This window comes from Pongo abelii, chromosome 23 (assembly GCF_028885655.2).
Source record: "Pongo abelii isolate AG06213 chromosome 23, NHGRI_mPonAbe1-v2.0_pri, whole genome shotgun sequence".
In the NCBI taxonomy this organism is placed as follows: domain Eukaryota; kingdom Metazoa; phylum Chordata; class Mammalia; order Primates; family Hominidae; genus Pongo; species Pongo abelii.
In genome coordinates, this window is record NC_085929.1 from 9,010,058 (window position 1) to 9,082,146 (window position 72,089).

General features: G+C 40.1%; 1 pseudogene; it reads right to left on the minus strand.

Moving 5' to 3' along the window:
* Nucleotides 1-33,402: 33,402 nt before the first annotated feature.
* Nucleotides 33,403-43,405, minus strand: LOC134761155 (zinc finger protein 285-like; annotated as a pseudogene).
* Nucleotides 43,406-72,089: the final 28,684 nt, after the last annotated feature.

Here is a 72,089-nt window from a genome sequence, read left to right on the forward strand (position 1 = left end):
ATTATCCTTATACCAAAGCCAAAGAGAGAACAAAAGAGAGAACTACAGCACAATATCCATTATGAATATATAAGCAAAAATCTCAGCAAAATACTAGCAATACCAGCAAAATACTAGCAGCAATACTATATAATCAAAGGATTGTAAACTATCACCCTATGAGATTTATCCCCAAAATGCAACGGTGGCTCAACATATAAAAAATCAATCAGAGTAATATACTGTAACAGTAAAATGAATAAGCACATTATTATTTCAATTGATGCAGAAAAAAACATTGATGAAATACAACACCTTTCTATAATAAAAATACTCAATAAATTAGGCATAGAAGGGAACTTCTGCAACATGACAATGGGATGTATAAAAAACCAACAGTTAATATCATGATCAATGATGAAACACTGAAAGCTGTTTTCCTAACATCTAGAACAAGATGAGGATGGTGCATTTGCCACCTGCATTCAACGTAGCACTGGCAGGTCTAGCCAGAGTAATTAGGCAAGACAAAGAAATAAAAAGCATCTAAATTAGAAATAAAAAATAGGAGTAAAATTATATCTACACATGATCTTATGTGTATAAAGCTCCAAACAAAACACAAAACCGATTATAACTAATAAAAGAGGCAGGATGCAAAACAAACATAGGAAAATGAGTTATATTTCTACAGAGTTGTAAAGAACTATGAAAACATTTTAAAAATTCCATTTATAATAGCGTCAAAGAATAAGTTATTCAGGCAGAAATCTAACCATGATGGTATACACAAAACTTTGCTGAAAAAAACTAAAGAGAATGGAAATAACTCGAAAGACATTCTATGTTCACTGGTTGTAAGACAATATTGTTAAAATTACAATATCATCCAAAGTAATCTACAGATTAAATGTAATACCATCAAAATTCCAAAGGCATTTTTGCAGAAACAAAGAAACTCATTCTAAAATCATACAAAAATTCAAAGGATCTGACAGACAAAACAGTCTTGAAAAAGAATATTGGAAAACTCACGTTTTTCAGTTTCACAGCCTACTACAAGTCTACAGTAGTCAAGAGAGTGTGGTACTGGCATAAGACCAATAGACTTTTAGACCAATAGAATAGAACAGATTTGAGATTCTACAAATTAGTCCTCACATATATGGTCAATGACTGTTCAACAAGGTGGCCAAGTCTAGTCAAGGGAGGAAAGAACAGTCTCTTCAACAGCTGGATGTCAGTGCACAAGAGAGAAGTTAGACCCCTACCTTGCAGTATATACAAAAATTAATTTTAAATTAATAAAAGACTTAAATGTAAGGACTAAAAATACATAACTCTTAGAAGAAAACACAAGGTAAGCCTTTATGACCTTTGAGTTTTAAGTGTATTTTGAAATATGACAGAAAAGCACAAATAACAAAATAAAATACACGTAAATTAGATTTAATCAAAATCTAACTTTGATCGCCAGCGCACCCAGCCTGAGGGCCCCAAGGTCGTGCCTCTCGCCCACTCCTCCACCTGAGAGAGATCGGGGCCGCTGGCATGGGCACTCGGCAGTCACCTCGTGTGGAGTTGAGCGGCGGGTTCTCAGTTCTCGCTCTGTGCAGCCGCTGCCGCTGGGTAGAATGCCTGGTTTGGCCGCAGCCACTGGGACACCTGGCCCTGGTTCTGCGATGCTGGGAGCGCGAGCCGGCTCGGGGGTTGCCAAGCAGCTGCTGCCTGCACAGAGAGGGCGACTGCAGCTTGGGTGCCCAGGCGGCAGGGCATGGTCTGGGTGGCCTCTGGAATGCATATGCGCCAGGCCTGAGGACCTCCCTGGTGGTGCCACCTTCCCCGCTGCTGGGCACCTCCCTGTGCCTGCGCTGGCGCTGGGTCTTCGCGAGGGCGGAGCTGCTTTCTCCTCAGCACAGACCTGGAGAGCATCGCGAGGGCGGAGCTGAGATCTCCTCTGCAAAGACTTCAGAGATACAGCGAAGGCGGAGCGGTGTTCTCCTCAGCACAGATCCCGGCGGGTGGGCCAGGGTCACCGCGAGGGCGGAGCTGCGTTCTGCTCAGCACAGACCTTGGGGGCACTGCCTCGCTTTGGGACAACTCGGGGCCGCATCGACGGTGAATAAAATTCTTCTTGTTTGCAGCCCTGAATAATCAGGTTCAGAGACCAGTTAGAAGGGTTCAGTGTGGAAAACGGGAAACCAAAAGCCCCTCTGAATCCTGCCCACAGAGGTTCTCCCCAGCCAAGGCGAGGCGACCTCAGTGCGAGATCCACACCACAGCCTCGGAAGACAAATGCAGCATTCCTAATTCAGACATGACACCCAAAATGTGACACCCCCATTTCTCATGTAACAAGCACCTGTAATGCTAATGCACTGCCTCAATACAAAAATATTAATATAAGACCCGCAATCCCCTCGCTGCCGTGCAGTCCTAAGACAGCAATTATAATAATCGACATTGACATAGTCAATACAAACATAGTAATGAACCTAGGGTTAAGGTTGGTGTTAGGGTTAGGGGTTAGGGGTCAAGTTTAGGGTTAGGGGTTGGAGATAGGGGTTGGGGTCAGAGTTAGGGGTTAGGAGTTAATGTTTAGAGTTAGGGGTTAAGAGAGTTTAGGGGTTAGGGATTAGGAGTTAGGGTTGGGTTAGGGTGAAGGTGAGGGTTGTGGTTAGGGGTTAGGGTTAGGGGTTAGGGTTAAGGGTTAGGGGTTAGGGTCAGGGTTAGGGGTTAGGGTTAGTGTCAGGGGTTAGGGGTCAGGGTCAGGGGTCAGGGTCAGGGGTCCCACTCTGTAGGTTGTCTATTTACTCTGCTGACTGTTCCCTTTGCCATGCAAAAGCTCTTTAGTTTAATTAAGTCCCAGCTAATTATCTTTGTTTTTATTGCACTTGCATTTGGGTTCTTGGTCATGAAATCCTTGCCTATGCCAATGTCTAGAAGGGTTTATCCAGTGTTATCTTCTAGAATTTTTATAGTTCAGGAATTAGGTTTAAGTTCTTAATCCATCTTGAGTAGATTTTTGTATAAGGTGAGAGATGAGAATGCAGTTTTATTCCCCTACATGTGGCTCGCCAATTATCCCAATATCATGTGTTGAAAAGGGTGTCCTTTCCCCACTTTATGTTTTTGTTTACTTTGACGAAGATCAGTTGGCTGATTATACTTGGGCATATGTCTAAACAAAACATGTATAGATCTGTATGCAGAAAATCATGAAACACTAATGCAAGAAACTAAAGAACACTTATATGAAGGGACTTGTTATACTAATGAACTGGAAAACTCAATGTGATAAAGACAGATATACTGATTTCACATAATGTCAATGAAAATACCAGCTGAATTTTTGGTAGATATAAATAAGCCAATTCTAAAATGCATATGGAAAGGCAAAGGAACCAGAATAGCTAAAAACAATTTTGGAAAAAAAGAATAAATTTGGAGAAATCAAACTATCCTGTCTTAAGATTTACTATCAAGCTACAGTAAATATGCTATCTTGGTACTGGTGAAGAGATACACACATAGATCAATTTAGCAGAACATGGTACAAAAATAAACCCAAATAAGTGGTGTTGGGATGGTTGGTCATTCATATGTAAAGAAATAAACCCCAACGTAACCATCACATATTATTAAAATGTTAACTCACAATGGATCACAGATTTAAGTGTAAAACCATAAAACTGCTAGAACAAGAGAAAATCTTCATGACGTGGGGCTAGGCAGACTTCTTAGATATGACATCAAAAACACTATCCAAAAAAGATAACATTGATAAATCAGATGTCATTAAAATTAGAAATTTTGTTCTGCAAAAGACACTATTAACAGAATGAAAAGAGAAGCTGCAGGCTGAGAAGAAATATTTGCAAATCACACATCCAACAAAGGACTTACATCCAGAATATATAAATAGCTCTCAAAAATCAACAGTAGGAAAAATATAACACAATGTAAAACTGGGCAAAGCATGCATACAGACACTTCCGCAAAGAAGATATAAGGATGGCAAAGAAACAACAACAAAAAAGTAATATCTGCTGAACACCATTAGCTATTAGGGAAATGTAAATTAAACTTACAATGCTTAGAATGGCTAAAAAAAAATGAGGAAAATACTAAGTGCTGATGAAGATGTAAATAAACTGGAACTTTCTATATCATTAGTGAGAATGCAAAATGGTACAGTTAGGCAGTTTCTTATAAAGTTAAACATGCATTTCCCATATGACCCAGTAACCCTACTCCTGGCTTCGTATCCTACAGAAATAAGCACAAAAAACTATACATGAATGTTTATATCAGCTCTATTCATAAATGCCAAAAAGTGGGGGAAAATGTCTGTCAATCAGTGAATAGATGAACTGTGATATATCCATAAAGTGGATACTTCTGTTAACCAGAAGTAAACAGAAATGAAGTATTGATAAGAATAACAACTTGGATGAACGTCAAGAGAAATTTGCTGAGTAAAAGAATCCGGTCTCAAATGTTACATATAGCATCAGTCCATTTATATGACATTCTCAAAATGACAAAGCTATAGAGTTTTAGTGCTTATGGTAGTTGCCAGTGGTTACAGGTATGGTGAGGGGTAATTATGAGGGAAGACATGAGCAGAGTTTTTGGGGTGATGGAAATGTTCTTTTTCTGACTACGGTAGTTGTTACACAAACTATGCCTGTGTTGTAATAAAATTGTACCCCAAAAATAACAAAATAGTCAATTTTACTGTAGAAACATTTTTTTAAAACCTGTTTTAAAATCCTGGAAACACAATCTCAGTTATAAGGCATGGTCTATCAATGTTGTTATCATTTCTAACAATTTGTTTCTTAGGAATTTTTTTTAGATTATCAAAACATAACCAATCATTGCGCTTCAACTCTTCAATAATTTGAAATAGTTGGTGGATTATATAACCTACCAATATTAAGTGAGATTAAGGAATATATCCAGGGGTTATTTCTATTCTATTTTGATACCTAATTCCAATTCTACACTGCAAATCCTTGATGCCATCTGTCTGTTGAGTAGCTACTCTAACCATAAACACTTAACAACTTTGTACCATGTGCTGGACACATAGAGAAAAATATGACATGGTCCCAGAAATAGAAGAACTTTCAGTGTATGGATTTAGATAAAGAGAAATAAGAAACAAAGAGCTATAAGACTAGGCAAGGCAAACTCTATGCTGGAACACAAAATTCATCACCATCCTTCTCCAAGGTACAACTCTCTTGTGTCCCGTAACGTCCTCAAGGAAGGACCATTCTGTAAGCTGCAATGAATGAAAACCTTAGAGTAGCTGCTGGCATTTCCCTTTCATGGTCTTGGACATAAGAAATTTATGATCATCAATGTTTGACAATTATGACAATCAATCAAACAATATTATTCTAAGTCAATGTTAGACATTTGGTTTAAAATACTGAAACAAAAAAAAGGGGCAGGGAGTTGATCCAAGACTGGAAAATATTAACGAAGATTGAAGCTGGGTGATGCTTCCACAGAATTATTTTAGTCATATTACATTTGGCTATGCTTATACATTTCCATAGTAAAAACTTAAGGGAAAAATAAAAGCTATGAAGCCTATTTGGTTAAACATGGGTAAAAATCCAAAAAGAAGTCTACTGCAAGAGGAAAACATTGAATTAATATTGTTATTGTTATGTCTTCTTGTTAGCATAATTAAATTTTTTATTTTACACTTTCTATACTTTCTTAATCTTTTACAATATGCAATCATTTATATAATCAGAATATGAACTGTAAATATTTCAAATAAAATTAAATTACAGATAACTAAAAAAAATCAAAAATTCAAAGCTCATTAACCTCTCTTTTACGGTCCTCTAGAAAAATCCAAACATGTCTTCTGAAGCTGACACTAAACACATCAAGAACTAAGGCAATGGATGGAAACTATCTGAATTCAAATCCCAGCTCAGGCTCTTACCACCTGGGTGACCTAAAGATAAACCACCTATGTCTTGTGTCTCTTTGCTTATCTTTAAGACGGGAATGGTGGCACCCAACCCAGCCTCAAAGGGCTCTTGTGAGGATTAAATATGTTAATTCATATCAAACTCTTAGAATGATCAGCACTCAATGTTTAAATACTATCTTTATTACTCATGCCCAAGTACTCCCTCATCCGTTTCTGCATTTATTGAACATATATCAGGGCATCTTCGAGCAGAATTTGCTAATGAATGAAGGAAATATCGTCGCCCCTGGGAAGAAAGGATGATAAGTACTACACAGATGAAACTCCACTGCCAAGTGCCAAAGGGTCATTCCCTCCTTCTCCCTGCAGCCTTTTTCAAGAAGTCAAGGATAAAGAAGGAAAGGACGATGGAAGAAATCAGAACTCCTGCATGAATTACAGTGGATTGCCCAGACAGCCCGGAGTAATCCTCTCCTAAAGAAAAATCTCTCAGTGATCAGAAAAGGGTCAGGGATACTCTGCACCTGGAGCTCTGACTCCATCCTGGGTTCACAGAAGCTTTCAGGGAACTGAGTCCTTCTCAGAAAATTAAAAAGTGCTAGTAACAAGAGGCCCATCTTCTACCACCTGTCAGGCTCTGTTCCAAGTCTTTTTATTTAACTCTCAAAAGAACCCCATTAGATAGATACTAGCACCATTTTAAAGAAAAAGAAACATAAGCAGAGAGATTAAGATACTTGCCTTTTATTATACTGCTAGGAAATGGCAGAGCTGGCTGATTGTCAGGGGAAAGGGTTGGGGGAGTACAGAACCCAAGAGATCCCCAGTCCCTGCGATGTAGGATCCTGGACCCCTGGCTCTAAGTGGGGATGCGCCAGCTGCCCCACAATGGAGAAGGCTCATTCAAAGAAAACAAATCCCATCCTTCTCCGCAAGTGGATTCTCCTCCCCTAGAGCTACTGTCCAGTTGCTACTGGTCCCCAGCAAAACGAACATCAGTATGGACGGAAGGAGCAGGACGCAGAGCGGGAAGGGTCACCTTTCTGGGAGGAAAGAAGGACGTGCCCTAGGGTATCTTGGGCGGAAGTGGCTCTGCCTACACAGACCTCCTGGACTACGCTTCCCAGAATTCCCGACGGGATAAGGGAGACGGCCTCAGCCTCCTAGAGCGGAAGTTACCTGACTACACGGGGCTCCCAAACTACACTTCCCAGAATTCCTAGGAAAATGCTCCACTTCTCTGCCTACCTAGGACGCAAGTTCCTGGTGCCAAGCTGAGAGCCTGGATCATATTTCACGTGTGCCGGTCCCAAAGGAATTCCTTAACTCCCCCTTCCTGGAATCGAAATGCTTCCAAAGACAGAGAGCTCCTATATATATTTCTCTGTTTTCCCCAGAGGACCGTGCATGAAAGGCGCCTTTCCTGGCGCTTGTGTCTCTGACCCGGTGGATCTTCTGGACAATTCCCGGAATTTCTTGCAGGGCAGCACTTCCCCTTAAATCATCTCTTTCTCGTTTGGATAGTCAGTATTTGTATAGTCACTATTCTCTTTTGATTAGCCCTCTAATTTTATACTGCTAGTCCAGCTCTACTGCCTTTCCCCTAGAGTTTGAATTTATTTTTCTTCAAACGCTACACAAACCCAAATAAACTCAACCAAAGCGGACTTTACCTACCTTACTACCTACCTACCAAGAAAATATCCCATAAAGGAGAGAACAGAGAAGCTTGCAATACAGGAAGAAAAAAAAAAGAATTACAGAACGGAAGTGATGTGTGTTCTAAAAATGCAGGCACTTAAAGGAAATTGGGCTGATTTGTACTGGACACCGAATTTGAGGAATACAGGATCTCAACCTTTCTTTGACTGGATTACTTTTTTATTCCATTTTGGTGTGGACGCGTCTGAAACGGATAGTGCTGCTGCTACCTACCATAATGTGTTTGTTGCAACATCCACAAGAACGTGGATGCCAATAAGCCACAAAAAAAAGATGCAACCATTGATGAGGCCATAAGCAGAAACAGCCAGTGGTTCCCACGTTTTCTCTGCTTTAACTACTGATGATGAAATGCAAGTCATAAGGCAAATAGTAGGACTGTACTGATACAGAAAAAATGTTATTATTATGGGAAGGGATAAGTCCCTTCTGAAACCTTGAAATTATTTTCTTCTTTGAGAAAAATCTATCACCTATTTTCACCCTACTCTTAATATAGCAAATATTGTATGTTGTCTTATGGAGAATGATTCAGGGAGGACGGTGAATGGGTTGACTCAATCCAGAAAAGGAAGAGGAAAATAAAAAGACATAACGACCAATCTGTGAAAATGCTCAGTGGCTTAAGACACTATTAAGATATGAGACTATTTGATTCTTTATTTAACTCCTTTCCAAGGAAATGTTTTTGAAAATCCATACGGTTTACATATTAAAGAGGATCAATCTGATAATAGGTGATTTTTTTGATAAAATGAAAGGAAAATTTGAAAATAAAAGTGACAGAATAATACTTTGTATACTTCCACTTCCAGTAATAATAAAATGAGTGATTTGGAACAAATATCTAGCAGAGGAAAGGTGAGCAAACTTTTTACATGTCAAAAGGCATCAAACGACAAGATAATGGAGAAATGGTGGGCCAAAATTCAGAAACGGTTGAGAGAGTCATGCCTTTGGGGCTACTTTTCTCCTGGGGATGATGGTCTAGTCTAGGATCTGAAAAGCCTAGAAGCTCTGTAGCGCTTTTGACACCTATATGAAGCTGGGGGAACAAAATATTATAGCAAAAACTAAAATGCACATCTTTTCAAGCTCACATAAGATTTGTACAAATGAGTAAAATGATGTGGGATTTCAAAATACTGAAATACTACGTTTTCGAATACAGTGAAATTTGGCTAGAAATCAATAAAATACAACTAAATGATTCATGTGTGCATTTAATAAATATTGTCTCATCTCCAAACCCACCATTCTTCACTCTGCTTTATGGGGCTGGAATGGGGGAATCTGCAGCCAATCTTTCCCGACCTCAACACTCCCAGTCTGGTTCTGTGTTCGGCAACTATTAGCTGAAGAATATAGGGGTGGTGGGGGCAGGGAGTTATACTATATCCTGTGCCTGCCAGCCAGCAGTACTTTTTCTTGTAGCAACTGCCTAATTTTGAGTTTTTCTAACACTTAAATACCTATTTCATCATGGACCTTTATAAACATTATTAAACAACTTCCCAAAGACTGATCCTTAGATGTCTAAGTCCTAAAACTGCAGGGCCCTGTTTCTGAGCTCAGAGACAGCAGAACCAGCTGAACACAGGCCTCTCCTTAGAGGTCTGAGTTTCAGGTGAGCATGACCTTCCTCCAAGCTTCTAAGTTTTAGTAATTCCTGTCTCTTTACTTTGTTTCCTCAGACCTCAGGTGGTTGCTGCTTGCTGCAGTTGCTACTTCCTGTAGTTGTTATTTCCATCATATATTAGAGATTTTTTTTTTTTTTTTGACAGGGTGTCACTCAGTTCCCCGGGCTGAAGTGCAGTGGTGCCATCTCGGCTCACTGCAACCTCTGCATCTCGGCTTCAAGCAATTCTCCTGCCTCAGCCTCCCGAGTAGCTGGGATTACAGACATGCACCACCATGCCCAACTAATTTTTGTATTATCAGTAGAGATGAAGTTTCACCATGTTGGCCAGGCTGGTCTTGAACTCCTGACCTCGTGATCCACCCACCTCAACCTCCCAAACTGCTGGGATTACAGGCGTGAGCCACTGCATCTGGCCTAGAGTTCTTTTTCTGCTCTTTCAGAAATCTAGCTACCAACTCTACAATATGCTAATTTTTCTTTTCAAATAATTAAAAAGGTTTCTATCTTCTCAGTGGACCCTAAATTATAAACTTGTTTGGAAATTAACCAACCACTTTTAAGTAATCCATAGATAAAAAGTATGGCATTGAAATCTGGTGTCATAAGTGAATTCTACCAAATATTTAAAAAAGAAACCATATTAGCCTCAAAATTATTCCTGAGAATAACAAAATAGGAAGCACTTTCCAACTAACTGTATGAGGCCACTATAATAACACTGACAAAATTTGTGAGAGGCTTCATTAGAATAGAAAATGACAGGTCTGGCTGGGCACGGTGGCTCATGCCTGTAATCCCAGCACTTTGGGTGGCTAAGGCGAGCAGATCATGAGATCAGGAGATCCAGACCATTCTGGCTAACACAGTGAAACCCCGTTTCTACTAAAAATACAAAAAAAAAAAAAAAAAAGCCAGGTGTGGAGGCACGCGCCTGTATTCCCAGCTACTTGGGAGGCTGAGGCAGGAGAATCACTTGAACCTGGGAGGTGGAGATTGCAGTGAGCTGAGTTCATGCCACTGCACTCCAGCCTGGGTGACAGAGTGAGACTCCATCTCAAGAAAAAAAAAGAAAAGAAAAAAGAAAGAAAAAGAAAATGACAGGTCTATCTCGTTATAAATATACTTTAAAAAATCCTAAACAAAATGTTGCCAATGATATATAAAAGGGTAACACATCATGACCTAGGTATCAGAAACAGAAAAAGAAAGTTTACTTAATCACCCATTTGTCATAAGAAAATTTGGGCAACTAAGCAATAGTAAAGATCTACAAAAATGGCAACAAATATCAAAAGGAATAGTGAAATATTGAAAATATTTCCTCTACGATGGGGAACAAAATAATGATGTCCACTCCAACCATTTCTACTAAATACCACATTTGCTCCTTTATCCTGCAATCTTGCCAAGTAATCTAATTAATTTTAATATTTTATGTGTAGATCTTTTGAATTTTATATGCATGCTCATGTTGACTTCAGATCTGCAACAAATGTGGCACTGCAGCACCATGGGAAAAGGGCAAATATTCAATACATGTTGCTGTTAAATTGAGTATTGTGAAATAAAACTGAAATTGACCTATACCTCCTACTATATGCAACAACCTAAGGCTGGTGGACTGTAGAGCCCAATTTGAAAAGCATTTCTTATGACACTTAAATCTACGCAGTGTATAAACCCATAAGAAATGTGTACAAAAATACACATATAAGAATGTTCATAGCAGGATCATTCATCACAACGACATGCTGAGAATACTCAAGATGTTTATCGATGATAGTATGGATAAATATTTTTTGTTATTTACACAAGGTAAGAGCAAGGACATTGAACAAACTTTAGCTGTACATGCAATACCATGATGACTCCCATAAATATGCTGAGCAAGATTACTAGACAAACCCAGTAGAAGCAGTGTGATTCTACTTGTACGAAGTTCATTAGACATGCAAAATTCATCAGTAGGATGATTTCGGACACTTAAATAGTAAAAATATAAAGAAAAGCAAGGGAACCTTAAAACTTAGGGTAGTGGTTTCTTTTAATGGGGAAGAAAGTATAATGATGCTGTGAGAGTGGGGTGTTTGCAATTCCACCATGCTCCATTTTTGGTTGTGGGTGGCGGCGATTATACAGCTGTTCATTTTATGTTCATACTTTCAAATGTATATTTATGATTTGGACACTTTTCTGAATGTAAGTGATATTTCATTCCGTAAAAATCAATGATATATGACCAACAAACTGTGGTACACCAATACAATAGAGTATTATTCAGCCATAAAAAGAAATGAGATATGAAGTTATGAAAACACATAGAATAACCTTAAATTCATATTGTTAATGGAAAGAAGCCAGTCTGTCAAAGCTACATACTGTAATTCAACTATATGATAATCTGGAAAAGGCGAAACTAAAGGTCAGTAAAGTGATCAGTCATTGTGAGAGGTTCAGGGAGATTAATTGGTAGAGCACAGAGTATTTTTAAGCAGTGACACTATTCTGTATGATATGGTATGGTGGATATAGGACATTATGCTTTGTCAAAACCCATGGAACGTACAACACAAAGAATAAGCCCTAATGTCAACCACAGACTTTAGTTAATAATAATGTATCGATATTGATTCATTAGTTGTAACAAATATGCCACACACATGCAAGATGCAAACAATAGGAGAAACTGGGCAGGGGAAAGGAGAGTATATGGGAAATATTAATACTTTCTCTGCAATTTTTTCTGTAACCCTAAAACAGCTCTTAAAATAAAGTCTATTTTAAAAAATTAATGATATATTTCAAAGGAAACAATATATGACACAGAACTTTATTCAGAACTTAGAGGGAAGGGCTAAAAATAATAAGGAACTCTATAATGAATATGAACATATTGATCAGGTGTATCTTATAAGCTAATGAGAAAAAATGAGGATTAGAGAAGGAAGCAGATTGTAATAAATAAATCATTAAGAGAGAATAAACAATTTATCCAAATGGGCAAAATCGCATATTAGAAGGAGGAGAAGAAGATGGAGGAGAAGTGGGAGGAAGGCCAGGGTGTGTAGGAGGAGAAGTAGGAGGAGGAAGAGTAAGAGAAAAAGGAGGAAGAGACTCCTAGAGATGCACCTGTAGACATTGAGAAATTTTTTTAATGGTAAGGCCGAAGACTAAAGAATTGAGTCAATTTCAAAGGAATGAAAAAATAAGCTTTTCATTTTAATTATTGTCTGCAACATTAAAAGTAGTAATAAAATATAAAAATAATCTATGGGATTTTGAGATGAAAAGTTTGATATTTCTATGGTCAGAGAATGTTTTGTTCATGTGCACTATTCTTGGCATACAAGATTCAGTTGCGAATCACTTCTAAATTCTTTCTGGAAAATATTCTTCAAGACATATTACAGGCCTTTGGCAACAACACAGATAAAGCTTCCACAGACCATGTTCCTAGTTTATTTACATAGCAATACTGAATAAAATATGAACATAAAAATATTTATTTGAATAGGGGAATGTTTAAAGGCATACATATTAAAAAGAAAAAAATAAACATTATTTATTTGTTCGATTATGTCCCCCACTACCCACTCTCATTTTCTCTCCTGTAGCATCAGTAGCCAGCTCAATCTGTTTAATGTGTGCCTGTTGTTGGTATGTCTTTTTGGCAAAATGTGTGGAATTTCGGATGCATAAGTATATCTTGTGTTATAAAACTGTTAAAATTTGTCACTCAAAACAATGTTTTTCTCAATATTTTACTAAAAAATATTTTTTTGAAAAAGGGTCTTACATTGTCACCTAGGCTAGAGTGCAATGGCATGACCACAGTTCACTGCAGGCTTGACCAACAGGGCTCAAGCCATCTTCCCACCTCAGCCTCCAAAGTAGCTGGGACTATAGGTGTGCCCAACCACACCTGGCTATTTTTTTTTTTTTTTTTTTGCTAAGATGGGGTCCCACTATGTTGCCTATGCTGGTCTCAAACTCCTGGCCTCAAGTGATCCTCCCACCTTGGCCTCCCAAAGTGCTGGCATTATAGGCAGGAGCCACTGTACCTAGCTCTGAAATTTTATGACATAAAGAACAGTTGGAAGAATTATACAGTAGTCACCCATATATTCTCAGCTTAGATGCTAAAATTAGCAACATTTATGTCTTAGTCATCCATCTAGCTATCTTACTTATTACTTATCCATCAGAACATTAGCATTACCCGACAGATACCCTCATGACACTTACCAGTCAATCTCTAACCCCTTCCCCCAGTGGCAACCACTGTTCCACTTTTTCACCATAAATTTTACTAATTTTAGAATATGAAATACATGGAACCATATGGTAAGAACTCTTCTGCATTACAATTCTTTGAATATAGTGTTTTTCTGATCCATCCATGTTGACGCATATATCAGTCATTTGATATTTTTTATTACTGAGTGATGTTCTATTGCATGAATATATGTCTTTGGAAACTTGCTTACATTTTAATTGTCTAAATATTTTTATGAATAAAGATCCTGCAGCATACTTATAAAAGTCTTTTTGTGGGCATATGCTTTCTTTTCTCTGGAATAAATATCTATGATTAGAATTGCTTGATGTGTTTAACTGCTTAAGAAAACACCAGATCATCTCCCAAAAGATTGATTTTACACTGTCTCCCAAAATATATGCAATTTCTGATTGTTTTGAATCCTAATAAGCATTTGCTGTTATTAGTATTTCTTTTTTGAGAAGGAGTTTCACTCTTGTCATGCAGGCTGGATGGCAGTGGCTTGATCTTGACTCACTGCAACCTCTGCCTGCTGGGTTCAAACGATCCTCCTGCCTCAGCCTCCTGAGTAGCTGGGATTACAGGCACCTGACACCATGCCTGGCTAATTTTTGTATTTTTAGTAGAGATGGGGTTTCTCCATGTTGGCCAGATTGGTCTCGAACTCCTGACCTTGGATGATCCGACTACCTCGGCCTCCCAAAATACTGGGATTACAACTGTGAGCCACCGCGCCTGGCCTGTTATCAGTATTTTTAATATCTGCCATTCTGGTGGTTGTGTAGTTGTATCTCTCTGCAGTTTCATTTGCTTTTTCCTGATGACCAATAATGTGACACTTCTTCACGGGCTATATTAACAATTTGTATGTCTTCCTTTGTAAAGTAACTGTTCAAATTTTGCCCATTATAATTGAGATGTTGGGCTCTTTAATATTGTATTGTACAAGTCTTTATATATTCTGGGTGTCAGTTAGTCTGAAATTTGGGCAGAGTTTAATGTAGAATAAGGGGCAATTCATTGCTTGACATCTTTTTCCTAGGATTTCTACCCTCACTTTCCAGGTCCTGTGGTCACCTCTATCTGATCCCTTCCCAGGCTCACAGAAGTTTTCAGGTAACTGGGGCTTCTCGGGAAATTAAAAAAATAATAATAAAATGAACCACACTTACCACCTTTTACTTGTGACAATCTCATTTAATTCTCCACTGAACTGCATCAGTTTGATACTTCTATTCTGCTCACGTTATATAAAAGGAATGCTAGGCACATACAGTTTGAATTACTTCCCAATTTCACATCCCTAGAAGATGGCAGAACTTCCTGGTCAGTCCTGGAGTAGGAAGAGAGTGCACCAAATACAAGAGATCCTCAACCTGCCAAGACAAAATGCTGCCAACTCGACAAAGGCTCAGTCACCTGGGGCCCAACCCCATCTTCCACTGCTAACCGCAGATGCTCTTCTTGAAGACAAGGAAGGCCACCGCCAGGCTAAACAAAACATTGCTGTCTCAGGCCTCACTCAACTTCCTGAAAGAAATGATGACATCACTTTCATGGAGCAGAAGTGACTGTAGTCACCCACAATTCCTGGGTTATAACCTCAAAATTTCCAATGAGATAATCGTCACAGCCACGCCCTCCTGTAGCGGAAGCCCGGCCGCCTACAAAGAGCTCCAAGGTTACTGCTCCCAGAATCCTCGCAAAGAATTGGCAATGTCGTTGCCTTTCTCTGGTGGAAGGCTGGCTACTACCCTTTGAATTTGGAAGGTATGTTACACAGTTCTAGAGCAGAATGCAAAGTCACCTCTGTACTTTTTGAACCAAAATGTCTCCAAAAACAGGATTATAATTTATACTTACTATTTCCCCCAGAAGCCCAATCATTAAAGCTAGCTTTCCTGAAACAGAAGTGTTTTTGACGCCGTGAATCCTTTGGACCAGTTTCCAGAATCCTCTTCAGGTAGCGCTTCTCACCAGCGTTTCCCTTTTTATTTTGGATAACTAGGTTCAGTCCGAATCATTCTATCTCACTGGTCAAGCTCAGCGTTTTTTTTCCTTATTCTCATTTTTTTTTTCACATGTGATAAAACAAATGTATTTGAACGCCCCTCCCACCCTGTCCCCCACCCAATTCCCTTTAGTAGAGAACACAGTTTGAAATGAAAAGGAGGCATAAATTATAAAGGGGAAGATATGTGTGAGCTAAAAGTGCAGAAGTTAGAAACTGGGCACGAATGTAAGGAACACAAGATCTCAAACCTGCTTTGACTGGATTTTCTACTTTAATCCATGTGTGTTGGATGCATCTAGAACTCTTGGCGGTGTTATCCGATATTAGCTATTCATTCCATGATACAAGAACCCACAAGAATGTCATGCAAAGTTTATTAAAGTTTAAAGCAGAAGCAGCAACAGCTTTTGGTGTTCCTTTACTTTAATTGTTCATTGTAAAACGTGGCTCGTGAGGCGAATGAAAGGAGGTGTGTTCATGTGGAGGAATTATTATAATATGAAAAGAGATAAATATATAAAAATTTGAAATTTCTTTTTGTTCAAGTTCAAATATCACATCACCCACTTCCACCCTATTCTTATTATCATAAATACAATAATAACTGTATTTCATTCAGGTGAGTCAATTGACAGTTGAACGCAAATCCAGAAAATCCAACAAATAAAAATACATGAAGGTTCTTTTTACCACTTTTCTTCTGGACAAGAACTAAACGTTTTCGTACCTTTATATTACGAAAAATTTCAAACATTGATAGAAGTAAAGAATGAAGTATTCCATCACCTCATCACCTAGATTCAGCAATTTTCAACATGTGCCACACTTCCTTTATCTATCAATATTGTCTTTCTGCCCTTTTTGTTATTGTAATTTTAAAACAAAATCATGAGACTACATTATTTTCCCCCTAAACTCTCCCATGCATACTTCAAAGTATTCCATTTTCTAATATAAAAAAAAACAACTATCACACTGAAGAAAGTTAATAATTCCTTAATATTATTTTATACCCTACAAAAGGAAACTTCAAAATTTCCAGTCATCTCAAAAATACCCATTCTTTACATGTGATTGTTTTCTCTCTTGAGTCTCTTTCAATCTGGAAGAGTATCCTCACTTTGATCCACTTTAAATTCATGCTTTTGGCCTATAGAAGACATCAGGTCAGTTGTCAAGTAAGATGTCCCACATTCTGGATTTTTAAAAATGTTTCATTATGCTGCCAGCTAACATTTTCTTGAATATCTTTTGTGGCTCTGGTAAACTACAATTTAGGTTTAGAGAGCAGATGAGATTAAGGTTCATCGTTTTTGGCAAGAATACTTCTCAATAGGTAGGTTTATTTTGGCCTGGTTCAGTAGCATCACCTCCTTATTGCAGATCACAGCACATTCTTGAATATTACTGTTTCCTACAGCACCTAAGGTACTACACCTCAATCATGCACACAAATGTCCATTAGAAGAATAACAAGGTTCAAAGAGTTTGAGGGAAAGGGTGAAGATGTTAAGAATCAAAATTTTTTCTCTTTCAATTGCTAATCTCATCCTATTAAGCCTCCGTAGTCTTGCAAAGTGTGAAACAAAAATAAATCTCGGGACCCCCAAATCACTAAGCCAGAGGGAAAAGTCAACCTGGGAACTGTGTCAGGCAAACCTCCCATTTTATTACTTAATAAGATAGCTATAAAGAAGAAAAAGCTACATACCTCCTTCACAATTTGTCAACAAGGAAATTCTCTGTGGGCCTGAACATCTTTATCCAAAAGCATTTCTGTTGAATTTCACCCTGGTAATGTAAATTGATAGCTTATCTTCATAGGTGTGGGACAAAGGACATTCAGAACTCAAAGTCATTCCTCTGTTCACCTGAACAATATCTGATTGCTTCCTCTTCCTTATTGTTTCTGTAATAATTCATATTCACTAAGCAACATTAAGACCTAAGTCACTATTCATCTACCCACCTCTCACGTCTGAGTTTTGTATTCAGTAAAAGCCTAATCAGAGCCTCAAAATAATGCACTGTTTGTCTCTTATCTACCTATGATTTAGAAGCTCCCATTCCCATTCGAGATTGTTCTGCCTTTCTTGATTTAAGCAATGTATAACTTAAACATACTGTTTGATGCCTGATTTCTCCTAAAATGTAGAAAATCAAGCTGTGCCCTGACCACTTTGGGCACATGTCGTCAGGACCTCCTAAAGCTTTGTCACAGGTGCATACTTAACCTTGGCAAACTAAATGTTCTAAATTGATTGAGACCTGTCTCACATACTTTTGGGTTCACAAAAGTACGCTTTAGTGAACACCCATGTCCATTTGTTCTTGATCTTTAAATGAGTACTACCGTTATATAAATTCCTTGAATGGGGACCCTTGAATCTAAGAGTATACATAGTACATAGAGTCATATTACCAACCCTATCCCCAAACAAGTGATCTGATTGACTGAGCCAATAGTATTTGGGAGCCTTTTCCCCCAAAATAGGTGCTATGAATTGAAATATCCCCTTTCACCGCATGTTTAAATTACTACTACCATTGCACATACCGACTTATCAAAGTTATCTGATCTCTGATCTCTGTACCTCTAAAGGAATGCTTCCCAGTCAAGTCACGTACACTGAGAAAGTGTCTCACAAATAACTCTTAAGTGATAACTGGTACCAAATCTGATGTTATTTAAAAACAAAAACAGAGGCAAGTCAATATTCCTCACATAATAGCATCACTGGTTCCTGAACTGAAGTTTGCTGTCTACAGTAGGAGACCAAAAGATGATTTTAAAGCTGCTGGGCCAGGTAATATATTTAATCTGTAGCCTTTGGGACATAGGCTATTGACTGGCTCACAGAGCATCCATTCATAATCCCTTTAACCCTGCATGTTTCTTCTATAAAATCATTGAGGAAATTCAAAATACTTTCTTAATGTTCCTTAAGTCTAGGGTTGTCATGGGACAATATTTTGAACAATTAGATGTAAGTGTAAGTCTTCTGTTTATACTAGAAAGAAGAGAAAAGATTTGGTTGGTATTGAGGATATGAGATCAATAAGGGATATTGCAAATGCAATAAGATCAATGAATTTTAGAAATTGATGAAGTCAATATCACAGTAAACCATAGGAAGATCTAGGAAGAGAATATGTAGGGCAGAGTGTAATGACTTAAATGGAGACTATGGAGGGATTGCAGCTATTGCTAATTTAAGGCCTATAGTATGACCATGGAAATGAGTGTCCCAAGTAGGATAGACAAAAAAGATGACCAGAGGCATGGAAGTCAGCATACATCTCTTAAATTGTAAAATATTTCATATATACATAAAATTATGAGAATAATTTTTAAACACATCCCAGATGCCCAGGTTTAACAAGTGCACATTCACTCAATAGAATACAACACAATCATTAAAGATGAACTTTATGAAGAATGTGGGAAAGAGCAAAATTAACTTATGGTATTTTACTAACTGAAATACTAATTTAAAATTTACACATTATTTAATAAAAAGCAAATATCTACATAAGTGTAAAATAAACCAAAATGAAAATGTTTATATGAGGGTGGTGCTAGTAGGATTATAGTAAGTCCTAACTTAGTTCTGAACTTACCTGTAATGAGGTCCTGCCACTTAAAAAAAATAAATAAAGTTCCAGACACTTTTAAAAAGTCACATTTATTGACGTGCAATGTACATACATTATAAAGTCTACTATTGTTAAGTGTATAGTTCAATGAGTTTTAACAAATATGTACAGACAGGTAACTACCAACACAATCAAGTTACAGAATATTTCCAACGCCTCAAAAACTTCCCAAGGAAAAGGCAATGCTGATTGGTGGGTCCAACAGAGGGCTACGGGAGTACAGGACCCAAGAAACTATCAAACCCAATGATGCAAGACACTGCCTCATTCCCCAACCTGGGACTCAGGAACCTCTCCTAACATTAGAAAGCTCTACTGAGTCAAGGGAAACGCAAACACTTCTAATCGTAATCTTCCGCTGGCTGCCACTTTTCTTCCTCAAGACAGAGGGCCTTGCCCATCTTTGGTTCCTCACCCAGGATGAGGAGGCGCAGAAGCGTCGCTGGGGCTCAAGTCTCGCTTGCAGCATGATGGCCGCAACTTTCCCTGGAGCGGAAGTTCCTGCGACTCACTTCCCAGAGTCCGGAGTCACACGAGAGGGCCACACCCTGTACTCCCGAAGAGGAATTGTTGTCGACTATATGAAACGTCTGATCCACACTTCCCAGAATGTTTAAGTGGAACGACGACGAGGAATCCACCAGCCTGGGCAAAAATACTTCCAACTACAGTTCCCAGAATACCCAGCACGCTAGTGCTTCTGCCTTCCTACAGCTCATTCTGTTGGTTAAGTGCGTTGAAACTGAAGGTCACTTCTGTAGCGCAATTAGCGCTTGGGCTTTTTATTTTTGTAATTTTTTTTCCTCAAGATAAAACGAGTATGTGGAAATATAAAGAAAATATAACTATTTGGGGATAAAAGCGAAGGTTTTAGTATGGAAAGAAACACACTTTAGCCGAAAAGTGATGAGTATGGAATCTCAGACGTGGTTTAATTCCGTTGCCTCTTTATAAGTGCCTGTAGTCATCTAGACCTCTGCTTATGCTATCTGGCATGGACAATTTATTTCAAGATGCCAAGAATCCACAAGGAATTCCAAGGACAAATCAGTCTTGAAATCAAGCACAGAAATGGCAAGTTGTATCTGAAAAATGAAGGAAGCTGTACTGGCAGGAAATTCAGAAAATATGATATGGAAAATGGCTCCTGTCTTGAAATTTTTTGCGTTCAAATCAGGCTTGGAATTGGCTATTCCTCTGTTGCCCTTTGACCTCATATATTTAACATGAACTTATCTTTTCTACAAATCTGTTTTATCTATGTGAATTTATGGTTATTCAGGAAGAGGTGGGTAGGTTGAGATGGGAGACGGACTCCAGATATGTATAACTAGTCAAACTACAGGAAGTATGTACTTACCACTTTCCTTCTGGGCAGGAAAAAAATTTTTTAATGAAACTTTCGATATTAACACAAAAAGGCGGAGCTTGCAGTGAGCTGAGATTGCGCCACTGCACTCCAGCCTGGGCGACAGAGGAGACTCCATCTCAAAAACAAAAAAGAAAAAAAAAAGAAAATGATAACTTGAAACACCAAATGCGCCTACCCTAAATCCAAAACTTCCCAACATTTTGCCATACAGGCAATATCTATGACTATTGAATTTTGTTACTGAAATATTTTAGAGCAGATCCCTGGCCTTATCCCTTCCCAATACTATCTGTATCACTTAAAAATAATGATGTTTTAACATAACCACAAAATTGTTACCTTATGAAATAAAATTAATATTTCTTAGTATTATCTAATATGCATCCCAATTTGAATCCTGTTTTTTGGGGGAAAAATACTTTTACAGCTGGTTTATTCCAGTCATTATCCGAATATTTTGATCCATTGTATTTGATTGTTATCGCACCAGGAAGTCATTTACCCTAAACTATGCTCCCACCCCGACCCTCCCACACACAGCACCACCACCACCATTTTTTATTTCCTTGAACTGTTGGGGAAATAAAAATGTCAAATTAGGTGTCTAAATTCTGGATTTGTCTAAAGGCATCCCCATATTTTCTCCTCTGCTCTTTTAAATGTTCCATAAAGTAGAAATTTGATGTAAAGTCTAGATTAAATACAGGTTATTGGTTTTTGCAATACTTCATAGAAGGGACTGGAAATATGGGAAACAAAAACCATATTCTCTTCAACTAACGTCAATGCAAATCCTCAACAAGTTTCCCTCTGAAGAGAAAGACAAAAATAAATAACAGAAAATATGCAAAAAGAGAGATTAAATTATGGAAACCATCATAACAAATCAGATTCTAGACTGAGTACAATGGCTCATACCTGTAATCTCCAGCAATTTGGGAGGCTGAGGTGGGAGGATTGTTTGAGCCAAGGAATTTGAGACCAGCCTGGGCAATGCTGTGAGACCTTGTCTCTGCAAAAAATCCATTAAGGTAAGCTAGGTATTTGAGACCACTTTCATCTCAAAAAATGTTTGAGGTGGAACTTGCCAATTCCTTAAGTTAAAAACCTGAGAAGCTGATAGTTGGAGTCTAGGACCTGCCAAAGATGGGGTGGATAACCATGGTTTAAAATATCACTTGGGTCACAGTGGCTCACGCCTGTAATCCCAGCCCTTTGGGAGGCCAAGGTTAGCAGATCACGAGGTCAGGAGATTGAGACCATGCTGGCTAACACGGTGAAACCCTGTCTCTACTAAAAATACAAAAATTAGCCCGTTGTGTTGGTGCACACCTATAGTCCCAGGTACTCAGGAGGCTGAGGCAGGAGAATCACTTGAACCAAGGAAGCAGAGTTTTCAGTGAGCCGAGATTATACTACTGCACTCCAGACTGGGCTACAGAGGGAGACTCCGTCTCAAAAAAAAAAAAAAAAATCACTTAGTCTTTGTGTATGGAAAACCAAAGGGCTGCATCCTAGGTGTAAAGCTGAATGGGAAGTAGGCACAACCTGGGAGGTATTCAAACCCAAATCCAAGTCAACTCAATCCCTGACCCTGTATTGCTTGTAAATCTGGCAGAAATAAATAAAATCCTCTATAGAGGTCCTAAGCATCCAATTATTTTTTAAACTTTTTATTTTAAAATATTCACAGATTCATATGAAATTGAAAAGATAGTAAAAAGAGGTCCCACATACCCTTCACCCAGTTTCGCCCAATGATTATACTGTCCTTAATTAAAATACAACATCAAAACCAGGGAATTATATTGATGCCATGAATATGTGTAGTTGTATGTTATCAGTTGTAGACTGATACAGCTACTACCACAATCAAGATAAATAACTATTCCATCACTGCAAAGCCTTCCTTCTTTCTACACCTTGATAGTCACACCGAGTCCCCTCCCTTCCACCATTCCTGATATATAGAAAAAACTAATCTGCTTTCCATCTCTACAATTTGGTCATTTCAAGAATGTTATAAAACTAGAACCATAAAATAGATTCACATTTTTCACTTAGCATAATTATCTTAAGATCCCTGTAAGTTGTGTGTGTATCAATAGTCCATTCCTTTTTATTGCTGAGTAGTATTCCACACTATGGATGTACCACAATTTGTTTAACATTTACCTGTTAGGGAATATTTTGGTTGTTTCCAGTTTTTGGCCATTATGAATAAAGCTACTATGAACATTCATGTACAGGTTTGTGTGCATTTGTTTGTGTATGTAAGTTTTCATTTCTCTGGAGTACATGTCCAGGATTGAAGTTATGGGGTTGTATGTTAAGGATATGTTTAATTTTTTAAGGAACTGCCAAACTGTTTTCTGGAGTGGTTCTACTACTTTACATTCCCAACAGAAATTTATGAGACATCCAGTCTCTTTACATCCTTGCCAGAGTTTGACATTGTTGCTATTTTTTATTTTAGCTGTTCTAATATATGTGTAGTGATATTTCATTGTGGTCTTGATTTATATTTCCCTAATGACTAATGACATTGATTATCTTTGCATGTGCCCCTTTGTCATAGACATATCTTTTTCAGTGAAATGTTTGTTTAAATCTTTTAGCTTAAAAAATTGGATTGTTTTCCTATTGAGTTTTGAGAGTATATGTTCTCTATACAAGACTTTTACACATACATGATTTTCAAATAATCTATAATTCCCTAGCTGGTCTTTTCATTCCTGTGTAAGAGTTATGATTCTATTTTTTGAAAATTATTTTTTTAACAGTTTTGGGGGTCCCACAGAGATGCCAAATAGATTCATGTAACAAATCCAGGTAAAGTTTGTCACCAGAAAAGTACACCTCAGTGATGGTCTTTAGCCCAGTTGCATTGTTTCTTGGCTCCCAGAGGTAAATACAAAGTGGCAATAGAAATTTGTTGATCCTCTGTTTTTCTCATTTTAATTTTCTTCTAATTTTGTCTTTCATTTTTGTTTTGTTTTGTGTTCACTTATGGCTGATAAATTTTCACTATCACTGGCAGCAATAATTGGGAATGTTTTATGATCTTATTTTTAAAGTTACTATCAGTGCTGCTCCCAATGTTCTCAACTTTTTAAGAAACTGTCCTTGTCAAAAGGCTTATAGTCTTAGACAGATTTATATGATACATTTCTTCAGCTGCTGCAAAATATGATTCAACTAACTCATTATCAGTAAATAACTTTTCTTGCTTGACTAACAGATTAGGCACTCTAAAACTTACTTTGGTTACAGCCTCATTTTCATTTGTTATTTTATAATAGTAATTCTGCTTTGATAAGACATTCCATTTTAAATTTTTTATTTTTGGCCATAATTATCTGTGATTTGGAAATATTGGGATACATTTTTAATCTGGCAGTATTAATGTTATAATTTTTCTTCTTGTACAGCTGTCACTGCATAACAAACACAATAGTCAGCCATCTGATTCTATAGCAAAATAATCTACACTTTACTATACCTTAAAAGCATGACATTCAAAATTTGATTTTCTCTTCTTGTTTTGACACAACGGATATGCAAAATAAATAAAATATCATAGTAGAGTGATACATATGGCACTCAAAAATCTGTTAACTTGTAATAACTGTGTTACTGTGATTTATGATACACTGAGTATCAGTATGAAGTGATGAGAGCATTATATATGGTCCCTATCATAAGTACACAACTGTACCAATATAACATGAAAATAGCCATAGACAATATGTAAACAAATAAGCATGACTGTGTTTCAACCAAAATTTATGAATGCTGAAAATTGAATTTTACATACTTATCATATGTCATAAAATATTCTTCTTTTGATTTTTTTGACTAAAAATGTAGGCTGGGTGTGGTAGCTCACACCTGTAATCCCAAGACTTTGGCAGGCCAAGTAGGACAGAATGCTTGAGCTCAGGAGTTTGAGACCAGCCTGAGAAACATGGTAAAACCCCATCTCTACAAAAATACAAAAAATTAGCTGGACATGGTGGTGCATGCTTATAGTCCCAGCTACTCAGGAAGTTAAGGTAAGAGGATTTTTTGATTCCAGGAGGTTGACACTGCATTGAGCCAAGATCATGCCACTGCACTCCAGCCTGGGCGATGGAGTGAGACCCTGTCTCAATAAAAAATGTAAAAGCCATTATTACTTCATGGGGGCATAAAAAAACAGTCAATGCACCATATTTAACCATTAGGCCAGAATTTCCCAGCCACTGGGTTACTCCATCTTACCCAGAACCAGAATTCCAAATTGATCTATAAAGTCAACACAGTATCTATCAAATTTACAGCAGGCTTTTTGCAGAAACTAATATTAAGATTTACATTGAAATGCAAAAAACTGTCAACTAAGAAAAACTAGAATAGTCAAAATTGTTTTGAAAAGGAAGAACATCATTAGAGGCATAACAGTATCAGATTTCAAAACTTGTTCTAAAGCTCCTGTAGTCAAAACATAGTGATAGCTTAACAATATTTATATAAATCAGTGGAACAGAAGTGAATCCAGAAAATAGAGCTAAGTATATATGATCAGTTTATTTTCGGTGCAACCACAAAGATAATTCAATGGGGGAAAGTTGTTTCAAAAAATAGCACTAGAACAACTGGACACCTATTCGAATATTATGAACCTCAACACTTACCTCACATCATACACAAAAAGAACTTAAAAGAGGTGACAGACCTAAATGAAAAGCTAAAACTACAAATGTTATACAAGAAAATATAGGAGAAAATTTTCAAAACCTTGGGATGGGCAAAAAAAGATTCCATAGGTGGGCAAAAAAAGATTTCATAGGTAGGCAAAAAAGAGAACAAAATCTAATTTAAAAAGATAAACCAGAACTTCATCAAATTAACTTACTCTCTTAAAGTCATCAACAAAATGAAGAGGCAAGCCAAGACTAGGAAAAAATATTCATAATGTATTTATCTGAGAAAGGATTGGTATCTAGGCTATATTAAGAAATCTTACAACTCAACAATAAGGAAACAAACCAATAAAAAACAAGCAAAACTTTCAAAAGTTCTTTTCCAAAGAAGATATAAAATGACCAATCAGTACATGATAAAATGACTGATAACCACATCATTACTTATCAGGGAAATGCTAATTAAACCACAGTGAGATAACACTACAAATAATCCCAATGACTAAAAATCCCAAATGTTTGTTAGCATGTAGAACAAGTGATCTTGAATTGACTGCTAATGGAAGTATAAAGTGGTATACTCGTTTTTAGAAATGGTAAAGTTAAACATACACTTAGCATATTCACTGTTACTTGCCTTGTACCAAAAGTATCATTCTTAAAGATGTGAGATAGTGGTTTGAGAATAAACAAAAATGGGCCGAGTATGGTGTCTCATGCCTGTAATCCCAGCACTTTGGGAGGCCGAGGTGGGTGGATCCTGAGGTCAGGAGACCATCTTGACCAACATGATGAAACCTCCTCTCTACTACTAAAAATACAAAAATTAGCTGGGCCTGGTGGCTGGCGCATGTAATGCCAGCTACTCAGGAGGCTGAGGCAGGAGAATCACTTGAACCAAGGAAGTGGAAGTTGCAGTGAGCCAAGATCGTGCTACTGCATTCCAGCCTGGTGACAGAGCAAGACTCTATCTCAAAAAAAAAAAAAATGGTCAGAGATTTCAGTAATAAACATAAAAGACTCTAGGAATGGATATGCCTAGTGTAGTATAAATGTGACCTTTAAGATCAGTAAATAAAAAAAGGACTCATCAATAAATGTTGAAAGCCTTGACTATCCAACTGGAAAAAATTAAAATTAGATTTGGGCCTGACACCATTTAAAACATATTCTTCATGTTTTGAAAATAATTAGTGCCTGTGGGTATGGGAAAGTTTTCTTTTAAAAAATCATTATACAAAAATTTCATAAACACATTGAAATTTTAACCACATAAATTTTTTTTAGCTAAGTTGCCTAGACTAGAGTGCAGTGGCTATTCACAGGCACGATTGTAGCACCCAATAGCATCAAACTCCTGCCCTCAAGTGATCCTTCTGCCTCCCCAGTAGCTGGGACTACAGGTATGTTACAGGTATGTGCCGCCCCACACAGCCCACCCACACAAAGATTTTAAGTGAACAATAAACTACCTCATTCTTTATGTTAATAGACATGGACAGGCAATTCCTCATAAAGATAACATACACTTAGCTTATGACAGCAATTCAACTCCTAGGTATTTACCCAAGAGAAATCAAAGCATATGTCTGCAAAAACGCGAATACAAGAATATTCTTAGTAGCTTTATTCAAAATTTCCAAAACCTGGAAACAAATGTTCACCAACATGAGAATGGGCAAACTGTGGTAATTTCCTGATTACTCTGAACATAAAAAGAAGACTGACAAGCATAATAATATAAATGAACTTAAAAACATGTTAAATGCTGGCAGCTTCTGTAGAAAACAGAACGGCAGATCCTGAAAAAATGGAAAATACAATTACCATATGTTCCAGCAATTCCACTTCTGGTATGTGTCCAAAAGAATTGAAAGCAAGGTCTTGAAGAGATATTTGTACTCCTATGTTCATAACAGCATTATTCACAGTAGCCAAAAAGTGGAAGAAACCCAAGTGTACAAAGGAAGAAAATTCTGACACATTCTACAACACAAATAAACCTTTAAGGACATTATGGTAAGTTAAATAAGCCAGTCACAAAAAGGCAAATACTGGACAGGACGTGGTGGCTCACGACTGCAATCCCAGCATTTTGCGGGGCCGAGGTGGGCGGATCACAAGGTCAGGAGATCAAGACCATCCTGGCTAACATGGAGAAACCCCGTCTCTACTAAAAATACAAAAAATTAGCTGGGCGTGGCGGAATGTGCCTGTAGTCACAGATACTCAGGAGGCTGAGGCAGGAAGATGGCTTGCGTGAACCCTGGAGGAGGAGTCTCCACTGAGCCAAAATTGAACCACAGCACTCCAGCCGGGGCGACATAGGGAGACTCCGTCTCAAGAAAAAAATTAAAAAAGTCAAGTACTGTATGATTCCATTTATGTGACCCAGAGAAGTCAAATGCATAAAGACACAAAGTATAGTGGTTGCCAGTGGCTGGGAGCAGGGGAAAATTGAGGGTTGCTCTTGAATGGGATAGAGTTTTAGTTTTGCAAGATAAAATGAGTTTTGGAGATTGGTTTTGCAACAATGTAAATGTACTTAACACTACTAAGCTATACACTTACAAATGGTTGAGATGGTAAATTTCATGTTATGTATATTTCACCAGTAAAAAATTGTAAAAAGCTGAAAGCATTCCAGGTAGCTCTAGTTTGCATCTAAGATTAAGAGACATTTATTTGCATCAAAAACCAAGGATCTGAAAGTAACCAATTTATGAGCTCACTAGTTAGCCTGAGAGTCTCACAGATGCTGGCACAAGACAAGAGACTCCTGGCTCTGAGACAAAGGACTTTATTAGTCACAACCACAGCAGTAGCCAGAGTGTCATTCTTTGTAATGGTTTTTGGCATTCTAATCCCATAGAGTGACATGGAAGGCCAGGTGCCACAGGCCTAGCGGGCTGTGGAATAGAACCCTAAGCTTAGGAAACCTGAATCTTTTATGATAGCCCGTGGGAAAAAAACCACTGCCCTTCACCCTAGAGGGAGACACTGCCTTCACTAGAGTGGGCCATAAACAAATCTACTGCTCTAGAGGGAGACACTATATTTTTGTTCCCTAACATGCACCTTTGAAAAGACAGTGGGGAACAAAGGTGACCAGTGTCTCCACTGAAAGACATGCAGAAAAAGAGAAGTAGACACTTAAGTAACCATAGTGTCTGCAGAAAAATAAAAGAAAAAAATAGGGGAAGTAGATACAGAGAATGAGTGGGGAGTGAGGAATAATAACTAATGTTACATTCTAATTCAAAGCCTGTTGACTTCAGAGGAAAAACGCCAATTCTGGTGTTACATCTCCTCTGTGAGTGGTATGCTAATAAATGTTTAATAAATGGCTCTCCAGAAAGAAAAGTATGTACATTATAGAAGTTTACTATAAATTTTACTAACATAGAATGCTTTTAGAACACAATTTATAAACAATAATAAAATATGCAACAATCTTTATTATAAATTACTAATTTAGAAAACCATGTTGAATGAAAAAAAAAGCCAAATACAACAGTATATTACAGTATGATTTCATTTATATAAAGTTCAAGAATAGGCAAAACCAACATATGGTGATAGAAAGCAAAACAGTGATTATATCCTTTTTTGGAAAGAAATGAAGGGAAAGGGGCAAAAGGGAAATTTCGGGGCAAAGAAAATATTTAACACGTTAAATGGGCATTATTTACAAGGATATGTACATTTGTTAAAACAAATGTAGTTAAAGTCTGCACTTTATGTAAATTATACCTGAACAAAATGAGTTAAAAAAAAGACAAGACAGATCAGACACCTTTGGTAGCTGTTACTATGTGCTTCTATGGGCAGTCTAGTGGAGGCATAGCCACTGATCCCAGTCTGCCAGCTGCATGCTATTTGTATTTATTGCCTGCAATTGTATGAAGAACTAGTGTTAAGTAGCCAGTGAACCCAGCATCAGTTATTAAAATGACTATTATTTCTCCAACATATTTCAAGGCTGATAAACTGACTCACTGTATACATGTGGATCTGTTTTTGTACTCCTTATTCTTTTCCATTGATCTATTTTTTCTCTCCTGAGCTAATACTACACTGTATTAATTATAGAACATTTATAATAAATGTTGATCTCTGGTAGTGTAAGTCCACCAATGTTGCTCTTCATCAAATTTTATCATCACACATAAGGGACTTCTTTTTTTTTTTTTGGAGACAGAGTCTCTCACAGCCACCTGGGCTGGAGTGCAGTGTTGCGATCTCGGTTCATTGCAACCTCTACCTCCTGGGCTTAAGCCTCAGCCTCCTGAGTAGCTGTGATTACAGGTGCCTGTCACAATGCCCAGCTAATTTTTGGTATTTTTAGTAGACACGGGGTTTCACTATGTTGGCCAGGCTGGTCTCAAACTCCTGATCTCATGATTCACCCGCCTCGGCCTCCCAAAGTGCTGGGATTAGGACTAAGTTTTATAGGGAAAACATATAAGCCATGGGTCTGGAAGAGAACGCACAGGACCACAATTTCTCACACCACTTGAAGAAGCACCAGGGCCTGGGTGAAGCAGGAGATAGACCACACCTCACCCCTATCTTTTTATCCTTCTTAAAGAGCAATTGTGAAGGCATCCATGTTGGTGAGGAAACAAATCGACTATGCAGGTAATCTGGAATACTTAACTAAAGCAGACAATCTGGCTTTAGTTGTCAGATCAAATGACTAATTGATCTGACAGATTGACTAAAGCAGACAATCTGGCTTTAGTTGTCAGAGCTTCACAGAAGTTGCATGAGAATGCCAGGTTCTAACACCTCCCATCAGAAAGAGAAAGCCGCTGGGAAGTTGAGCTCATGTAAAGCCCTTCCCACTGAAGAATGTGGGAGTCTGAGGCTCCAGAGAGCTCCTCATCTAGGCATCCCAAAGGGAACTCCCAGAGTTACCTTTGTACAATTCTGGTCTTTGTACACAATTGTTATTGTGAATGAAACATTTTGGCTACATTTTATAAAAGACTCTTATATAGTAATGCTATGAATTTTCATGTGCCAATTTTGTGTGAAACCAATTTTTTGACCTGATAATTTTAAAACAGACTTCAATTGGTCAAATTTTACAGGCAGATTTGAATTTTATAAGTAAATAGCATTATTCTCTAACATAAAAATAGTACCTTCTTTTTCCTTCCAACGATTACGTCTCAACATTTTTTATCTTGTCTTAATCCCACCGCATGAATCTGGGCCAGTGTTGTGACTTGCTTTAATCATTAGAATGTGGTGGAATTATCATTGAGCCTGTTCTCTGACAAGGCCTTAAGAGATAACAGCTTTTCCTCTTGAAACCCTGGCACTATAGGACCAACACTAGATTGGTCTTCTGGAGGATGAGAAACCTTGATGACAGAGAGAACTTCATTGTCTCATCTATGACCATCATAAAACAGCCAGGCCCAGATGAGCCATCAGCTGAATGCAGATGCATGTACAAAGCCCAGTTAAGATAATCTAGCATGTCCCACACCAGAACTGCCCAGCTAAGGCCAACTGAACTTGCCAGCTCACACATCATGAGCTAAATAAATTCGTATTTAGAGCTACTCAGTTCTTGTGTGTGTTATGAGGCAGAAGCTGATAAGCATATTTAGGATAAATTATACATGAGCAGAGTCTGTTATGCTTTTATCAAATCATTGGATTTGACATGCTCATATTTATTTAGGATCTCTGCATCTACATTTGTAAATGAGTTTGGCTCCCACTGATTGGGAGCTAGACTAATTTCTGCTTTTTCCATGCTACTTTGTTACAAGAGGAAAAGCAAACAATGTTATGAAGTAGGGAGAAAATCCTGTTAGCATCATTTATTTAAAAACCTTAATGTGATATTCAAGGGCTGCTCCTGGCCAAACTGGAGGATTGCCTGGGACACCTCCACCAAGACTGAGGGCTGATTCTGTCATGAGGGAATGTTGCACCCCTTGTAAACCCCAAAAGCTTCCTGGGAAAATGTGTATCCCAGATTTTTTCTCTAACCTACTGTTTGCAAGTAGGAAGACTGGAGTATGTGGTGGACATGGACAATAATATGTGGACATATTTATAGATCTAGATCATTGTTGATGGAGCCATGTTATTCCATTATATGGGATGCCTTAATTTACTTAATCTCTTATACATGAAGCTTCAGGTTGTTTACAGTCTTCTCATTGCAAAATTCTTAGAATATATTTCTTTCTGAAACCATATTTTTCCACTTATGTAATTACATCCTAAAAATACATTCTGAGAAGCAGGATCATTGGCTCAAAGACAATGCTAATTGTACATCTGATACATATAGACAAGATCCTCTCCAGAATCTTTGTACCTGTTTTTTTTTCCCCACCAACTTATGTAAGAACACTCATTTCCTCATTTCTACTGACACAGAATTTTTAAAATACTTCACTCTTATCCACCTTATCAGTAAGAAAATGATGCTTCAGGGATGGTTTTATTTGCACTTGAATGGCTATTCTATTTACAAACTATAACTGGCAGAAAAATGTAATGAAGGAAAAACTAGGAATAAACCATGATCCAAATGAAGAAACCTATAAATCAATTAAAACAAAAAAAGACATTGTTTTTGAAGAAAAAATAAAAGACATTGTGGGCTGAGTGCAGTGGCCCACACTTGTAATCCCTGCACCTTGGGAAGCTGAGGTAGGAGGATCACTTGAAACCAGAATGAGACTAACCTGGGAAACAAAGCAAGACCCCATCTCTACAAGTAAATTTTTTAAAGAAAACATTAGCTGAAGATTGTGGTATATGCCTGTAGTCCCAGCTACTCAGGAGGCTGAGGCACGAGGATCACTGGAGCCCAGGATTTCAAGGCTATAGCAGCGAGCCATGATCAGGCCACTGCACTCCAGCCACCTTGGTGACAGAGCAATACCCAGTTTCCAAAAAAAAAAGCAAAGAGATCTCCTCTCGAATTAATCTATTATCTCCCATTAAATGACTGTTTTCGGAGGAAGTTGACAGAAAGAGCATCCTTTAAAAACCCATTATTATACAAATCTGCTGAGAAGAAGACTGCATCAGTCCGCAATGAACACTGTTGGTTTTTTACATGTTATTGCTCACTTTAGTAAATGTTAGTTTTATTCAATTAATTTTATTAAGACTAACCACAGAACACCTATTCTAGTTAATTTTTAATCGCATTTAAGGTGTGAGCTGACAAATTTATTCAGCTCCCACACTACAGGGTTTCTTTATTGTATGAGATTTCTTACATCTGCGGGTTGTACTTTTCAGTAAAGTTTTACCACAGTTATATCATCTTGAACAATTCTCTTTGGTGTACACACCAAAGAATGAAGGTTATCACTGGAGAAGTCCCATCCATACCATTTTAGATGGTCGCACTGCCACATCAAGCCTTAAAGACCTAAAAGCTTTGAACTCTGAATTACGATGTTGCTTCTGTATGTGGACAATGAAACATATTGCTATAACAATATGTTTGACATTCTGTATGACAATGAAACATATTGCTATGAAATCCCTCCATGCTAGTCAGGATGGCCTAGGCAATGCTGCAGTAACAAATAAACCACCAAAAATCTCAGTGGTGAGACACAATGAATTTTTATTTCTTACTCTAAAAAGAAATCCAACACAGATCAGTTAGCGACCTTCTATTGACCCAGTCTGGAATAAGCAGCCTCCAAGGTCACCTTGGCAGGGATAGAGAAGCCTGAGTTTGTTTATAATGGCTAGACCTGAAAGTGGTTTGTATCACTTTTGCTCACACTCCATTGGCTAGAACTCAAACATGGGCACACTCTTAACTGCAAGAGTTACTGAGAAATAGAGTCTTATTATTTGGAAGGAAATAGAACCAGTGTGATAAACACAGCACTGCCTTTGCCACACCCTTCAAATGCCACTTCTGTAGAGCTTCTCGCCTGTGCAGAGAATCTCATGGAAAACCTGAGTACTAATGTTCTTTCATAGTAAGAGCACCGGTTTCATTTCTGAGCACACTTTGGAAGGTTCTTCATACAGAGAGTATTGTTCTGTTGGGGACTACAAAAAATCTAAGGACTTTGGCTAAACTGAAGACCTTACCATAATCATCCCAATTAGAATTTTCTTTCTGGACACACCCTTTAATGGAAATTTGACCTCTAACTACAAACACTACCACAAACCACCCATTTGTCAGGAGTAACCTACTTTGCCATTGTAGCATACAGAAGTTCTTGAAATCCACAAGCCTTGCCTGGCACACTCCAGTGCTGTGGGCTGACATTATCGATGGCAGTGTCCCTGTCTTTTGCTCCCCCAGCCCTCCCACAGGCTGAGTAAGCTTCTATTATCTGGAATACAGTGTGGCTTCTGTTTTCCTAATTTAACCCTGACTTACTACGTTTATAATGTTTCTCTCTGCTCATGTAGTCTTTGATGAGTCAGAAGGTCTTTGCCATGCTCACAATATGTGTACTGTGTCTCATCTATATGCACTCTCTGTTGGGCAAGGAGGTGCGAATTACGACTGAAGCCCTTACCAGATGCCTTACACTTATAGGGCCTCTGTCCTGTGTGGACTCTGAGATGAACATGAAGATCTGAATTCCAGCTGAAGCCTTTACCACACTCATCACATTTATATGGTTTCTCTCTGGTGTGGTCACTTTGATGGAAGTGAAAATATGAACTGTAACTAAAGCACTTTCCACACACTTCACATTTATATGGTTTTTCTCCAGTGTGAACTCTCTGATCAGTGTGAAGAACAGAGCTATAAGCAAAATCCTTTCCACACACATTGCATTTCTATGGTTTCTCCCCTGTGTGGACTCTCTGGTGAATGTGAAGCTGTGTACTTTGGCTGAAGCCCTTTCCATACTCACCACACCTATAAAGTTTCTCCCCTGTGTGAAACCTCCATTGGAGTTGAAGAACGGAGCTTGAACTCAAGCACTTGCCACACTCACTGGATTTGTAAGGCTTCTCTCCAGTGTGGACTCTCTGATGGATAAGAAGGTTGGAGCTCTGTTCAAAGCCCTTCCCACACTCTTCACCATTTGTAGGGCTTCTTCCCTGTGTGTACTCCCTGATGAATACAAAGAAGTGACATAAATCCAAACGCTTTCCCACATACGTCGCATTTGTAGGGCGTCTCCCCTGTGTGGACTCGATGATGGTTGTGAAGGGAACAGTTGCACCTGAAGCCCTTGCCACATTCTTTACATTTGTAGGGATTGTCTCCTGAGGGGAATTTCTGACATCTGGGAAGGTCTGAGCTCTGTTAGCAGCCTGTAGGCCATTCGTAGAATTCATAGGGTGTCTCTCCTGAGTGGGTTTTACAATGAACGATAAGATATTGGCTCTGACTTAAGTTCTTTCCATGCTGGTCACATTTATAAGATGTTTCTCCTAGGTGAGTGCTGTGATGGACACGAGGATCTGTATCATCTGCAAAGGCCACCCCACAGTTATTACATGTGAAAGGCTGTGGTAAAACATGGGCCGCATGATGTTGTTCAACTGTTGATTTCATACTCAAGTTTTTCCCACAGTTGTGGTGTCTATCAGGGTCCTCCCCTTTACGTTCTTGGGACTCATGATGATCACGTGAGGTCCAATTGAGGCTGTCATCATGCCGAGCACGTCTGTACAATTTCTCTTCCACGTAAATTCCCTTATATCTTCCCTGAGATTTCTGGGGCTCGGTCATTATGTTGGCTTTCCTCCAAGATTCTGGGGTAAGAATCTGTGTCAGGCTTTGCCATGCTGTGATATCTTGATGTTTGATAATGGCATTTACTACATAGTTTCCGTTTTCAGAAATCTGAAGAGAAATGCCTGCCCACTCATCACAGGCGGAAACATCTTCTAAATGTGGGGAACATTGTTCTTTAAGGTTCATGATATAATCCTGACTCACACTTAAATCCTGGATCCTTTGTTTCCAAATCTGCCAGCAATGAAGCACTTCTTGAGAAAGGTAATTTAACCCCTTTTCCTGAAGATTCAAAATGTTGTTTTTAATCCCGTCTCCCATTAGAAGAAAGAGAATTTGTGAATCACCTGTCCAGAGGTTTTGAGAAAATGAAATATTATGGGGTGGGAAGTTGTCCCTCGCTTCTATTGACATGTGAAATACTTAGATCCACAGTAATTCTAACCTGAGCTGCCAATTAGAAATCAAGTATTGTAGGGAAATTAAGAGAAATCTTGGCCAGGTGCAGTGGCTTATGCTTGTCATAGCAACACTTTAAGAGGCTGATGTGGGAGGATCACTCAAGCTCAGGAGATCAAGACCAGGCTGGGCAGTATGGTGAGATCTCATCTCTACAAAAAAATTAAAAATTGGCTCGGTTTTGCCTATGATCCCAGCTACTTGGAAATCTGAGTTTGGAAGATTGCTTAATCCTGGGACGCAGAGGCTGCAGTGATCCAAGATTGTGCCACCGTATGCCAGCCTGGGTGACAGAGCAAGCCCTTTCCACCCCCACGCAGCAAAAAAGAATAAAAGGAAACCTTAGGAAAAATTTATGAAGGAAGAAATTCACCTCTCAGCTATAAGAGTAGTCAATAAAAAGACTTTAATAATCTTGCTACAAAAGGTATGGGAAAGGCTCCCATTTTATGTAGTATATGTGTGTATAGAAATAATACATATTGATGAAGTGTTTTTTATATGTTGGGCAGAGTAAGGGACACAAAGTGTCACAACAGGTTTCAGAAACAAGCAAGTCCTATCTCCCGATGGCTTCCCTTCCTTCATATCACTGTCATATGGAGGACTATCATGTATGTTTGTGTAAAACCTGCACAACTGTACATGGTGAGCCTTAAGGGGATGGGGATAAAAAGGCAATGGGGATTGAAATAGGGATAAACTTTGTGAAACATGGTCCTGGCATTGTGCAGGGATGCATATGTAAACCTCTGAGACAAGCTTTAAGAGACATCCTTTTTATGTTCCCCTAGGTTCTTTGTCTTCATGAAAAGATAGAGAGCACTCAGATCCTATAATCCATTTCCTTAAGTTCTGACCTTTTAAGTTATTGCAGAATCTCAAACAGCCATGTCTATGAGAATGGGGAACAGACACTGTGGCACTGTCAATGGCCTGGCACCCAGGGAAACAAGACTGTGGTATATAACAAACAGGGGGCTGAGGCAGAAGAGGATGATCATATTTTTGGGACCCTACGATGGGTTTCAAAATGGCATGAATATCATGGTCAAGTCCCACTGGATACTGCTTCTGGTTTAAGGTTCTTTCTGGGTTGTTTTATTGAAAGTGACTTTAGTTTATAAGATAGTATCAGGGAAAGGGAGACCATGAGCTGCCCCAAATGGGCTTTAAGCAGTGGTTTCCCATTTGTTCTGATTGTAACCCACAATAAAATCAGCATTGTGACTCAGTAGGAATAGGCACGAACACCAACGCAGACTGCTCACTAAAACAGAAGTTTTATCAGCTGATACTTACATACGATGTGTAATGCACTTTGATAAATTCTTTTGTTTTCTGTTCTATTAATCTATTTTTGCTTTTTAAAAATTGCTAGTTATGACACAGTAATTTGATTTCAGGACTCACCAAGAGGGTTTTATCCTGCAGTTTGAGAAACAACTGCAGGGATATGCAGATTTATGTAGAAGGTCCTGTGTCTACAGATTACACTTTGGTTTCACGAGGTTATTTATTAAAAACACAGGACCTAGGGCAAGATTAGGAGAGCTCAAATCCTAGTTCTTCTTATAAGCTGTGTGATCATGGGAAAGTTATTAATTCAGTGACTCAGTTGTTTCATCCCTTGATATGGTTTGGCTGTGTCCCCACCCAAATCTCGTCTTGAATTGTAACTCCCATAATTCCCAGGTGTCATGTCCCATAATTCCCACATGTCACAGCCCCCACACAGAGTCCCTACCAGGGAACAACCTAGTGGAGCTGTGAGAAGAGGGCCACTGTCCTTCAGACACCAGAATGCTAGATCTAACAGCTTGCACCGTGTGCCTGGAAAAGCCACAAACACTCAACACCAGCCCACAAAAGCAGCCGGAAGGGAGACTATACACTGCAGAGCCACAGGGATGGAGCTGCCCAAGACCATGGAAACCTATCTCTTACATCAGCATGACCAGGATGCAAGACATAGAGTCAAAGGAGATCACTATCGAGCTTTAAGATTTGACTGCACCGTTGGATCTCAGACTTGCATGAGGCCTGTATCCCCTTTGTTATGGCCAATTTCTCCCATTTGGAACAGCTGCATTTCCACAATGCCTGTACCTGCACTGTATCTAGGAAGTAAATATATTGTTTTTTTTTTTTATTTTACAGGCTCATAGATGGAAGAGACTTGGCTTGTCTCAGATGAGACACTGGACTGCAGACTTTTGAGTTAATGCTGAAATGAGTTAAGACTTTGTGGGACTGTTGGGAGGCATGATTGGTTTTGGAATGTAAGGACATAAGATTTGGGAGGGGCTGGGATGGGATAATATGGCTTGGCTTTGTCCCCACTCAAATCTCATCTTGAATTGTAACTTCCACAATTCCCATGTGTCATGGGAGGAACCCGGTAGGAGGCGATTGAATTATGGGGGCGGGTCTTTCCTGTGTTGTTCTCATGATAGTGAATGAGTCTCATGAGATCTGGTGGTTTTTAAAAGGGAGATTCTGAATGGGCGCAGTGGCTCACACCTGTAATCCCAGCACTTTGGGAGGCCAAAGTGGGTTGATCACGAGGTCAAGAGATTGAGACAATCCTGGCCAACATGGGGAAACTCCGTCTTTACTAAAAAATACAAAAATTAGCTGGGCATTGTGGTGCATGCCTGTATTCCCAGATACTGGGTTGGCTAAGGCAGGAGAATTGCCTAAACTTGGGAGTTGGAGGTTGCAGTGAGCCAAGATAGCACCACTGTACTGCAGCCTGGCTACAGAGTCAGACTCTTTCAAAAAAAAGCGGGGGGCGTTTCCCTGCACAAGCTCTTTTCTCTTTTCTGCCACCATGTGAGATGTGCCTTTCACCTTCCACCATGACTATGAGGCCTCCCCAGGGATGAGGAACTGTAAGCCCAATACATCTCTATCTTTTGTAAATTGCCCAGTCTCGGGTATGTCTTTATCAGCAGTGTGAAAACAGAGTAATACGTCCATAAAATGGGGATAATAACAGTAACTATCTGTATTAGTCCATTCTCATGTTTCTAATAAAGCCATACCCAAGACTGGGTAATTTATAAAGGAAAGAGGTTTAATTGACTCATAGTTCCATGTGGCTGTGGCAGCCTCACAATCATGTCAGAAGGTGAAGGAAGAGCAAAGGGACATCCTACATGGCGGCAGGCAAAGAGAAATCCTGTGCAGGAGAACACCAATTTATAAAACCATCAAATCTCATGGGACTTAGTCACTTTCATAAGAACAGCAAGAGAAAGACTCCTTCCCCATGATTCAGTTACCTCCTACCAGGTCCCTCCTACAACATGTGGGAATTATGGGAGCTACAATTCAAATTGAGACTTGGGTAGGGATATAGCCAAACCATATCTCTATCTCATAAACTAAACTTAGGTAACACATAACTGTATATGAACCTCTGAGAAATGAAAACGAGGTTAGATATTTATCAAAAAGTAATCTAATAAGCCAACACTTAGATTACACTTACTATGTACCAGTTAGTGTTGGCTATTGTAACTGCCAACCAAACCAAAGTTCTCCCTTGGTTCCTTTAACACTGGTTTATCCAAAACATTTGATAAACATTGATTTTTCTGCAGAAGCAACCCATAGATCAAGGCTCTTGATGATGTGTGAATTTTATAAGTCTCATTCTGAGAAATATGAGGAAAGAATGAGAGCCTAAATATGTGATTAGGGGAAGGAGGGATTACTAACTGCATTGAATGCCCACAGGCCAGGTGTATGAGATTTTGGGAGAGCTCCCTCACAAACCCATCACAAGGGACCAGATCCTCACATTGATCTGTAAAAACTCATTAACTGCAGGGTTCTAACCTGCACATGCATCTCTTAGGAGTTTTCTTTCCAGTGGTCAAAGTTTCTCTTTGTGATCTAACTGGAGTTTTCTATCTGGTTTGAAATGATGATTTCAGGACACAGGCCCAGTGGTCTGATGCTCAGTTACTCTCCCACTGAGATGAGTTTCCTGAAGTTTTCCAGCATCACATCTTGGTACAGGTTTATCTGGGGTTTATCCAATAGAGCCAACTCTTCCTTGGTGAAGACAACAGCCATGTCCTTGAATGTCACCTTTTCCTAAAACATCAACCATATGCCATGCCAATCATCCACACAAATGACTGGTCTTAGTCTGTTTGGGCTGCCTTAATAAAATACCACAGTCTGATTAGGTTAAACAAAATAAACTAATTTCTTACTGTTCTGGAGGTTGGAAAGTCTAAGATCAAGTACCACCAAGATAGGTTTCATTCAGGTTTCTTCTCTTGGCTTGTAGACAGCTGTCCTCTCACTATGTCCTTACATGGCAGAGGGAGAATGAGAGAAAGTTCTGTTGAGGCTCTCTCATAAGGACATTAATCCTATTGTATCAGGGATTCCCAAAGGACAATATTAATCAAATTATAAAATACGGCCCAGGAAATAGGCACAGATAAATCTATACTAAGGTTTTGTGCCGATACACAAGTCTAGTACTGTTCCATCATTTCATTTCTCATCACACACCAAGATTTGGTATTTTCACTTTTTCATGGCAGATTAATCTATTTTTATCATGTTAAAAGGATCTAAGAAGACAGGGTAACTAAAAGCCTGGCTCCTAGATTCAAAAAACACAATAGAGAAAAGGGAGATTATTAGGATAATTAAGAACACTTGGATATCAACTAGGTATTAAAAAATGGTGGTATCAATGTGAAATTTCTTGAGTATGTTAGCAGTAATGTGGAAATGTAGGAAAATGCTCTTACTCTTAGGAGATACAAGCTGAAATATTTAGGGATGAATTATAATCATGCCTGCAATTTATCCCCAACTGGGTCATCAAAATAAAATATAGATATGTGTGTATATATGTATATTATGCATATGTTTGTGGGTGATTGTTAACAATTGGTGAATCTAGGTGAAGATTACACATTATGCTATTCTTTCATTTTCCTGATAAATTGAAATTTCTCAAAATAAAAGGATGTGGGGAATAATCGGATATTAATAACCCTCTCCTAATCAAGAAACCAATTTTTACATAAAATATTTCTATTTTATGTAAATATTGCATATTGCATATTGCATATATCACACTGCTCAGAGTTAAGTATTTACAGATATGTTCTCTCAATAGACTCTGCATCTCTAAATAATGCAGAGCTTTCAAACGAAAGTTGTAAGCCGTTACAAAGGACTTCACAAAGAATATGTTCCTAACAATTGTCCAATTACCAAAATCTGACAATGATTAAAAACAAAATCTAGGGGAGTCAGCACGGTTGTCCTAATAGCATCACTCTCTCAGTAACACTACTGTATGCCTTCTTCTGTGCGAGGCAACAAAATTGAATTGGAGTTAATCATTCAGGAAATACTGATACCCTGAAGTCTACTTGGGGTGTTCAAATGTAGGGAGAAGGGGTTAAGGATAGAGGTTCACCCAGGCTACACCCCATTCTACCTTCTCTGCTTCAACTATAGAGCCTGGGAAAACAAAACACTCACTTCACCACCACCCTTGTAGCTGGATGGATGCCTTGTAGGAAGCCTAGGCAGCGATTGTCATAGGATGCAGATACAAGGACAGCCCCAAAATATTAAGAAACCAAATTTTTCAACGAATAAACACTTGCAAAAATCTATAAATATTTTCCTCTCTGAAGCATTCTTGTATAACCATCTATGAAGTATTCTTATAAAATCTTGAACCTGAATCGATTCAAGCATCTGGTGCTTCCACTTACAAGAAATACTGTGGATAGAGTAACACATTGAAACACATGAAAAGGAAGCAAACAAATGCATTCCAAATGTAGGAAAGAACACAGGACACCAAACTTGGTTTCTACAACAAGTCGATAGCAGGAGAGAATAAAGTAGAGGGGCAGATTTCTCTAGATTAAAAGAGATTATGAGACACAACAGCCAACTATAAGATAGTATAGACCTTGGTAAGATTCCATTTGGACAAACCAACTGTTAAAAATTTTTTTGAGATAATCAGGGAAATTTGGTTATTGTCTGGGTATTAGATAATACCAAATAATTATTGATTATCTCATTAGTCAATTTTTACAGAAATATATACTGAAATACATAGAGAATGTGGTAAATTAGATCGCTGTTTAGAAATATCCTCTTCCATGCTCACCAATCCCACTAAAGGACCAGAGTGTGTTTTCTTACCCCTTTAGTTTTGACTTGGCAATGTAACTTGCTCTGGCTACCAAAATGAAGCAGAAGTGAGAATGTGCCATTTCTAACCTGGGCCTTGAGAGATCTCATGAGTTCACTTGCTCTCTTGTCCCTCTGTCTTCACTATGGGGACACACCCAAGCTAACCAAAACAAGCAGAGTGCTACCAAATATTCATGGCATTGGCTTTAGATCCAGGCCATAGCCATTGAGGACAGTGTTACAGGAGGCTGGAAAAATGGTGACCTGGGTGATGTAGTGGTGAACACTTGGTAAAATGTTGCTGTAATTTAGAAGATAGAAAATGTACCTAATGAATCTTGGACTTGGGCAAGATCGTTTCCAGGCAGAAGGATAAAAGTGTGAGCTCATTCATTTTAGTTGCATATATAATAAGGTACTATACAAAAGTGATGTGCTCAGAGAAAAACCAATACAGTGTAAAATAACATGCCTCTTTAAAATACTCTGGGAAAGAAAAATCTGAAAAAGAGATTAAGCAAATCTCTTTGGCAAAAAGTTAATCGTTGAAACTGCATGAAGGGCACTACAAATGGAGCCTCATAAAACCATTTGTTCTTTTTGTGTATTTTCATAATTAATTTTTTTCATGATTAAAAGAAAATCCTTCCCCCACACTGTGATGGTCTTTTTAATGTGACAACTTGGCTAAGCTACAGTCCTCAGTTATTGAATCAAACACTAATCTAGGTATTGCTATGAAGATAATTTGTAGATGTGATTAAAGTCCATAATCAGTTGACTTTAAGGGAGATTATTCTAAGTAATCTGAGTATGTCTGATTCAAAAAACTGAAAGGTCTTATGAACAGAGCTGGGGCTTCCCTGGGAGGGGGAGAAATTCCACCCATAGACAGCGGCTTTAGTCTGTGTCTAAGAGTTCTGGCCATCCTTCCTGAGGGACTGCCATGTGGATTTTGGACTTGCATAGTTAGCCCCCATAATCATCTAAGTCAATTCCTTATGATAAATCTCTTAATATATATGTCTTACTGGTTCTGCCTTGCTGGTTGAACTCTGACCAATACATACCCATTCAAATCTTGTTACTTACTGAACGAGACCAGTGACATTTATAGTATAGTCATGTATATGCTGCCCATGCACTCAGATGCTGTGGCAACACCAAATTGCTATAAAAATTTCTGAACTTTCTCTTGATTCTTTTTTCCATATGGGGTAGTGATAAGCAGTTCATGGACTGGTACTGGTGCATGAACCACACTTAGAGTAGCACCAAAGTAGACATCTTGAAATCTGTGAGTTTGTTTCTTCACTTCTATAAAGGGAGTCAAACCACCTGCCTCACAAAATCATTATGAGCAAGATGAAGTACCTAATACATAGTAGTCACTCAAAAAATGCTGACCTCCTTTCAGAAAACAGAAGTGTCTGGTTCCTCAGAATGAACAGTATATTTAAAGAGAAAGAAACCCTTAACTTACCTGGAACTTAATCATACCATCTTCCTTTTGGAAAGGGCAGGATTCTGGAAAAGCAGAACTGCAAAGAAGAAAGAATCCATGAGATCATGGATTCAACAAGTTATAAATGAACATTGGTTCCTTCCTTATCTGTACAAATTTCTCATAATTCCTTCTCCCCCTAGATATCGTCTCTTCTTGTTCTGAAAAGACTGCACTCCCATCTCCTCAAGACTTCCCTAGATTTGTCCCCAGTCCCTCAATCTCAGACCACTGTGTAACTCCTATCTCTCTCCTCAAGCTTTTGGCTCAAAACCTGCACATTCTTTTCCTTTTCTCAGACTTGTGAATGAACTGACATAACCTACATCTGAATTACGCTGGAAAAAAGGCTCAGAATTGCTGAGTAAGGGAGCAATCTCAGGGCTGGGCATGGTGGCTCACGCCTGTAATCCCCAGCATTTTGGGAACCCGAGACAGGTGGATCACTTGAGGCCAGGAGTTCTAGACCAGCCTGGCCAACATGCTGAAACACTGTCTCTACTAAAAATACAAAATTAGCTGGGCTTGGTGGCAGGCACCTGTAATCCCAGCTACTCAGGAGAGTGAGGCAGGACAATCACTTGAACCTGGGAGGCAGAGGCTGCAGTGAGCTGTGCTTGCACCACTGCACTCCAGCCTGGACAACAGAGACAGACTTTGTCTCAAAAAAAAAAAAAAAGAAAAAAAAAGAAAGCAATCTCAGGATGACAGGGGTCTTCTTCTATTTCCACCTTCACATGCAAGACTTGATCTTGTATGGCCAGGCCTGTGGCCTAAAGAATTTGTGATTAGCCAAGATATACAAATTAAATCCCAATTTTTATTATTATGTTAATCAATAATACAAATTTTAAAACATCTACACCTTGACTCTTGGCTTCCTAAACTATCTCTCCAGCAGCCATTCTATCCTCTGCTTTTGCAAATATTGATGACACACCTATGACATATAAGACACATCGTCTTCTCTGGAAATGCTCATGGTATACTGAACTATACAAGTTCTCAGCCTGCACGTAGACCAAAGTAGACAGAGAGACCTTCTAAGCTTGCCACTTCATATACACTAAAGTCCCTTCCTGTTCTGCTTATATCAGTGGATTCCCTTGCCAATTAGCTTCCAGTTGGGTTTAGCCAATGGGGAAAGCCAGCAAGAGATCCAGGGAAGGGGGAAGAGTGAAGTCAGAATATTTATTCCCCCAGGTTTTTCCCTAGAGTTTGCTGTGGAATGGCTATGTTCCATATCCATTGACCAAAGGTCATGGCCACCATCAGGCAGCTGTCATCCCATAAATCTTTCTTCACATTTTAGCGACTGCCTCCTCCCTTAGCCCTTCAGTCCTAAAGGCAGTAAGTTACCCTGCTATCACTAACTCTGAAATATTGCAATACCCTTTGTTGATTACCACAGCCTGCCTACAACTTTATAGGTTGTCCCTTTATTAAGCTCTTCTCAAATTACCCATTTTGAGTGTTATGTTTATTTTTTGTTGAGATTCCATCTGATAAACCCTGTAAACACAATTGCCTCTCACATTTGTGGAGAAATTTACTGTATAAAATTGCCATATAAAGCAGTGCGGAAACTCCAAAGATTAAAAAATAAAAGCCAAAAACCACGTTTATGCCTTCTCAGATAGTCCTTCTCACACTATCTGTGATAAAGGAGTAGTTATTATATTATTATTACCGTTACATTCAGTCTGTCACAGATTGATATTTTGGTAAGATACAGTAAAAATAAATTACTGGAAAAAGGAAATTCAGAAGGTATGCAAATTAAAGCCCAATTGTTATTATTACATTAATCAATAAGACAAAATTTTAAACATCTACAATCAAGTTCTCAAATTATCTAGTCACAGACCAATATCATTTATTGGCACTGGTCTGCTGGCTACCCTTTGAATTGCAGCTCACAGGGTTATAGAAACAGGTTAGTAGAATATGAAATGTCTCTTTGGTAAATCCTTGGACTCTTTTTCTCTCCTTTACTACCTTTAAGAGACATCATTAATCACTTCTTATCTTGGGCTCCAACAAAGGCCAAAATAAGGAATGTTCAACTTATTAATACAGCATGAATTACATCATTTTACAATAGTTAAAACCTACCAAGGAAACACTCCTCCTTTCCCCTGTCAAAAAACTACAAATCCTAAAAAAAAAAACAAAAAAAAAAAAACAAAAAAACTGTAGTCTTTTATCCTCTGTACTTGCTAAGAATCTTACCATTTAACAAGCACTCAATCAATGTTTCTTAATATTAACAAAAGCACAAATAGAACTGACTTGGATATTACACATTAGATACACGTGCAAAGACATAAACTCACCCTCTACTTCCAGTACCTGTTCTCACTTAAGAGCCAATAATGGGACAGCTTTATTTTCAAGCACACATCCACACACTTGCAGTCACACATATACGGTTGAGGGTTTGGTTTCCTGAATTTCTGGCTTCAGACACTCCCTGCCTGTATCAACTATGGGCCGTGGCAGGAACCAGATGGCACATTCAAATTTGAGGGGAGTTTAATAAACAGACGGCTTACAATGGTGTTGGCTGGGGGTAAGGAAATCAGAGTGGGTAAGGCTCTATCCTGGGAAGTGACAGGGAGGTGCCATTATAATACCTGGGCCTTAAGAGGTAAGGGGAGGGAGCAGTCCCTGGAGCCTGTAACTGAGAGGACTGTGTGGCCAGGGCCACCCAAACCATGACCTGTTGTTTAGAATGGCAGCTAATCTGTGACAATCCTGCAGAGAGAGAACTGGGGGACAAGATCCTACAACTCACACTTCTTCTTCTCTCCAAACTTTCCTTTTGAGAGTTCCCATTGGCCAAAGACAAGCAAGGCCAGAAGGCAATGGCGGCCTTTCAGGGCAGACAGCAGGATGGAAAAGGAGGGGAGCCAAAGGCATGGGACACATGGCACCTCAGGACTCTTGTTTTTTTCCCTATCTGCCAAAGTCCCCACAGCTCTCTCACACAAATGCCTTTCTCATCCCTCAACCTGACAACTACTCTGATCTGAGGAATACATCACGAATGAGACCAGATGCCCATATCAACCTCTTCAGGGAATGAAGACCTAGAGGAAAAGTGCAGCTGAATCTGGAACTGCAATTGTCCAGAAACACGATCAGAAATGTAATAAATGCTGCTATTGCACCTAAAATAATTAACACTAAATCTCTAACTTTATCAAATATACAGAGAGCGTTCAAACTTCAAACTTGTTGAGTGTAATTTAACAACTTACATTTGCTCATGTGCTTTATAATACTCAAATTCCTTCCTCCCTGGCTCACAGCATGTGAGGTGAGAATGGGGTTAATAATTTGGGGCAGTTCTTTACTTTTCTTTCTTTTTTTTTTTTTTTTTTGAGACGGAGTCTCTCTCTGTCGCCCAGGCTGGAGTGCAGTGGCGCCATCTCGGCTCACTGCAAACTCAGCTTCCCGGGTTCACACCATTCTCCTGCCACAGCCTCCCGAGTAGCTGGGACTACAGGTGCCTGCCACGATGCCCGGCTAATTTTTTGTAATTTTTTTTTCAGTAGAGACGGGGTTTCACCGTGTTAGCCAGGATGGTCTCGATGTCCTGACCACGTGATCCACCCAAAGTGCTGGGATAACAGGAGTGAGACACCGCGCCAGGCCTGGGGCAGTTCTTTTCAATATGTATTCAGTGACATTAAACTCCAGAGTTATTACAGTCTGAGTTGTTTCTTTATTGTCAGAAGCCGGAAACTCTGCCCTGAAGTCAGAAATGCCCCAATGGAGTCGGAGCTGCCAAAATCCAGAGTTCAGACCCAAGACAACTCCCCATCCAAGAACCTAGCGGTGCTGAGCCAGAATCGTCCCCACCAAATTGAGCGAGAATAGCCAAAGCCATCCTCTCTCTCCAGAGACATGCTGCTTAAGCCAATCCCTCATCCCATTCAGGGAGGCACAGCCCCAGCCGTTACTCCCAAACCCTGAGCCAGCGCCCCTCTGCCCTCATTGAGAGATGCACATTCCAAGACTGACGCTAAGACTCGACCCAAGGTGACACAGCGCAAGTCGCTGTCACGAATCGTGAAGATGCACGTTTTGTCAAACCCAGGGCTGCTCCCCAAACCGAGCCCAAGCGCTTTCCATCTCATCCCGGGTAGGTAGGGGCCGCTGAACTTCCCCAGCCTACCCCATCCACGAGGCCTTATCATTGGTCACTAGTACCCTCTTCCACTCCTCCTACTTCAGTCCACAGGGACGGGTCAAAGCTGCACATCCTACACCCCTATTCCTGGCTATACTTCCGAGAGGGGCGCGGTCCAGGCGGAACTCACCCCAGCATCCCAAACAATGTCGCCCTCAGCTAGCGTCTGGTACCACGGCACATGCGCAAGGAGGCCTATGGACTACAATCCCCAGAAAGCCCTGAGCGCAGCAGTGGCCATTCGCAAGGCTACCAGGGTGAAGGTAGCCTTTGACTTCCGTGCATTTGGAACTCCTTTGACTCCCGTGCATTCGTCTAAAATAATGACAATCATAATAACGATAAAGTACTGAAATGTTAAATAAATCACTATCAACGACGAAAAGAAAAAGTTTCAATATTTTACTCCTTGGAAATGAGCACTTTATCATTTTAGTGAAGACTTTAATAGGTTCTTATTTTATAGGCATGTCTTTTAATGTTAAAACCACGAAAGTTTTCAATTAAAATTCACTTAAATATTTCCATCCCCGCCCACCATCATGTTTTGTTTCTGTTGATGAACACTCCGCATAATCTAACACTTGCGATATAACATAGCCCTGTAATTTGTTTCCTAGTCTCAGAAGAAGCAGAATGAATTAACAACCATTGTCTGAATCCTTAACAGCGGAATTACAGGAGTACTCATTACAACATAACAAGAAAACGCAGGAAGATTTCAGATTCTTTTTGAAAATTTCCCCTTGTTGGGACTTAGGCTTTATTTTACTTTATGTTATTGCATTTAAGATTTAAGATCATTAAAAAGTCAGGAAACAACAGGTGCTGGAGAGGATGTGGAGAAATAAGAACACTTTTACACTGTTGGTGGGACTATAAACTAGTTCAACCATTGTGGAAGTCAGTGTGGAGATTCCTCAGGGATCTAGAACTAGAAATAACACTTGACCCAGCCATCGCATTACTGGGTATATACCCAAAGAATTATAAATCATGCTGCTATAAAGACACATGCACACATATGTTTATTGCGGCACTATTCACAATAGCAAAGACTTGGAACCAACTCAAATGTCCAACAATGATAGACTGGATTAAGAAAATGTGGCACATATGCACCATGGAATACTATGCAGCCATAATAAATGATGAGTTCATGTCTTTTTTAGGGAGATGGATAAAGCTGGAAACCATCATTCTCAGCAAACTATAGCAAGGACAAAAAACCAAACACTGCATGTTCTCACTCATAGGTGGGAATTGAACAATGAGAACACATGGACACAGGAAGGGGAACATAACACACCGGGGTCTGTTTTGGGGTGGGGGGAAGGGGGAAGGAGAGCATTAGGAGATATACTTAATGCTAAATGCGTGCAGCACACCAACATGGCACATGTATACATATGTAACAAACCTGCACATTGTGCACATGTACCCTACAACTTAAAGTATAATAATAAAGAAAATTTAAAAAATTTAAGATTCCTATTAAAGAAAATTTTGGGTACCCTAATGGGGTAAGAAAATTGAATAAGAATTCTGTTAGAGACCCACAGTTTTAGCCTGGAGGAAAGCCCTGATAATGGGTGAGAACAATCTCTATCCTAAGAATGGTCACCTGGTCCTGCTGGCAGAGGCTATGCTTGGAATATCTGGCTGGCATTCCGTTTTCCACTCATCCTCAAGCTGTAGGGTTCGTGAGGCAGTTCCAGTCCTAGAATAGAGAGGGAAGTGAAGACCCCCACCTCTAGGCAATGGGCAGGAAATGGTTGAATTATATCCAACTATAGCTTGACATTGCAACTTAAGGCACATAAATGGACAATGCAATTCTTTTGGCTTATCTCTGTCTTTTGATGTTTACATGTTTGATGTTCTTATATATTGCTCTAAGTTGAAGGATTACTTCATTTAATTTGACATACTTGAATTTTAAAAAACGAGTTCAGGAACATTTTTATTTTTGACCTAATACAAGGTTAATTTTTGTGACATCTGTGTCTATTGGAAAACAATGTGTGTTCTCTATCAGAAGGATATGCATACATTTATATTTTCGCCAGACTTGTTAATTGTTTCTATTTAAATTTCCTACGTGCTTATTTGTGCTTACTTAGATTTTTTCATTATGCATCTGTCAATGATTGAGAAGTTCATGTCAAAAAGGCTCCCAGGCAGGGCATGGTGGTTCAAGCCTGTAATCCCAGTACTTTGGGAGGCCGAAGTGGGTAGATCATGCGGTGAGGAGTTCAAGACTAGCCTGGCCAGGATGGTGAAACTCCGTCTCTACTAAAAGTACAAAAATTAGCCAGGCATGGTGGCAAGCACATGTAGTCTCAGCTACTTGGGAGGCTGAGACAAGAGAATCGTGTGAACCCGGGAGGCGGAGGTTTCAGTGAGCCGAGATCGTGCCACTGCACTCCAGCCTGGGTGACAGAGCAAGACTCTGTCTCAAAAAAAAAAAAGAAGAAAGAAAGAAAAAGAAAAAGAAAAAAAAAGTCTATAATGGTAAATTTGTCATTTTCCTCTCTATAGCATTTGCTTTATTTATTTATTTAATTTTTTTTTTGAGACTGAGTCTCACTCTGTTACCCAGGCTGGAGTGCAGTGGCCCCATCTCAACTTACTGCAAGCTCCACCTCCCAGGTTCACGCCATTCTCCTGCCTCAGCCTCCCGAGTAGCTGGGACTACAGGAGCCCTCCACCATGCCAGGCTAATTTTTTTGTATTTTTAGTAGAGGCAGGGTTTCACCCTGTTAGTCAGGATGGTCTCCATCTCCTGACCTTGTGATCTGCCCTCCTCTGCCTCACAAAGTGCTGGGATTACAGGCATGAACCACCGCACCCAGCCTACTTCATTTTTCAAAAGTTGTGTTATTAGGTATACAAGGGGCTTTACTTTTTGAAAGTCGTGTTATTAGGTATGGAGGTGGCCTGTTCCTTATCTGCAACACTTGGGACCAGAAGAGTTTCAGATTTTTTATTTTTTTCAGATTTTGCAATATTTGCATATGCACAATGAGATATCTTGAGGGTGAGACCCAAGTCTAAAAGCAAAATTCATTTGTGTTTCCTATACACCTTATATACTTTCCCTGAAATTAATTTTATAGAATTATTTGATTAATTTTGTTCACAAGGTCTGTATACAATGTTTGTGTGCATTGAACCATCAGAAGCAAAGATTGCCTTCATCGCATGACCAAAGAAAAATCAATTAATGAAAAGAAGAGGAAGAAAGCAAATATTTCAGGTGTGGAAGTTTCCTCTTTTGGTGTCATGTTCACATTCCAAAAGTTTCAGATTGTGGAATATTTTGGATTTTAAAATTTAGTGATGCTGACCCTGTGTAAGTTTCATAATGGTAATATCTTCTTGATGGACCAAAAATTTCATTAACATTTTAAGTACTTTGTATTTTCACCTTGAGTTTACTTTCAGTGCCGACTCTACCTGCTTTCTTTTCATTCGATTTCATCTAGTATTCATTTTTTCACTTTTTCCTAAAATTAGCATTTTTACCTTGTTATTTTTATACTCTTTATTATTATAGTTATTTTTCAATGTTACTTTTACCTAATCTAAGAGCTTGTCTTTAGTCTGAAAATACACACTTAAATGGGTGTGTTAGGAACCAAAGAGAAAGTGCTTGTATAATTGATCTAGGAGCTGCTCCTATTTCCCAACTATAGAACAGTGACACTGGCCTGTAATCCTAGGTGATCAAGCAGCTAAGGTGGGAGGATGGCTTGAGCCTGGAAGGTTCAGGGTGTAGTGGGCTATGATGGTGCCACTGTACTCCAGCTTGTGTGACAGTATGAGATTTTATGTCTGAAAAAAGAAAAAGAAAATGAAAAAGTAGAACAGTGACCCTCAAAGAGGAAGGAAATAGCCTCCCTAAAACTCTTTTGAATTGTGTGAGTGATCTTTGCTTGCTCCAGTGACTGGGATATGAGTTTAGTATTCAGAGGTAAGGAATGCTAAACATATTGCATCTGTAAATTAATTCTCTCAACAAAGAAGTCATCCATTCAGAACACTCAACAATATCCCCCTGAAAATCACTGCTCTAAAGGAAAGAAAATGAACAACAACAACCTCAATCAAATAAAAGGAGGGAAAGAAAGGATTGAATCAGTAAAGAGAAAGTCAAACTGCTGCTGTTTGCTGATGATATGATCATATACCTAGAAAACCCTAAAGACTCCTTCAAAAAGCTTCTAGAACTCATAAATGAATTCAGCAAAGTTTCAGGATACAAAATTAATGTACACAAATCATACCTCTGCTGTACACCAACAGCAACCAAGCTAAGAATGAAATCAAGAACTCAATCCCTTTTACAATAGCTGCAAAAAAAAAAAAAAATACTTAAGAATATTTCTAACCAAGGAGATGAAAGACCTCTACAAGGAAAACTATAAAACACTGTTGAAAGAAATCATAGATGACACAAACAAATGGAAACACATCCTATGTTCATGAATGGGTAAATCAACATTGTAAAAATGACCATACTGCCAAAAGCTGTTTACGAATTCAATGCAAGTTCCATCAAAATACCACCATCACTGTTCCCAGAACTAGAAAAGACAATTCTAAAATTCGTATGGAACCAAAGAAAAGCCCGCAGAGCCAAAGCAAGACTAATCAAAAAGAACAAATCTGGAGGCATCACATTACCTGACTTCAAACTATACCATAAGCCTATAGTCACCTGAACAGCATGGTACTGGCATAAAAATAGACCCAAAGACCAATGGAACAGAAGACAGAAACAAGAAATAAATTCAAATACTTACAGCCAACTGATATTTGACAAAACAAACAAAAACATAAAGTAAGGAAAAGACCCCCTATTCAGGCTGGGCGCGGTAGCTCACGCCTGTAATCTCAGCACGTTGGGAGGCTGAGGCAGGTGGATCACAAGGTCAGGAAATGGAGACCATCCTGGCTAACACTTTGAAACCCCATCTCTACTAAAAATACAAAAAAATTAGACTGGTGTGGTGGAGGGGGACTGTATTCCCAGCTACTCCGGAGGCTGAGGCAGGAGAATGGATTGAACGAAGGAGTCAGAGCCTGCAGTGAGCCAAGATCCCACCACTGCACTCCAGCCTGGGTGACAGAGCGAGACTCCTTCGCAAAAAAATAAAGGCACCCTATTCAAACAAATATTGCTGCTGTAATTGGCAAGCCACATGTAGAAGAATGTGAATGGATCCTCATCTCTCACCTTATACAAAAATCAACTCAAGATGGATCAAAAACTTAAAACTTGAAACCAGAAAAATTCTAGAAGATAACATCAGAAAAACCCTTCAAAACTTTAGCTTAGGCAAAGACTTGATTACCAAGAACCTAAAAGCAAATTCAATAGAAAAAATGATAAATAGGTGAGACTTAACTTAAGTAAAAAGTTTCTGCACAGCAAAAGCAACACTGAGCAGATTAAACTGACAACCCACAAAGGGGTAGAAAATCTCCACAATCCATACGTCTGAAAAAGGATGAATATCCAGAATCTAGAAGGAACTCAAACAAATTAGCAAGAAAAACATGAAGAATCCCATCAAAAAATGGGCTAAGGACATGAATAGAAAATTCTACAAAGAAAATATACAAATAGCCAACAAACATATGAAAAAATGCTCAACATCATGAATGATCAGGGAAATGCAAATCAGAAACACAATGCAATACCACCTTATAGCTGCAAGAATGGCCATAATAAACAAATTTTAAAAATAATAGATGTTGGTGGGGATGTGCTGAAAAGGGAACACTTTCACATTTCTGCTGGGAATGTAAACTACTGCAACCATTATGGAAAACAGTGTGGTAATTCCTTAAAGAACTAAAAGTAGAACTACCATTTGATGCAACAATCTCACTACTGGGTATCTACCCAGAGGAAAAGAAGTCATTATATGAAAAAGAAAGTTGCGCACACGTTTATAGCAACATAATATGATGTTTTAGAAATATAAGTGATAAAATTCCTCAATTAAAAGTTTATTAGAGTTCATCAGTGTTGATATCATCTTTCAAAATTAAAAAAAAATGTTTTCTGTTCGTTGTTTTGGTTTTTGTTTGTTTTGATGCATGGTCTTGCTCTTTTGCTTACTGCAGCCTCAGCTTCCTGGGCATGAGTAATCCTCTCACCACAGTGACCCAAGTAACTGGAACTACAGGTGTGCACCACCATGCCTAATTGATTTTTAAAAATTTTCTTATAGAGTCTCACTGTGTTGCCTAGGCTGGTCTGAAAAATCTGTGTTCAAACAATCCTCCCACCTTGGACTGAAAAAATGTTGAGATTACAGGCACAAGCCATCATGTCTGGCCAGAAATGATTTTTGCTTATTTTTTTCTTTTTTTTTTTTTTTTTTTTCAGACAGAGTCTCTTGCTCTTTTGCCCAGGCTGGAGTGCAATGGCACGATCTTGGCTCACGGCAAGCTCCGACTCCCAGGATCACGCCATTCTCCTGTCTTAGCCTCCCGAGTAGCTGGTACTACAGGTGCCTGCCACCACGCCCGGCTAATTTTTTGTATTTTTAGTAGAGATGGGTTTTCACCGTGTTAGCCAGGATGGTCTCAATCTCCTGACCCCGTGATCCTCCCACCTTCTCCTCAGAAAGTGCTGCGATTACAGGCATGAGCCACCAGGCCTGGCCCAGAAAAATGTTTTGAATAAGCTTTCTTCCTTTCTTCCCCTCTCATCTCCCATATTTATGTCTTCTAGTATCTTAACACTAAATTTTCTTTTTTCCTCACATATAACAATTATTTAGATTTAACCTCAAGATTTACTGTGTATTCTTGCTTGTGGTACATGCTGTACATCTTCCTCTAACATGAATTTATTTATTTTTCTGGACGGTATTCTTAAGAAGTTTTTTCAGACAGTCTGAAGTTGGTAAGTTCCTTACGTCCTTTTGTCTTATGTCTTCATTCTTCCCTCACAGCAAATGTTGGCTTGCCTGGGCATATAATACTTAGTCACAATTTACAGTTTTTCATAACTTTGAAACATTACCTCTCTCTCTTTTAGTTTTTATTACTGATGAATACTATGACACCAAACTAATTCTTCAATTTCTAATAGGTAATATTTGGGTTTTACTTTTTTTCTTGAGGCATTTAGGATTTTTTCTTTATCAGCTGAAATTTTACCATAATTTAATTTGATGAGTTTTTTCTTCCTGCTAAGCACTCAGCAGGACATTTCAATAAGAATCTCAAATCTCTCCTCCAGCTCTGGGATATTTTATTTTACTTTTTCTTTGGAGGTTTTCCTCCCCATTATTGTATATTCTCTCCCTTGTGATACTCTTATTATCCATATGTTGGTTCCTTCTTTCATGTCTCCTAATATCCATCATATATCCATCGTATATCCTAATGTGCCATCTTCTTGCATTACTCTCTGGAATAATCCCTTGCCTAATCTTCCAGCTCACTAATGTGCACCTTCAGCAATATGCATCCATTATTCTCCCCATCAATTCATATTTTTGTTTAAAATTCTGAAATAAAATGATTGTCAACTTAGACCTAGTAATAGTTATGCAAACTATAAATTGCCTAAGTGGAAAAATACTGGGATTCAGAAAATGTACTTCCTATGTACTCTTTATGTACTCTTAAGTGCAGGAGAAGTAACCCTCATGCTGTTACTTGATTACTTGCTGCAGCAAATGAGGTAATAATTTAAGAAAGAGGAAGACTTAGCATCTAGGGAGTGGGAAATTCAACCCTGGATTTTTTTGCTGGATCACAGCAAAACGAACTCCCAGGAGACTGAACCAGACTGTAATCAGGCCAAGATGATCATCAGTCCTCAAGGAAGGATAAAGATGGGGGTATCCAGGAAGGTGGAATCTGGAAAAAGTAGACTCCATACATTATAGAGCATATTTGAAACACTAAAAACTTGGAGAAATAATAACTATATATAATGTACCAAAAAAGCATTTAGAAACACCAGGAAAACAAAAACTGTATGAGTGGTAGTAGAATCATAACCTCCCAAATGGCTTTATAGTGAATAATATTAATAGAATTTATATTAATGCATATTAATATAATTATACTAATTGAGACAATGCTGCATTATACTAATGAAGACAATCATCCACACTAATGATACAAGTGGTGTCATATGCTATTGGTTGGTCAAGTAAGATGAGAGATGCTGAAAACTGACTGCTGGATTTGGCAATGTAATCTTAACTAGAGCAGCTATGGGGAAATGTGTGTGCCAGACAAGATGATGTGGAGGTTGTGGGAAGCATGAATGGAGTGAATTTTAAAAGAATTGGAGGAGAGAAACTGAGGCAGTGTCTTTTGACAACTTGTGGTCAAGAACAGAAGTGAAAAGAGGGAGGGTAGCTAGGAAGGCTAATGGAATCAAATACCATTCCATGCCTGCCAAGACTGGAGATGTTAACCAAGTTCTTAAGTTGATGGAAATGCACTGAAAGAGAGTGATGCTGGTAATGCTGGAGAATTGAAGGGGCAGCAGCAGGAATAGATTACTTGACTAGGCAAGAAGAGATGGGATCTTGGGCACAAGCTGAGGGGATTACAGTTAGAAAGAGGCACAGCCCAGCCATGGTGACATGAAGGCATATGGGGATTCAGTGCAAGAAATTTGCTAGATTTCATGGTAGAAAGTGGAATATTTTTCCTGATTGATTTTATTTTCTCAGTGAAAGGGGAAGCAAGATCATGAGCTAGAAGGGAGATTGCCTGGAAGCAGTGAGAATTAGCACATTGTCTGTGGCCTGAAATTTAGAGGAAGGCCAGGTAGCACAATTGCGTGTTTTTTTCTCCAGCCACTGCTCAGGTAAGTTTTTGATACATTTTCTTGCTGTTGTTGTTTATTTAGATTTTTTGAGACAGATTTTTGCTCTTGTTGCCCACGCTGGAGTGCAATGATGCGGTCTCAGCTCACTGCAAGCTCTGCCTCCTGGGTTCAAGTGATTCTCCTGTCTCAGCCTCCTGAGGAGCTGGAGTTACAAGTACCCACCACCATGCCCCGCTAATTTTTGTATTTTTAGTAGAGATGGGATTTCACCATGTTGACAAGGCTGTTCTCGAACTCCTGATCTCAGGAGATCCACCCATCTCAGCCCCCAGAAGTGCTGGGATTACAGGCATGAGCCACCATGCCCAACAAATTTGTGATAAAAATTTGCATTTAATAAGGATAAGAGTTTTGCCACAAGAGCAAGAGAGATAATGGAATGAGAACTCAGGATATATAAAAGGTTGTGGTTATAATGCACTATGGATTGGGTATGGAGGAAAAAATGGGAACATGATGTGTGTGATAAGGTGATAGAAATTCATGGGCTTATGAATTGAAGTTTCCCTCAGGACAAGGTATTGCTGGAGTTGGGATACTAGAGGGAAGGATGCATAAACTTCAGGGATGGTGTTGCAGATAGATCATGGAAACTGAGGTTTTGATTTTTTTTTAAATAGGGACTAGTGAATGGCCGTGGAGGAGGATGAATGTGATAGGATGAAGAACATCATTTGCTTTCCAAAAGTGACAGAGACATTGACATAAAATGAAAAGATACAAAGCTTTTGAAATACAAAATTCTGTAAATATTCATGCACACATAATTTTTATATCACAAAGACCGGAAAAAAATGCATGGCTTTTTTTGTGGGTTGAATCGTGTGCCCTCCCATCCCAAAAATATGTTCAAGTCCTAACACCCACCACCTATGAACATGACTTTATTGACCAACAGGATCTTTGCAGATATAATCAAGTTGAGACCACATTAGATTAGGGTGGGCCTTAATGCAATGATTTCTTTCCTAAAAAACAGAAGAAACTTTGGACACAGACACACCCAGAGGGAAAACTGCCATGTTAAGATGGAGGCAAAAACTGGAGTGATACAAGCCAGGGGATGTCAAAGATTGCTGGAAACTGAGGCTAGGAAGAGACAAGGAAGAATTCTTCTCTAGAGGTTTTAGGGAGAGCATGGCCCTGCTGACACCTTGATTTCAGATTTCTATTCTCTAGAACTGTGAGAGAATTAATCTCTGTTGTTTGAAGCCACCCAGTTTCTGGTACTTTGTTACAGCAGCCTGAGGAAACTAATATAGTTTTCAAACATGCATTAAAAAGCACTGAGAAACTAAGATGAAGAACAAAATATAGACTACATATGACAGCTCAAGAATTATTTTCTGTGGGAGATTGCAGAAGTGACCAAATCCTTCACTCTTGACAATGTGACATTGTAGCCCCTTATTTCTTCAAGAGCTGAAGTCTATTCTCCCATCCCTTGAAAGCTGGCATTGTGACTTGTTTTATCTGACAGAATGCACACCTCTGTTCAGTCTCTTGGGCCATTGTGACTGCTATGACTTCGTGAGCATGTGACCTGCTGGAGAATAAGACAAAGTGGGGCAGAGTTCCAAGTGGAGGGTCCCACCCCACCACAGGACCCAGCTGCTGCAGTTGACAATGATGCGTGAGTTCTATTTTATGCAGTGTTAACTTAGAAGTTGACTCAGGTGCATGCGTGAGCCTGGCTGAGGAACACTCAAACTACTGATTTATAGAATCCTGAGTTAAACACATGGTATGTTTTGTTTTGTTTTGTTTGTTGTTTGTTTTTTAGACAAGGGATCTCCTGACTCAGCCTCCTAAGAGGCTCGGATTACAGGTGCATGCCACCATATGCAGCTAATTTTTGTATTTTTTGTAGAGACAGGGTTTTGCCATGTTTCCCAGAATGGTCTCGAACTCCACTGCCTAAGCTTCCCAAACTGCTGGGATTAAAGACCTGAGCCAACTCGCCTGGCTGAAATGGTAGTTTTTGACTGCAATAGATAACATTTGTCAGAGAACACAAACCATGTAGGTCACATTCATTGATCATAATGAAATTAAATTCACAAAAGGACATAAAGAGTGTTCTGTAAGTTATTTCTTCACCTCAAGATTGAAAGGAACCCGAGGACACTCTTTAAATGCAGGCTTGGATTAAAGAGGAAATCAAAATAATAGTCACATACTATTTGAAAATAAATAAAAACAAAAGAAGTACATATCCAAAACAGTGGAAAATAGCTTAAAATCATACTTGGAGGAAAACTTGTAACATTGGCTAAATTCATGAAACACAAGAGTGAAAATAAATTAACTTAACTTCCATTTCAAGAAAGTGGTAATAACAGTGGTAGCTGATATGCATTGAGGGTTTGTGTGTTCTAAGTCTTTCATGTGTATTACTTCATTTAATTCTCATGTCACGCTATAAAATGGGCACTTTTATATTGCTATGTTATGGATGAGGACACTGAGGTACAGAGAACAGAATGTCTAGTAAAAGGCAGACCAATTACTAAACAATCTAGTACAACAAACTGAGAGGAAGTTTCCAGAGCTCAAGCTTTTTTTTTTTTTTTTTTTTTTTTGACAGAGTTTTAATCTTTTTGCCCAGGCTGGAGTTCAATGGCACTATCTCAGCTCACTGCAACCTTTGCCTCCTGGGTTCAAGCGATTCTTCTTCCTCAGCCTCCCAGTTAGCTGCGATTATAGGCATGAGCCACCACGCCCCGCTAATTTTTTTATTTTAGTAGAGATGGGGTTTCACCAAGATCGTCAAGCTGCTCTTGAACTCCTGACCTCACGTGATCCACCCGCCTTGGCCTCCCAAAGTGCTGGGATTAGAGGCATGAGCCACTGCCCCTGGCCCCATGCTCTTAACACTGAACTATCTATGTCTCAGATATACAGCAGCAAAACAAAACCAGAGAAAGTGGAAAGCAGATAATACAGAAGAAACAGAGGTGAAATGAAGAATATAATTCTCAGGGAATATATAGAGAATGCAAATATATTTAACAAGCAGTATAAATGCTAAATAAAACAACAACTTCAGAAGAAACCTGAGGTTCATAGCCAAATAAGAAATCCATTCTGAATGCTCTAAGAGAGAAATAACACAAACCTACAATGAGGTGATTATTAGAATAAACTTTTCCAGAGAGCAGAACGTGTTAGGAGCTTCTTAACTTATTATATTACTTCCACAAATCCTAGTATAATCTTGATAACCAAATTATACCCTAACAGAGCAACAACAAAAACAATAACAACAACAACAAAAAAAGCCAGAAAACTAAAGGAAAATGTCTCAATGAATAGAACTGCAAAATTTTATGAAAGGCAGCAAATAAATCCATCAACATATTAAAATTATTACAGTACAACAGTAATGCATGGAAATTCATCATTACTTCATTTAGCAATATAATTCATCTTATTAAGAAATATTACTTTCTAAAACATATCACCATGAAAACAAATGTCAATCAACAGGTTAAAAGTAAATTTCTTGTTAACACATATAACAGAAGAAAAAAGATCAAAACCTAGAAAAAAATACACACAAAGTGTTCATAAATAAGATGAATACCTAAACAGAAAGAAACAAGGAGAAAATAGCAAGGGGAATACAAAGGAATAAGCTTATAAGAGGATGAAGAGGCAGGGAGAGATGGCTCACACCTGTAATCCCAGCACTTTGGAAGGCCAAGGCAGGAAGACAGCTTGAGCCCATGAGTTTGAGACAAGCCTGGGCAACATAGTGAGACCTCGACTCTACAAAAAATTTAAAAGAAAGTTATCAGGTGCGGTGCTGCACACCTGTAGTTCTAGTTACTCAAGAGACTGAGGATCGCCTGAAGCTCTAATTGTACCATTGCAGTCAAGCCTGGGAGACAGGGTAAGATCCTGTCTCAAAAAATAAGAGGATGGCCAACATCTCCTACCTGGAAAAATTAACATAATGTAATGCCATAATTGTTCGCCTGATGGAAAAAGACTAAAAGGATTAATAAGAGCCAGGTTTTTTTGTTTGTTTGTTTTTGTTTTGAGATGGAGCCTTGCTCTGTCACCCAGGCTGGAGTGCAGTGGCATGTGATCTTGGCTCACTGCAACTTCGACCTCCCAGGTTGAGGCACTTCTACTGCCTCAGTCTCGCAAGTAGCTGGGATGACAGGCGTCCACCACTTAAGCAAAAACAAACACACAAACCCCAAACTCTATTCCTAACTGTACACAAATATGTGTGTAAATATATAGAAACCGATCTGAAACAACTAAGGTGAAATTGTTAATAACGGTGATTTTGGAAGGAAAATGAAAGTAACAAGACAGAGGAAGTTGATATAGCAATGGGGACTTTCATTTTAACTAAAAAAATTAAAACATAAGCAAATATTATCTTAAACATGCATGTAATTTGCATTAGCAAAAAGAGAAATGAAGTCCCAGAAATATGCCAACATTTAAGAAAACACTAATGATGTGAAGTCATTATCCTCAGCAAACTAATCCAGGAACAGAAAACCAAACACCACGTTCTCACTTACAGTGGGAGCTGAAAAATGAGAACACATGGACACAGGAAGGGGAACAACACACATTGGGGCCTGTCATGGGGTGGGGTTGGACGGGGAGAGCATTAAGAGAAATAGCTCATGCATGCTGGGCTTAATACCTAGGTGATTGGTTGACAGGTGCAGCAAACCACCATGGCACACGTTTACCTATGTAACAAATCTGCACATACTGCCCATATACCCCAGAACTTAAAAATAAAACAAAACAAATACAAAACGCTAGCGGTAAAATAAAGTCTCAAAACGAAAAAGTGACAGACCAATTTTTGGTTCAAATAATGGTATTCAACCCAGGTGTCATAAAGTAAAGACAAAGAATTTGATTACATATTGCAATTAAGACATACAGCAAATGACTAGAAAAATTGTTCTCAACATATATGACGGTTAGTAGCTAATTTCCTTAAGAGGAAATGGTCACAAAACAATGAAGGGGGGAAAATGAACACTTGAAAAATGGATGAAGAGCTAGGCCTGGTGGTGTGTGCCTGTGGTCCCAGCTTCTCAAGAGGCTGTCGCAGGGGAATTGTTTGAGCCCAGGGATTGGAGGCTGTAGTGAGCTGTGATTGGACCACTACAGCTCAGCGTGGATGACACAGCAAGACGTTGTCTCTAATTTTTTTTTTTTTTTTTGAGACGGTGTCTAGCTTTGTAGCCAGGCTGGAGTGCAATGGCGCCATCTCGGCTCCCTCCAACTTCTGCCTACCGGGTTCAAGCGATTCTTCTGCCTCAGCCACTTGAGTAGCTGGGACTACAGGCGCCAGCCACTACGCAGGTAATTTTTGAATTTTTAGTAGAGACGGGGTTTCGCAATGTTGGCCAGGATGGTCTCGATATCTTCAGCTCGAGATACGCCCGTCTCGGCCTCCCAAAGTGCTGGGATTGCAGGTGTGAGCCAGTGCGCCTGGCATAAAAAAATTTTTTCGTTAAAAATTAAATAATTAAAAAGTGGGTGAAAGACATGACAAGGCAATGAAAAGAAAAATGACAAAAAGACATCAACTATGATCACCTTGATTGTTAGCAATAAAGTGAAAACCAACATCCTTTTTATATATCAAAGATTAAACATTTTTATTGTAAATCAAGTGTACCTCAATAGAGTGAGAAAATAGACCCTTTTACATTTTAGGCTGAGTGAAAAAAACCAAAAACTGTATTTCCTCCACTCTCATATCATAACAATTAACAAAGAAGATTTCTGTGTCAACAGGTCTGGGGATTTCTCTCGGTCAGTCAAGCACACAGTGCATTCTGCTCTCGACATCAGTTGGGTGCCTTCTAATTCAATTATGAGGCTATCTACCTGGATATAGCGTTAGATTCCACAGGGCTAAGTTCCACAAGACTGGCCTCCCACTCTAATACCAATGGCAAGTCCTAGGTTGTTTTACCTGTGCTTCTGACCAACAGGCTATAAATCAGGTTTCCACCACTCCTGATTTAGCTGCATTAATTTCCTCGAACAGCTCACAGCAAGAAGGAAAACACTTACATTTACCATTTTATTATAGCAGATATTGCAAAAAATTCAGAAAATGATTCATGGGGCTCGACATGGGGGGAGGGGCACACTACATTCAAGGAAGTTTTACCTAGAAACTCTCTAAAGCCAGTCCTTTTCAGTTTTTAAGGAGACTTCATTATACAGGCAACATGAGTTAAACCACAGGCTATTGGTGCTCAACTCACCATGAGGCTCTCAACTCTCCCTGGAAATTGAGGTTGAGGCATTGCCATTCTCAGTCTGAGTAAAAGAATTTACACAAACTGAATTTTAAAGCAAATTAACATAACTGAAAACTTAATTAGATGATTGAATTATCAGGAGCCACACCTTGATATTCCTAACCCAAGCACACTCATCCAATGAATGCTCCACCCAACTGGCCTCGGAGACTCTACGGGGTCCCAGAGTAGAAGAATGTTTACACAATGTATATCTCCAATTTTTCTTCAAAGTCTTTTCACTTACAAGGGTAATTCTTAAGCTGCCATGCATCAGGGTTAGGGGGAGGGCTTGCTACCACACAGACCTTTGGATATCCGGGGTTTGTGGGTTGCAAGGATGCTGCTGGGGTCAAAACCACAATGTGAGAACCGCAGAACCACTAGATGGTTTTCAGTGTTTCAGTGCATTTAACTCATAGTGTAGTTGACCAACAAAGCTTGTAAGTTCCTAGATTGTCCCAAATGTGTCACAAGACATCAAATCAAGAGAGCAGTTTCCTACGAGGTGTAGCCTGGGAAAGTGGGGATGACCCATGGAAAGGAGGAGTGAAGCTCCGCACTTTCTGCTCCTAGGCTGCGACCCAGGCTATTTAAACCCACTCTGGCGGGCCTGTACTCAGATCTTCGCAGAGTGGAGCAGGGGCCGGAGCGTTTTGCTGGCTCTGCGTGGACTTGGAGCTTACAGTGTCTTGCGACTTGGAAGCGGATTCAGAGGAGAGGACAGAACACTTGGGTAAGTGTATCTCTGTCTGTCTGTCTGTCTGTCTCATTGGTTGGTTTATTTCCATTTTCTTGAGGAGCACACACCTCACAACACACACACACACACACACACACACACACACACACACACTCCTTCATTCTGCGGGTTAGAGAATTGGTAGGGGTCCCTGGGAGCTACAGGTTTCCTAATCATGACTGCACATAAGAACAGTAGGGTCTTGTCTGGCTCTTCTTATGAACGGTCCCCCAGCCAGGACTCCCCAAGATCCATGCTAGCCTCACCCAGCTTCTCCCTCTCCCCTCTCAGAAACTCAGACTTAAGAGGAAGCTCCTCACCAGGGATCCGGAGCTACCATCCACCATCCCCTAGGGCTTCACCACACTCACTTCTGTCATCACCAGAATCCCACAAGCTCCCATTTCCCTTTCCTCACCGTGACGGGCAATCAATGAAGCCTTTGGGCTCTCCCGTGTCCTCCTCTGGGGATTCTTTAGAGTTACCACGTTCATCAATAATATACCATATGTTCTTACTGCCATCACCCAGCAGCTCACCCCCAGCTCTCAGGGAGTCTCCAGTGTCTCCCAGCTACTCTCCAAATAACCGCAGATTTCAGCTGGAGTCAGCCCCACACACCCAGGAATCACCGACAAACTCACGAGCCTCACGGTGCTCCTACCCTATGCATTTCATCTCTTCAACCCCAGGCCTCAAGGACTCTCCCGTGTCTCCCACTTACTCTCCAGTCATCTCCAGGTTTCTGCGGGAGTCAGCCCCATGAGCCCAGGAGTCCCCCAGAGACTCACAGGTCTCGGGAGATTATGAGCGGTCCCCCAGCCCTGACTCCTCAAGACTCATGCCCGCCTCACCCAGCTTCACCCTCTCCCCTCCCAGAAACTCAGATCCAAGGGGCAGCTCCTCACCAGGCATGTGGAAGTATTCTACATCATCCCGCAGGGCTTCACCTCTCTTACATCCATCATCAACAGAATTTCACAACTTTACATCTCCCTTTCCTAACCAAGCAGGACAATCACTCATGTCATTGTGCTCTCCCGTGTCTTCCTCTGGACATTCTTCACCGTCACCTCATTCATCAATAATATACCATATGTTCTTACTGCCATCATCCAGCAGCTCACCCCCAGCCATCACTGACTCTCCTGTCTGTCCCAGCTACTCTCCAACTACGCCCAGATTTCAGTGGGAGTCGGTCTCCCACACACCAGAAACAAGTACAAACCCACAGAGCTCAGTGAGATCCTCGCCTGTCTCTCTCACGTCTTCACCCCCAGCCCTTACGGACCCTCCTGTCTGTCCCAACTACTCTACAACCACGCCCACATTTCAGAGGGAGTCAGATCCAGGGATCACCACCAAGCTCACCACTTTCAATGAGTTACTCACCAGTCTATAGCATGTCTTTATCCCCAACCCTCAGGGACTCTCCTGTCTGTCCCAACTACTCTCCAACCACGCCCACATTTCAGCGGGAGTCAGTTGCAGGCACCCAGAAATCACCATCAAACTCACCAATTTCACTCAATTACTTCCCAGTCTCTCTCATGTCTTCACCAGCCCTCAGAGACTCTCCTGTCTGTCCCATCTACTCTCCAACCACGCCCAAATGGCAGCTGGAGTCAGTTCCAAGCACCCCGGAGTCACCACCAAACTCACCAGTTTCACTGAGTTACTGTCCGGTCTCTCTCATATCTTCACCACCAGCCCTCAGGGACTTTCCTGTGTGTCCATGCTACTCTCCAATCACGCCCAGATGTCAGCGGGAGTCAGTTCCAGGCACCCGGGGATCACCTAAAAACTCACCAGTTTCACTGAGTTACTCCCCAGTCTCTCTCATGTCTTCAACCCCAGCCCCCTGGGACACTCCTGTCTGTCCCAGCTACTCTCCCACCACGCCCAGATTTCAGCGGGAGTCAGCCTCCTACATTCCAGAATCACCTACAGACTCACAGACCTCACTGACATCCTCCCTGGTCTCTCTCAGGTCTTTGCCCTCAGCCCACAGGGACTCTTGTGTCTCTTTCAGCAACTCTCAAAACTTCTCTAGATTCCATCTGGAGTCGGTTCCAGGCACCCAGGACACACCACCAAACTCACCAATTTCACTGACTTACTCACCATTCTCGCTCATGTTTTCATCCCCAGCCCTCAGGGACTCTTCTGTCTCTCTCAGCTACTCTCCAACCATCTCCCGATTTCACCTGGAGTCAGCTTCCCACACCCAGGAATCACCTACAAACTCACGGACCTTACTGCAACCCTCCCCCATTTCTTTCACCTCTTCACACCCAGCCTTCAGGGACTGTCCTGTGTCTCCCAGCTTCTCTCCAGCCTTCCCCAGATTTCTGCCGCAGTCAGCCCAAGGCACGAAGGAGAACCCTAGACACTCACAGGCCTCACGAGACTATCTCCCTATGACCTGTACCTATACAGGGATGGCTCCCACGTATCCCTCAGTGAACCCAAACCCATCTCCACTTACACTCAGACACTCCCAGGGCCTGACAGCTACTCCCCATTATTGTCCTTCAGTTCGAAGCCCTGGCCAATCTACTAGCCAACATGACGCAGTTACCTGGCCATTTCTCCACATTTCTGGTGCGGGCCCCACACCCATCCGCAGAAGAGCCTCTCCTGCATTCCGTCCTCACACACAGGCCTGTCCATCTACTTGCTACTGTCACACTCTTGCCAGCAGAAGAGGCACCTGTATTGGCAGATATCACCACCCAGGCTATCCTCACCCCATAGCTGTGCAGCGGGACCCTCCTGCTGGCCCACGTGGCTGCCAGAGCCCATGCTGGCACGAAACTCCAGCATGTCGGCGTCCCTGCGGGCGACACTACCGGTGACATGGCTAGCATGACCCTCCTCCCTGGCAGTGACACTGTTGATGTCCGCCCCAGTTTCAGATCTGCCATTTGTATATAAGACCATTTTCCCTTTTCTCTCTCTCTTCCATTCACAGGGCTTTTCATTCTCTCTGTTTCTGCCTCCGTTTCAGATATTTTCTCACCTTTTTCTCTTTCACTATGTCTGCCGTGGTCTCGATGAGAGTGTGCCACATAAGATTCCCCCATTAAAAGTCATGAACTGAGTGGCTTTTACTATATTTTTGGTTGTGCACATTCAATTTTAATTCGCAATCCATTTTAGAACATTTTATCACCACCGACCAGAGAAAAACCCTGTAAACATGAGTCACTCCTCATTCTCTCTCAAACCCTCTCCCTGACCCTCAGCCCTAGGTAACAACTACATAGAGCGATCAACCCCATATCCATAGATTTCCATATTGTGGGCATTTCATATAAACACAATTGCAAAATATGTGAGCTTTTGTGACTGACTTTACACTTAACACAATATTTTAAAGATTCATCCACATTGTAGCCCTACCCACAGTGGGAAAACTTTTTTTTTTTTTCGTTTTAGTAACACCGGGTGTTTTCTCCTTCCTTCCGTCTGTCCTTCCTTCCTTCCTTCCTTCCTCCCTTCCTTCCTCCTATTTCTCTCTTACTCCTTCTGCCCTCTGTCTTTCATATGCCTTAGGTGCATCCTACATTCTGCGTTTTTTTTTTTTTTGGAAATCCTAGACAGTTGCCGGAAATTGTGTTAGTGTTATTATTTACCGCTCTCTCTCTTTAATGATTCTTCATCAATTATAAACATCTATTGGTTTTTCCCAAGTTACTAAGTATATTTTAATTACGTATACCTGTTTTTGTTTATACAGCGATACCTGGAGTATAGGGTCACATACTCACAAACACTGTGTAACTCAAAAACGCATCTAATATCCCAATAAACCCATCACAAAGATGAAAAATCATAAATCAAACCATCATAAGTCACGGTTTGTCCGTGGATATGGGCCTCATCAATTCCATTGTATTCAATAATGCTGTACACCATTAACAGTGGCAGACTGATGGAGAGTGGATATTGATAGCATTTTAAAAAACAGTTATTAGTGGGATACTTTAATCTGACTGAATATCTGATCTAATTGTATTAGTACAGTGAATGATTATGTGAAAGGTTTGGAGACAGAGTAGTACATTTGTGAATGAAATTTTATGGATTTTTCACTTAGTAGGAACCTTTGTGTGTGGAAAGCTGAGAAAATTGCTTTCTGCTGTACGGTCTGGCATTCATTGTAGATTAAAGCTTATTTTTCTGTGAATAAATCTTATTCAATAAAATACTATTTTTTAAAATAAAAAAATCACTTGTGGTGTGAAGTCATCATCCTCAGCAAACCAATCCGTGAAAAGAATACCAAGCACCATATTCTCACTTATAATGGGAGATGAAAAATGAGATCACATGGACACAGGAAGAGGAACAACACACACTGGGGCCTTTCGGGAGGAAGAGCATTAAGAAAAACAGCTAATGCATGCCGGGCTTAATACCTAGGTGATGGGTTGACAGGTGCAGCAAATCACCATGGCACATGTTTACCTTTGTAAAAAATCTGCACATCCTGCACATATACCCCAGGACTTAGAAACAAAACGAAACGAAAAAACAATAACAAAAGGCTAGGGGCAAAATAAAGTTTCAAACTCAGAAAGTGACAGACCCATTTTTGGTTGAAATCATGGTTCTCAACCCAAGTGCCATAAGGTCAGGATAAAGAATTTGATTACATATTGTAAATAAGACATACAGCAAATGACTAGAAAAATTATTCTCAACATATGTGTGTGTTCTAATTCAATGATGACGCTATCTACTGGGACACAGCATGAGATTCCAAAGGGCTCAGTGCCGCAAGATTGGCCTCCCACTCTAATAACAATGGGAAGCCCAGCGTTGTTTTACCTCTGCCTCTGAGCAACTGGCTATAAATCAGGTTTCCACCACTCGCAGTTTTAGTTGCATTAATTTGCTGGAAGAGCTCACAGCACGCAGGGAAACACTTACATTTACCATTTTATTATAGCGGATATTGCCAAAAATTCGGAAAAAGATTTTTGGCCCGGCATGTGGGGACGGGCGCACTACCTTCCAGGAAGTGTTCTCCTAGAGCCCTCTAAACCCAGTCATTTTGGGTTTTATGGAGACCTCATTCTGTAGACATGATGGGTTAAACCATAGGCTATTGGTGAGCAACTCAACCTGAGGCTCTCAACCCTCCCTGGAAATTGGGGTTGAGGCTTTGCCATTCTCAGTCCGAGTAAAAGAATTTACATAAAAGGAATTTTGAAACAGATTAGCATAGCTGGAAACTTAATTAGGTGATTGAATTATCCGGAGCCACACCTTGATGTTCCTAACCCGAGCACCCTCATCCAACGAATGCTCCACCCAACTGGCTCCCAAGTCTCTACGTGGTTCCAGAGCAAAAGAATGTTTATACAACGCATATCTCCACTTTTTCTTCAAAGTCTTTTCGCTTACACGGGTAATTCTTAAACTGCCATGCATCAGGGTCAGGGGGAGGGCTTGTTACAACACAGATCTGTGGATCTCCGGGGTTTGAGGGTTGCAAGGATTCTGCTGGTGTCAAAACCACGATGTGAGAACCACAGAACCACTAGTTGGTTTTCAGTGTTTCAGTGCATTTAATTCATAATATATTTGGCCAAGAAAACTTGTAAGTTCTTAGATTGTCCCAAATGTGGCGCATGAAATCAACTCAGGAGAAGAGTTTCCTAGGAGGTGTAGCCTGGGAAAGTTGGGGGTGACTGATGGAAAGGAGGAGTGAATCTCCGCCCTTTCCGCTGCTAGGCTGCGCCCGAGGATATTTAAACCCACCCTGGCGGGCCTGTACTCAGATCTTCGCAGAGTGGTGCAGCGGCCGGAGCGTTTTGCGGGCTCTGCGTGGACTTGGAGCTTACAGCGTCTTGCGACTTGGAAGCGGATTCTGAGAACAGGACAGAATACTTGGGTAAGTGTATCTCTGTCTATCTGTCTGTTTGTCTCATTGGTTGGTTTATTTCCATTGTCTTGAGGAGCACATACCTCACAACACACACACACACACACACACACACACACACACACACACACACACACACTCTCCTTCATTCTGCTGGTTATAAAATTGGTAGGGGTCCCTGGGAGCTACAGGTTTCCTAATCATGTCTGCACCTAAGGACTGTGGGGTCTTGTCTGGCTCTTCTTATGAACCTTTCCCCAGCCAGGACTCCCCAAGATCCATGCCAGCCTCACCCAGCTTCTCCCTCTCCCCTCTCAGAAACTCAGACTTAAGAGGAAGCTCCTCACCAGGGATCCGGAGCTACCATTCACCATCACCTAGGGCTTCACCACACTCACTTCTGTCATCAGCAGAATCCCATAAGCTCCCATTTCCCTTTCCTCACCGTGATGGGCAATCAATGAAGCCTTTGGGCTCTCCCGTGTCCTCCTCTGGGGATTCTTTAGAGTCACCACGTTCATCAATAATATACCACATGTTCTTAATGCCGTCACACAGGAGCTCTCCCCCAACTCTCGGGGAGTCTCCAGTTTCTCCCAGCTACTCTCCAAACAACCCCAGATTTCAGCTGGAGTCAGCCCCTCACATCCAGGAATCACCTACAAACTCCTGAGCCTCACGGTGCTCCCCCACTATGTCTTTCATCTCTTCACCCTCAGGCCTCAGGGACTATCCCGTGTCTCCCACTTACTCTCCAGCCATCCCCAGGTTTCTGCGGGAGTCAGCCCCATGCACCCAGGAGTCTCCCAGAGACTCATAGGTCTCGGGAGATTATGAGCGGTCCCCCAGCCCTGACTCCTCAAGATTCATGCCTGCCTCACACAACTTCTCCCAGGAACCCAGAAATCACCACCAAACTCACCAATTTCACTCAATTACTCTCCAGTCTCTGTCATGTCTTCACCAGCCCTCAGGGACTTTCCTGTCTGTACTAGCTACTCTCCAACCACACCCAGATTTCCGGAGGAGTCCGTTGCATGCACCCCGGAATGACAACAGAACTCACCAATTTCACTGAGTTACTCCCGTCTCTCTCATGTCTTCACCAGCCCTCAGGGACTCTCGTGTCTGTCCAAGTTACTCTCCAACCACGCCCAGATTTTAGCTGGAGTCAATTCCAGGCACTGCGGAATCACCACCAAACTCACCAATTTCACTGTGCTACTCCCCATTCTCTCTCATGTGTTCACCCCCAGCCCTCAGTGACTCTCCTGTCTGTCCCAGCTACTCTCCATCCACACCCAGATTTGAGTGGGTATCAGTTCCAGGCACCCAGGAATCACCTACAAAGCCACCAGTTTCACAGAGTTACTCCCCAGTCTCTCTCTTGTCTTCACCCCTAGCCCCCTAGGACTCTCCTGTGTCTCCCAGCTACTCTCGTGCCATGCCCAGATTTCAGCAGGGGTCAGCCTCCTACACTCCGGAATCACCTACAGACTCACAGACCTCACTGATAACATCCCTGGTCTCTCTCAGTTCTTTGTCCTCAGCCCACGAGGACTCTTTTGTCTCTTTCAGGTACTCTCAAAACTTCTCTAGATTCCAGCTAGAGTCAGTTCCAGGCACCCAGGACACACCACCAACCTCACCAATTTCACTGTCTTACTCTCCAGTCTCTCTCATGTTTATACCCCCAGCCCTCAGGGACTCTTCTGTCTCTTTTAGCTACTCTCCAACTATCTCTAGATAGAAGCTGAAGTCAGCTTCCCACACCCACGAATCACCTAGAAAGTCACAGACCTTACTGCATCCCTCCCCCATTTCTTTCTCTTCTTCACCCTCAGCCTTCAGGGACTCTCCTGTGTCTCCCAGCTTCTTTCCAGCCTTCCCCAGATTTCTGCCGCAGTCAGCCACATGCACCCAGGAGCACCATGGAAACTTACTGGCCTCACACGACTATTTCCTTATGACCTGTATCTATACAATGATGGTTCCCATGTATCCCTCAGTGACCGCAAACCCATCTCCACTTACAGTCAGACACACCCAGGTTCTATCAGCTACTCCCCGTTATTGTCCTTCAGTTCGAAGCCCTGGCCAATCTACTAGCCCCCATGATGCAGTTACCTGGCCATTTCTCCACATTTCTTTTGAGGACCCCACACTCAGTGACAGAAGAGCCCCTTCTGCATTCCATCCTCACACGCTGGCCTGTCCATCGACTTGCTACTGTCACACTCTTGCCAGCAGAAGAGTCTCCTCTAATGGCCAATATCACCACTCAGTGTATCCTCACCCCACAGCTGTGCAGCGGGAGCCTCCTGCTTGCCGACGTGGCTGCCAGAGCCCGTGCTGACACGAACCTCCACCATGTCGGCATCCCTGTGGGCGACACTACCAGTGACATGGCTAGCATGACCCTCCTCTCTGGCAGTGACATTGTTGATGTGCGCCCCCAGTTTCAGATCTGTGATTTTTAAATAGGGCCATTTTCCCTTTTCTTTCTTTCTTCCATTCACAGGGCTTTTCTTTCTCTCTGCTTCTGTCTCCATTTCAGATATTTACTCACCCTTTTTCTCTTTTTCACTATGTCTCCCGTGGTCTTAATGAGAGTGCGCCACATAAGATTCCCTCATTAAAAGTGATGAACTGAGTGGCTTTTCGTATACTTGTTGTTGTGCACATTCAATTTCAATTCACAATCCATTTTAGAACATTTTATCTCCCCCTACCAGAGAAAAACCCTGCAAGCGTTAATCATTCCTCATTCTGTCTCAAACCCTCTCCCCAATGCTCAGCCCTAGGTAAAACCTACATAGAGCGCTCAACCCTGTCTCCATAGATTTGCATGTTCTGTACATTTCCTATAAATAGAATTT